The sequence below is a fragment of the Rattus norvegicus genome, chromosome 15, assembly GCF_021556685.1.
Source record: "Rattus norvegicus strain SHRSP/BbbUtx chromosome 15, alternate assembly SHRSP_T2T, whole genome shotgun sequence".
In the NCBI taxonomy this organism is placed as follows: domain Eukaryota; kingdom Metazoa; phylum Chordata; class Mammalia; order Rodentia; family Muridae; genus Rattus; species Rattus norvegicus.
The window spans coordinates 33,914,104-33,986,192 of NC_141548.1; the positions used below are offsets into that span (position 1 = coordinate 33,914,104).

A 72,089-nucleotide genomic window follows, 5' to 3' on the forward strand; every position below is an offset into this window, starting at 1 on the left:
GGGCATTGGAGCCCCTCAATCTGGAGTTGCAGGCAGTTGTGTATTGTATGATATGAGTACTGGGAAATGTATTTTAATACTCTACAACAGAAGTAAGTATTCTTAACTGTGAGCCACATCTCCAGCATGAGTCTCCCTGATTGTTTCCTCTGCTCCAATTTACTGTTAAGTCTCATTAGTGAAGTTTTCATCTTGGTTATTGTTCTTTGCAGTGTTGAAACATTGACCTGTATATGAATAGTTTTTAATTTTTCACATGCCCCTACTGACTCCCTTTAGTTCCTTCCAAAGTTTCTCTCAGCTACAAATACTTTTTAAGAAACTAAAAACCTTTGTGAACTTTGTAATATCTAAGATCCCTTAAAAGTATTTCATGTAAAGTGTATCCTGCATGACTAACAGGGTCATTTTTTTTAATCCTTCTTTGTTTCCTTTGTACCTTGTGTTAAAAACTGGAGCTTTTGGATTTTGCCCATGAGTTCTTTTCTTAAAGGTGGTCTGTTGTTACAAATGGGAAGATGGAACTCACATCTTAACCTTCTAGAACAATGAGCTTTTCTCATCATCTCTCTCACAGTCTCATGCTGTGCACAGTCTAACCACATCTTCTTAGGATGTGGCAAATAGTTTGGTCTGAGGCAGAAGAGATGAAAGCTGCTGAATGACTTACAAGAAACATGGGTTTGTAACTGCAAAGCTTGTGGTTTTTGCTTTATCATGTTGACTCGTGCTTAATAATTCTTGTGTCTTATCATTTATCATCCAATCTTCATGAGATGGCCTGGTCATAAGAAACTCTTATATTTAGTTTCTCTGTTTCTGACCAAATAATTCCCAAGAGAGCTATGAAATACACATGATCATAGTAGAGAACTGAGCCAAGTTTCTCTGAGAAACTACGTATTGCACAAAGCTGTCTCTGGGAACTGTGCATGCACAGCACAGTAGCATTGCTTTACCTTGACACTGGTAATGCTTGACAATTAGTGACAACATTGTTCTGACCACATTTTTGCTGTGAATCACTTATTAGAGCCTCTGATATGTCTAGAAACTATACAGATTTTGAATGTTTTCCCCTTTTAAGTTTATAAGTGTGGAAGGATGAAGATCGGTTGCTAGGCTGTGTCAATCTACCAAAGCACTGAATATTTCCTAAGGGGTTTAAGAAATCCTGCATTTAACTCACTTTGGTGACATATACTAAAGATCTGACTCTATAGCTAAGAGTAGTATAACAGCTACACAAATTGCTTGATAACTCTTGGGACAGAGTGAGGACAGGTCATGATGGTGTCAAATGTTAGTGCATGCCTTTAACTTAGTTCCTTTCTATACAGAAATATCACCTCTGACCCAACCTAGTCTTCACAGAGGAAAGGAGGATGGGTGTTTTCATTTCCACATTGAGGTTATAAGAATTAAGAAGGAGACAGAAAGCCCTCTCTCAACACAATGCTCTGCCTGGTATCTGTCAGGTGTCTCTGAAAAGTGTTTTGCTGTCTGTCAATTCCCAGGCCATTTATATGAAGAGAAAGATGAAGTGGAGCAGCACACTTCATAGATATCTGAAACAATTTGTGTGTGGGTGTGTGCGCACACGTACACAGGCGTGTGTAAAGACCAAAAACTGATGTTGGTATGTCTTCATTGACATTGCTCTCCAGCCTTCTTGTGGAGAGCATTTCTTTTTCTTTTTCTTTTTTTTTTGTGGAGAACATTTCTTCACTGAACATAAAGCTGGCTGTTTTAGCCTGACTGGCTGGTCAATGAGGCCCTGGGATCTAACTGACTCTGCCTCCCAGGGTTAGGCTTATAGATTTCTGAGGCAATTCAGACACCTGTAAAGTTTTAAAGATTTTTTTTCAAATACAGAGTTTCACTGTCTGGTCTAGTGCTTGATCTGTGACCCAGGCTGTCCTTGAACTCATAGATAGCTGCCGCTCTCTGTCTCTAGAGTTCTGGGATTAAAGGAGTACACTACCACTCAGCTTTTAGGTGGGTACTATGGATCCAAATTCATGTCTAACAAGGATATTAGTCACTGAGCCATCTCCCTAGCCCAGAATAATTTGAGGCTGATATTTGGTACCAGAGTTCATTTAAATCACATATTATACAAATACAGTGAGACGGAAGTGTGAGAAGAAAGGAGGCAAGTGGATTGGAATTAGTCTATGCCTTAAAGTGTTTTGAAGCTCGTGTGACAGTGCTGTCATCTCACTGTCTTACTCTGCATGGAGGTGATCATCTATCAAATTCTAAAGTCAGAGAGACTCAGCAACACTAAGTGATGTACCCAAAGGCCGCATGGTTTCAGAAGTATGTCAACATACATGTGTAAAATATGTTCCCACCACAGTGAAATTTTCTTCTTTACAACTTCTCAAAGTAGTAGAAGCCACAGTGGGCAAATTTCAGTAGAGAAAAGCATTCTTGATAATCAGAGCTCTTTGAGAATGCTTGCCCTGGGGAGGCCAAGTGCTTTCTCTCCAGGGAACTATAGAAACTGGAGAACATCTCAGTCTTCATTCTGAGAGGTGGCCATGAATGTGAGCCCAAATCCCTTTGGGGCCCTCTTCAGTTCTGAATATCTCTCACCTGGTTGTTCTGAGGCCTTGGGGTCTTGATTTCCTCTTCAGTTATGAGGCTTGATTGCCAAGTTCAAACTGTATGATCTTTATCTATCAAAAGGCAGTGTTGACTACAGTATAGGATTAAAATTTTATACTGTGTGAACATTTCCTTAATTAAATTATGTATAAAATATAAATATACATGATGTATAAAAATTATACATAAAATATAAATATACATGATTCAAGGTATCATTTGATATATACTTTCTACTTTTCTCCACGACTAAATTAAACCATATCTATACTTTTTACATATGTATTTATATAATGTGTGTATTAAGCTATATATAATTCTATAATGTGGTTGTATATGTATATTGGTGTGTGGGCATGCATATTGCTGATAAAGTGGTCTGTTTGTATCCTTTCGTTTTCTCTTTGCAAGCATAATCTTAGGAGTATTTCTCCGGAATATTTTCAAGCATTCAGACAGATGATACTACTCTCCCTCACTGTGAAGGTGGACTAGTTTATTAAGATCCTCTGCTCTAAAGGTCTTTATGGGCAATAAGTCATGAGGAAGGAATTTCTACCATGTGAAGATAAGTTTTGTATACATTGTGTGTGTGTGTGTGTGTGAGAGAGAGAGAGAGAGAGAGAGAGAGAGAGAGAGAGAGAGAGAGAGAGAAGGTAAGTATGTGTTAAAGAGAGTGGAGGAGAAGAGTGTGTGGGGGAGAAAATGTATGAGGAGGAGTGTGTATGGTGGGAGGACACAAAAACTGTGTGTGTGTGTGTGTGTGTGTGTGTGTGTGTGTGTGTGTGTGTGCTGGGGCCTGTGTTTAGGGTATATTCTCAATAGAATCATTGTCACACAATATAAACATTAAAACACTGGTAATTATTTAAGTCTCTCTCTTTACTCTGCAAGACTTACAAAAGAGAAGAGACACCCAGGAGAGACACCCAGGAGCCCTGCTGTATCAGATCATCTCTAGTATCAGAGACATTACCGCCTGGGATGCTCTTTCATGAATGCAGATTGATGAAGCCAGGGCTCCCACCAGATGCTAATACTCAGGAGTAGGAATAAAAGTCATAATTCCTGTTCCTGTTCATCAGGAGCAAGAGGCAGCAGGGTTTGCCTTTCTCTTTGGCTCTAACATTGAACCTTATTTTGTTCAGAGCACTTCCCCTGGCGCCCTTAGTCTCACTCCATTTGTTTTCCCATTGCTTGTTGCCTGACCACCAAATGGGATTTCTAGACTTTGAGATCCTGTTACTCCTGACTCCTCTCCCACGAGACCACCTCCCCTTTATCTTTACACAACTCCCCTTTTAAGAGTAACAAATTAGAAAATACAGCAGCAGGAATGAGAGGCAGCAAAAAGAACTTTAGGGCAGATGGATCAACAAGTGCCTGAGATTTTGGAACTGCCTGAGCCAAATCATCACAAAACTGAAGATAATGGAGGGAATAGGAATTTATGAAATGTCATAACTTTCTATAAAAATTATAACAGATAAATATGATTTCCTTTTATAATTTTTTTATTTTATGTGCATTGATGTTTTGCTTGCATACATATGAGGGTGTTGGATCCCCTGAAACTGGAGATACAGACAGCTGTGAGCCACCATGTGGGTGCTGGGAATTGAACCTGGGTCCTCTGGGAGAGCAGCCAATGTTCTTAACACTAAACCATCTATTCAGTTCCATAATTTTGAAAACAAACAGGAGCATAGGTCGATGTCTCTGCGGGTTAGATCACTTGCTGTACAAGTATGTGGACTGAGTGTGAGTCCTGGTAACCCATGTAAAGCTAGGTGTTGTTTGCCTGTAATCCCAGTGAGATAAAGGGTCAAGACAGGATCATCCCATAAGCTCCCAGGCTAGGATTATACAGCAGTATAAACAAAGAGATCCTGCTTAAAGATAAGGATGAACACCCAAGATTGTCCTTTGACCTCCACACATAAACCATGCATGTGCGTACTCCCGCACAAACACACACATGGAAAGAGAGTGAGAGAACTTTTAAAATACAAAAATTTATGTGGGCTGGAGAGATGGCTCAGTGGTTAAGAGCACTTGACTGCTCTTCCAGAGGTCCTAAGTTCGATTCCCAGCAACCACATGGTGGCTCACAACCATCTGTAAAGGGATCCGATGCCCTCTTCTGGTCTGAAGACAGCTACAGTGTACTTGTATACATAAAGTAAACAAGTCTTTTAAAAAAATTATGTAATTAAAACAAAGACAACAGAAAGGATAATCATTAACTTGAAGAGCTATCCAAAGACATCACTGGAATACAATCCAGAAAGCTAAAACTACTCAAGCAATTAAAAGCCACCAGGGAACATGAGCATTGTTTTTGCATCTGTAATTTATAAACAATTTCTAATGGCATTAAGAAAAGGATAGACCTAAATGAATAAATGTCCAGAGAAAAATGTGTTAGGTTAAAAGTCCCGAGTTTGTTGATTAAATTTTAACTTTTTTCTTTTCTTTTATTGTATATTTTCTTTATTTACATTTCAAATGATATCCCCTTTCCACGTTTTCCTCTCCAGAAACCTACATCCCCTCCCCGTTAGTCCTGCTTCTATGAGGGTGCTTCCCCCCACCTACCCATTCCCTTTTGCTTCCCTACCCTGGCATCCCCTACATTGGGCATTAAGCTTTCCCAGGACCAAGGGCATCTCTTCCCATTGATGCCCAACCAAGTCATCCTCTGCTACATATGTGCCTAGAGCCATGGGTAGCTCCTAGCGTACTCTTTGGTTGGTGGTTTAGGCCTGGGAGTTCTGGGGGATATGGCTGGTTAATATTGTTGTTCTTTCTATGGGGTTGCATGCCCCTTAAGCCCCTTCAGTTCTTTCTCTAACCTCTCCATTGGGGACCCCATTCTCAGTCCAATGGTTGGCTGTGAGCATATGCCTCTGTATTTGTCAGGCTCTGGTAGAGCCTCTCAGGAACCGACTATATCAGGCTCCTGCTAGCATCCACTTCTTGGCATCCGCAATATTATCTGGGTTTGGTGGCTGTATATGGGATGTATGCCCAGGTGGGTCAGACTCTGGGTGGCCTTTCCTTCAGTCTCTATTCCACACTTTGTCTCTGTACTTCCTCCTGTGAATATTTTTGTTCTTCCTTCTCAGAAGGACTGAAGCATCCACACTTTGGTCTTCCTTTTTCTTGAGCTTCTTATGGTCTGGAATTGTATCTTGGGTAATCTGAGCTTTTGGGTTACTATCAACTTATCCGTGACTGCACACCATGTGTGTTTTTCTGTGATTGGGTTATCTTGTTCAGGAGGGTATTTTCTAGTTCCACCTATTTGTCTTAGAATTTCATGAAGTCATTGTTTTTGATAGCTGAGTAGTAATCCATTGTGTAGATGTACCACATTTTCTGTACTCATTCCTCTATTAAAGGACATCTGGTTTGTTTTCAGTTTCTGGCTATTACAAATAAGGCTGCTATGAAAATAGTGGAGCATGTGTCCTTGTTATCTGTTGGAGCATCTTTTGGGTATATGCCCAGGAGTGGTGTAGGTGGTCCCATACTTTTGTGTAACCACTTAAAGCATGTGACCTCCAAATAAGGGGAGGGGAAGAGAAATGCAAAATGAAAAACAAAATCTACCCAATTAAAGCAAGGAAAAAAAACAAGAAACTAAAGAATAAAAAGAGAAGGAAGGAAAGAAAAGAAGTTATTGTGCCATGAAAGAAATGGGGGGATTGTAAATGTTTAGAATCAGATGAAAACAGTGTCTGAAAAGACTGTGTACTAAGATTCTTAGTAGAAATACTGAAAGCCAAAACTACACAGGGACAGTAAAGGATCATATGGTTGGCAGAGTGGATGCCCAGTATTGGGAGGGTGGGAAGCCATGAAAATGTGAGCCTAGATTTTTGGAAGCAGTGAGGCTGTTCTGTGTGATGCTACACGAATGTGGTGGTATGCCAATATATGGATTCACTGTTAAAAATGAAAACCACACTGCTGGGGAAGAGCAATGAGAGTAGAGGAGGCTATACATGTAACTTGTGTGGCCAGGGGCCAGGGAGCACACCTTTGTACCCTCTTCTCAATTTTGCTATGAACCTAAAAATGTGTAAAATCCAGGGGACTTTAAAACAAATAAAACAACCCTCTCCATAGAAGTGATCAAGTCAGGAAAGAGAAACAAGGGAATTACTACATTCAACACGTGTGCTTATAAATCCCTAGCTGAAAGACAGAGGGAGTCATTTCAGCTACAAAAACAAAAGTCTAGGCTGTGATCAGGTCTACCACCTAAAAATAAAGACAGAAAACAGGAAATAGAAAGTGCTCATAGGTGAGTATCAGTGGCAGGGAAAGCTGACTTTAAGAAAACACTTCTGTAAGGATCATGTGTGTAAGGGTCACTTCACACAGACACAGGTGACTCCTGTTCATCAGGAAGAAATACTTTTTAAATGCCATGCCTAGAATTATACGGCCATAAAACATATCAAACAGAATTTAAGGAGATCTAAGAAATGAACCAAAACAATCATACCTTGGGATTTAACTAACATTTGACACACTGAACCCAACAGCTGGGACTTGGCAGCCACCATGCAAATACTGCCCCACGACACACTTAAAAACACCCAACAAAATAGATTACATACTGAGACATAGAATGAATCTTGAGGCATTCCAAAGATAAAGAGTTTTAAATATTTCCTGGTTGCGACATATGTGTTGTGAAATTAATAAGGGCAACTAGAAAATCTCTATAGTCTTAGAAAAGTGGAAACATAGTTTCAGGTAATAAATATAAATGAAGTTAATATGATATATAATGCATTGCATGAAATAATAATGGAATTTATTTTTAAACTGTGCAACTAAGATGTGTGTATAAAGAAAGCATTTTAGTCTTAAAACTCATGTAGCAGTAGAAAAAGAGAAAGATGGCGGGCAGAGTAGTGGAGGATTAGCCTGCAGGGAGCACAATGTCTCCAGAACATGTTTTTACATCCTGATCTCTTTCCCTCTCCCACTTCCCACCTTTCAGAGTCTCTCCCCCCTCCCCCTTTTCTCTGAGATGGTGGGGTGCCCCTTGGGTATCTCTCAACCCTGGCGCATCAAGTCTCTGCAGGATTAGGCACATTCTCTCCCACTGAGGCCAGACAAGACAGCCCAGTTAAGGGAATGGATCCCACAGACAGGCAACAGCTTTAGGAGTAGCCCTCACTCCAGATGTTGGGGGACCCACACAGAGACTGAGCTTCACGTCTGCTACATATGTAGGAGGGGGCTTGGCTCAGCCCTGTATGCTATTTGGTTTGTGGCTCAATCTCTGAGAGCTCAAGACCAACTTTTAAAAAGGCGGTTCTTAAGGAAAGATGCTTTTAAAAAGTGGTTTTATGAAATTGGGAGGGGGGGAGATGGTGCAGTGTGCTCGATGGAGAGAAGCAGAAGTAGAGTCACAAGGTGACAGGCATGGGAGAGCAGTTGCCATTTGTAGTCCAATGCTGCCATTCGACCCACAGTGGAGACACCCTGAAACAAGGAATTCACAGCTGAGGAATGCCGAATGGCTGGGAAACACCTAAAGAAATATTCAACATCCATAGTCATCAGGGAAATGCAAATGAAAACAACCCTGAGACTCTACCTCACACTAGTCAGAATGGCTAAGAACAAAATCTCAGGTGATAGCAGATGCTGTCGAGGATGTGAAGAAACAGGAACACTACTCCATTGTTGGTGGGATTGCAAGCTGGTACAACCATTCTGGAAATCAGTTTGGAGGTTCCTCTGAAAAACTGGACATAGCTCTACCACTCCTGGGCATATATCCAAAAGATGCTCCAACATATAACAAAGACACATGTTCCACTATGTTCATAGCAGCCTTATTTATAATAGACAGATTCTGGAAAGAATCCAGATGTCCCTCAACAGAACAAAGGATACAGAAAATGTGATACATCTACACAATGGATTACTACTTAGCTATTAAAAACAATGACTTCCTGAAATTCTTAGGCAAATGTATGGAACTAGAAAATATCACTCTGAGTCAGGTAACCGAATCAGAAAAGAACACATATGATATGTACTCACTGATAAGTGGGTGCTAGCCCAAAAGCTCTTACCCAGATACAATTTACAGACCACATGAAACTCAAGAAGGACAAAAGTGCGGATGCTTCAGTCCTTCTTAGAAGGGGAAACAAAATACAGGAGGAAATATGGAGACAAAGTGTGGAGCAGAGACTGAAGGAAAGGCCATCCAGTGACTGCCACACATGGGCATTCCTCCCACATGCAGTCACCAAATCCTGTCACTATTGCGGATGTTAAGAAGTGCAGGCTGATAGGATCCTGATATAGCTGTCTCCTGAGAGGCTCTGCCAGAACTTGACAAATACAGAGACGGTGCCCACAGTCAACCACTGGACTGAGAATGGGTCCCCAATGGAGCAATTAAAAGACTGAGGTAGCTGAAGGTGTTTGCAACCCCACAGGAAGAACAACAATATCAACCAACAGACCCCCCAGAGCTCCAGGGGAGTAAACCACCAACCAAAGAGAACATGTGGAGTGACCCATGGCTCCAGCCGCATATGTAGTAGAGGATGGTCTTGTAGGGTATCACTTGGAGGAGAGGCCTTTGGTCCTATGAGGGCCTGATGTCCCAGTGTAGGGGAATTCCAGGGTAGGGAGGCAGGAGGGAATGGGTGTGTAAATTGGGGAGCACTCTAATGGAGGCAGGGGGTGGGCAGATGGGATGGAGGGTATCTTGGAGGGGAAACTAGAAAAGGGGATAGCATTTGAAATATAAATAAAGAAAATATTCAATAGAAGAACAGAAAATAGAAAAAATTAATGAACTATGCATGTATATGTATACCTGTGTGTCTATGTGCAGATGCATGCCCTTGAATGAATGCAGGTGCACACAGAAGCCAGAAGAGAGTAATAAAACCCCTGGAGCATGAGTGACAGGTGGTTAGGAGTTTTCTTAGAGATATTCGTAAGTCAAATTGTGTCCTTCATAAACGAAGTAAGAGCTCTTAGTTCTGATCTGGTTCTTCAGCCTAGTCATAGTCTTTTTATTTTGGTGGATGAAAAATTTGCCTTATGGGAATAATGACCAGTTGCAGACAGACAGTGATGAATACTGTGGGAACAATTCCACTCTAGAAGGGGTGTCTATAAAATAACTCAGTGTTTTCATAGATGATCCTTTCTTTAAGTTTAATTTGTTTTGCTTTTTATTTTAATTTAATATTTTTAACTAGGCAGTAATTAAAGTGATTATGATTTCCATAAAACACCTACATTTTGCATTTTATTTTCATTTCTGTTTTTCAGTGTTTTGTAATCCATTTGCTTTAATTAAGTCACAGAATGAAAAATGTTGACTATTAATCATTTATACTTAGCTTGGGATCTTGAATACAGTGAAAAATTGTTGTATCAGTTCATTGAAAAAACTATAAAATACAAAATATGAATCTAAAAATAGGCCTCTTCTAACTTGGAGAGTTATTATATGTGGTGTTAATTATATGTTGGTTCATACTATTTTATTTTTTTTCCATTAAAAAATTGTTGAATGTGACAAATTCTCAGTATAAGGATTAAAAATACATATCTATATTAATATTTAAAAGACAGGAAATACAAACATTTAGAAGGAAACAAAGGGAAAACCTTTCAAGCTATTGAGAAAGGCAAGTATTTTTAAAACAAAACACCAAAAGCAAAAGAATTAACATAAGTATCAACAGTCCAGACTAATTGAATTAAAGATGCTGTGTAGTAAAAGAAACCATCATGGCTGACTCCTGACAGGAAGCCAAGGAGCCAGTTGTTCTGTCCAAGTTGTCTCAGGTGTCCCAGTCTGGTGCTGGAGCTCCTGAGGATTCCTAGAGATCTGCTGCTCTCATCTGTGATGGGGTCCTGAAGAAGTAGGTTTTCAAACCAAGGAACAAAACCTTAGCAACAGGATAGATGGAGCCAGAAAAGAAGGGACAAGCAGGCAAAACCAAACCTTCCTTTCTCCGTGTCCTTTTATGTGAGCTGTCACTAGAAGGGCTGACCCAAATTTAGGGTCCATTGTCCATGTCAAATAACCTAATCAAGACTGGTTTGCCAAGCTGTTTGGGCTTGGTTATTCCAAATACAGTCACGATGACAACCAAGATTAGCCATCACAGACTTATTCAAAACTTACAAAGAATTTCAGAAATTAAACACCAAAGAAATAAAACTGCCAATCCAGATATGGGCAAATGAATGAAATAGAAAATTTCAAGAAGAAAGAAGGAAGGAAAGAAAGAAAATCAATTTGGAGATTGGTCAAAAATCAAAAATTGAAATACCATAGGACCCAGCTATTTTATTCCTAGAAATATACCCAAAGATCTAAGTACACTATCTCAGAGGTATTTGTACCCCCATATTCATTAATGAATTATTCACTACACCAAATAATTGGAATTCACCTAGTTTTCCATCAACATATTAATGGATGATGAAAATTGGATACACGCCATCACAGGTGTGAGTGTGTGTGTGTGTGTGTGTGTGTGTGTGTGTGTGTGTGTGTGTGTGTGTGTGTGTGTGAATATTACTCAACTCTAAAGATAAAATGAAGTTAAAATTTGCAGGTAAATGAATAGATTTAGGATGTATAATATTAAAATTTAATGAGTATTTTCACATCAACGTTTATAAAACATATTGGTCTGAGGTTCACTTTTGGTTAAGTCTTGCTGTGGTTTAGGTATCTGGGTGACTTTGGCTTCATGGCACGAGTTTGACAGTGTTCCTTCTGTTTCTATTTTGGGAAATAGTTTGAAGAGTATTGGAAGTAGCTCTTCTTTGAAAGTCTGCTAGAATTCTGCACTAAGACCATCTGGCCCTGGGTTTATCTTGGTTGGGAGACATTTGATTACTATTTCTATTTCTTTAGGTGTTATAGGGCTGTTTAAATAATTTCCTTGATTGATTTAACTTTGATACATGACATCTGTCTAGTAAATCGTCATTTTGTTAACATTTTCTAATTTTGAGGAGTACGGGCTTTTGAAATAAGACCTAATAATTCTTTCAATTTCCCCAGTTTCTGTTTTCTGTCTCCCTTTTTGTTTCTGATTTTGCTTATATGGATAGTATCTGTCTTTTGGTTCGCTGGGCTAAGGAGTTTTGTATCTTATTGATTTTCTCAAAGAACCAGCTTTTGGTTTCCTTGATTCTTTGTATCTTTGTTTCCAACTGATTGATTTCTGCCCTGATTTTTATTATTTCCTCCTTTCTACTCCTGTTTGGTATGTTTGCTTCATTTATTTACAGAACTTTCAATATAAATCACTTGTAAGAGAACATTCTAATTTCTTTATGAAGGCACTTAGTGCGATGAGGTTCCCTTTTGGAACTGCTTTTATTGTGTCCCATAAATTTGAGGATGTTTGCCTTAATTTTCATTGAATTATAGAAGACTTTAATTACTTTATTTCTTCCTGACCCAGAGATCATTCAGTAGACTTGTTCACTTTTGAAGAGTGTGTAGGCTTTCTGGTGTTTCTCTTGTTGAAGTCCAGCTTCAGTCCATGGTGATTTGAAGAATGAACAAAAAATGTAGTACATCTACACAATGAAATACTATTCAGACATTAAAAACGAGGACATTGTGAATTTTGTAGGCAAATGGATGGAATTTGAGAATATCATATCAAGTGTGGCAAGCCAGTCCCAAAAAGACATGCATGGTATGTACTCACTTATAAGTAAATATTAGCCATAAAATACAGGATACCCATGCCACACTCCAAAGACCCAAGGAAGCAAAACAAGAAGGAAGGCACAGTGAGGAAGCTTGAATCTCACTTAAAAAGGAAAATAAATTTGCCATAAGAGGCAGATGGAGGGAGGGCACTGGGTGAGCGAGTAGATGGGGAGGGAAATTGCAATGGTCAGGATCAGTTGTGGGAAGGGACAGGAGAAATGGCTCTCTGGCCATGAGAATAAATTCAAATCTGCAACCAGCAGGGGTGGTGAGGAGGGAGGGCAACTTCAGGATGTAATAGATACGTGGGATAAGGGAGGCACCCAAGAGTCAGTGGCTTAGCTGTGACATACAGCACTGGGGATATGGAACCTGAACAGGACACCTTAGGTAGACAAGCAGGAACCCCAGTGAAGCTAAAGGAGCAAAAACCCACCCACAAAACTTTCAACTCAAAATAAAATTGTCTACAGGAAATTCAGGGATGGGGGATGGAAGAGAGATGGAGGTAAAGCCAAGCAATAGCTGGCAAAGCTTGAGATCCATCTGTTGAGGTTTGGTCTTGCTGTCTATTGCAATGCTACATGTAGGTCCCCAAGACCTGAAGCTGGATATAGACCTGTGACCCTGCGCCCTGAGTTATTTCTGAGTGGTAAATCAAGATGCCAATACCCAATACCCAAGGCCAGAAGAGACAGAGGTGGTGCTTAGGTTTCCCCAGTTTAGGGTCAGAAGAGAACCAGGAGCAGAAGAAGGTGCAAGAAGAGGAAGGAGCATCTGCCATGGGTTAGGAGTTAGTAAAGCTGGCCCCAAGGCCTGGCCAATTAGAGTTAAGAGCAGCCTGGATGAAATAGAGTAATAACTTGGGGATATCAGTAGAAAAATAGATTATAATAGCATAGAGGGTAGATATCTGCCCGGCTTTTGTGCTCTTTAAGGCTTATGTAAATATGAAGACCATGTGTGTGCTTTACCTGGGTCCTGAATGGTCAAAGTCAGAATAGAAACCATGGGACAAGGTTAAAAATTTTTTACAACCTATTGGTACCTCAATGTCTGGCAAATTTCACTTTTTAAAAAGAAATTAATTTCAGATTCTCAGGTGGAAAACACACACTGTCCCTTTAAGTCTAGGAGGCAGGGAGAATTGTTTTATTAGTTGCATGGTTTTCCTCAACCCCAAGGGGATTCCATACTAGGGCAAACTAAGTCTAATTTGTCATTCCTGATGCTGAGGTTCATAGCATAAACTAAGACCCACCTGCACTCCACAAACCAAACCAAACGACACCAAGTGGCAGGCTCAGACTTCAGCCTGAGGTGTTATCAAATGATGTTCTATGCTAAGGGTGATGTTGAAGGTCTATCCTCCTATCTCAGCCCACAAAAAGTTAGAATGACAGGTAAATATCACCATACCTAACTCAGAAGCCAAAACAATTGAACGTAATCATCTTTAGAGGGATGATTTGTCTGCACACACCTTTGGTTTGGAAACAATGGATAGCAGCTAATGGGGAGACAGTTTTGGCTTAAAAGATAAACTATTTCGAGTAGACCAGCAGCCTCATACTGCAGACAGTTGTCATTCTGCTGTGGCTATTTTCCTCCTGGGCAATCTCATAATGCTTTCAGGCCAGGCAGCCCTGAGCAATATGGCAAATAAACCGATTCCTGTTAGTCTTTCCTGACCACGTTGGGTGAAAGCATATGATTTCTTACCTTTGTATCACTGGTTAAAGAACACTATGAAGGCAACTTCTAGGAGATTGTCTAGCACTCACAGCTCCAAAGGCCTATGAATTAATTGCGGTTAGGGGCATGGCAAAAAGTGGCAGATGTAGAGCAGGGTGCTGAGGGGCTCAAACCATTTACTGTAAACACACACACACACACACACACACACACACACAGCATGCGAGCAAGAAAGAGAGGGGAGGGGAGGCTTGAGAATGGTTTGTAGTTTCAAAACCTCAAACCCCCAGCAATATTCTTCAAAGTCTATTTCCTAAACCTCTCCAAATAGCACCCACAACTGCAAACCAAGTATTCAAATACATGAGCCCATGGGGCTCACTGAAATATTCACCAAATAAAGGTAGGTTGGGACACAAATAGAGACCAGAAGCTGTGTATTATCTAAGTCCGTAGAAAAATGCTGCTTGCAGATTATGAACAGGGGCAGAACAGAGGAAGAATAGCAGTATATTATTTCCAAACACAAACTAAGAAAACCTTGAGGAGTTTTGCTTCTGGACTGTGTCCTTCAGGGGTATCTTACAGTCCTCTCTTGCTGTCATGGCACTGCAATGGCCTGGAAGAGCAGAGAAGTTGGGTCTTGATCAGTTGAAGCATTTTCTTTCCTACGTTCAGCTGGATCAACACAGAGATGTTAAGGGAGGACAGTGTCCTCTTTTGCCAATGGTAAGGATGGAGAGATCTGAAGCAGGCTGTGTTTAAGGCATTTACCTGTGTCTGAGTCAACTCAAGTTTGTGTTCATGGGCATCAAGTCCACCTGGCTTTGCATAGCTTTAAACATGCAACTGTGGGGGGAAACAATGGTCTGAGCATGGGCTCATCCTGTGTGTGGGATGCCAGGAAGTTACTGACTATAGAGTAGATGACACTTGTAGGCAACTGTGTCTCGATAGCCAGGGAATCCTAGGCTCAGTTCAGGTTCTATCCTAGCATGTTTGACGCTGGCTCAACTACAACCCTTTTGTAGAAATATTTTATCTCCTTCTTAAAGATACATGATTGTGATTTTCAAACTTATTTTAAGCCAAAGAACCACTGCCTCAAAGTAATATAGCACCTACATTGAATATATATTTGTACGACTTTCAAACATGCATTGTTGTTTATTCTGTATCCATCTTTGCTTTTGTCATCAACAAAGGAGCTAGGTCAATAATGTGTCTACGGTGCAAAGATTGGTTTCCAGTTTCCTTTCAAACTGTGTGGCACTAACTTCTCTTCCTACGTACAGGCATGCCTTTGGAGGTTATGATATCCAAAGGGACATTCTACTGCATCTCACAAGAGAATATATCATTGTGACTAGTAGGAATGCGAAGAGACATTAAGCTGTAGCTACAAGTCATGTCATCTCTGACGTTTCTGGTGCTACAAGACCCTCAACCCAAGGCTGCTTGGAGTTTTCATTTTGCTTAAGTTAAATCAAGCACCTTTTAGTGGACTAATGGGGTTCTGCTTACTTCTGAATTCCAAGTGCTGGATTACAGGTATGAGCCCCAAGTCTGGAAGCTTTGGCATCTTAGACATGTGAAGCCAACAAAGGGAGACTATTTTTTTTAATACAAAGGCACACATTCTTCCTACAACCTCAAGGCAAGACCTGACTAACATGAAGAGAAGCCCAGGACATCTTGCACACTATGGACACAGCAGTCATTGAGAGTTCCTAAATAGTAGAGTTACTTCTCCATCCCAAGTTTCATTTTTTAACCCCCTCTTTGATTCACACTCATTTCTGCTTATGAATTATGCTTTTGCCCATGTGCATCTCTTATGACAGAAACCTGCACATTTGTCATGTATGTTCTCTTTAGAATAAACACACAAAGGCTGACCCAGCTGTGTGGTTCTCCAGCAACTGCCCCCTCCCCTAGGTAAAAACCCTGCTTTTCTCTCTAGCTTCTCACTAGAAGGTAAGTGACTGAAGTTATTTTCAAACCTCATACCTTTCTGTGATAACTCATGAAGAAGTAGAATTTTTTAGTTCTTTTAACCTTTGGGACATAAAAGATGGATGTGGTTCAGATGATTTTAGCCTAGAGGCAGCAGTGACTGAGATGAAGAAGCTCAGAGGGACCCATGGTGCTGAACCACCCTGTTGCTATGGATACTGAGCACACAGGAGGGTACGGAGCTGATTGGGAGGGGCTTCCTTAGGTCTGGGCATTGGTGGAAGTTGGGGTACAGGTTTTGGGGAGAGACACTGAAGTCCTGGCGTCCATGGACGCTCTGTGATCTCACTTCTGGTCTGGGCTTTTGGGAGAACCCTCTCTAAGAGGGGGCAAGCTGGTCTGTGAACACAGGGCTGAGGCCCTGATGGACTAAATCACATGCAGCATTGAGTGTCCTTAGTAGGGCGAAGAGATAGGACCTGCTCAGAACCCCGTGAACTTTAAAGCACAGAAGTTTCTAGACTTAGCTGACTGGGAATGAAAGAGATGGGGTGGAGCTGGGAGGGTAAAAAAGCCAGGCATTGTTTCCACAGGAGGATAGAAACTATTCCTAGATGAGAAACAGGGTCAATGTGATAGCTGTGCAATAATGGTGAAGCTATGGGAGAGAGACAACCTATCCAGGAAGGCCCATCTATCAGTGACTTCAGCTATCTCTTCTGTGTCTCACAGACAACCAAGCTTTCCCTCTCATGTTTTCCATTTGACACAGAGGAGCTAGGAGGCGACCCTGAGCCCCAAGACAGGAGACACCCAACTTTTTTCTTGATGGTGCTCACTTTAGACCTGTCAGAAGGGCAGGTACTGGAGAGACTAGGAAAATAAAAAATGAGATGAACATTGGAGTTGCTGAGCTTTCAATAAATGTATGTATGGAGATGGGGCAAGTAGAACGTAAAAATGTGCTGTTGGCCACCCTAACAGAGTTGGTGCATGTGAATGAACATGGAACCAGTCTTTCCAGTCAGAAAAAATGTGCTTTATTCAGTTGTTGCTACCTGTCCTACAGCAATCCTGGACTCAGCTATAGGGAAGATGGTTACTCAGGAAATGATCCATGTTGCATCTTGTAATTAGCTGTTTTTCATAGTTTTCTTTATCCAGGATAAAAAGCTTAAAACTCTCGTGAAGACCTGTGGAGCTGATCCATCAGTTTTCCCATAGGAGACAATGCCTGCAGCTGCTTTTTTATACACAAGAGGCCCTCCAGAATCTTCCTATAAATTGAGGGGGCACACAGTAAGCACTTTTTCACCCTCTCTCATGTTATGGCTCCTCCCAGAGAAGCATAGCTTTTAATTTCTGCTTGTGGGAGGTCAAAGGGGAGGCCCAGGCCCCTGGCCTTCTCAGCTGTGACTGGATATGGTTAGGGCTGCAACTCTTTCCTGAGGCCAGCACCTGCCTTTTTCCAAGGTCTCTGATCCCACTCTCTATGAAGGTGTTTGGGGCTCGTCTCCAGGCTGTTAAGGACATAGACTCACAGTGTGTAGGGGAAGCCCATAGACAAAGTATGGGTCTGCTCAGAGGAGACATCTGGCCATGGTTATGACACACTCAGGAGTCCAGCTTTCTGAAGCCTGAGCCTTCAATCAAGTTTTGTTTTGTAAACACATCCTTTTATACAATCTACCTTCAACAAACCCTGCAAGCTAGCTCTGGGACCCTAGTTCATTACTGGTTCCTGCTGTTACCAGAGAGAAAGATAATAGCCAGTGAGTCTCTTTATGTTTGATTCTATAGGCCCCCAGATTCCTTTCCCCTCCAACAGAGCCCAGAGTTGAAGGCAATCCAACTTACCTCAAAGGAAGCTCCCTTGGACTTTGAGTCTCCCACACATATCTCACTCGCTTTGATGTAAGTACTTTGGAACTGGGACGCACAGACCCGATCCTTCTGTACTGTCAGCTCAACCTCCCGCAGTGTGTTTGGCAATTCCCCCTGTGGGGTTATCTTTCCCCAACCAGCCATGTAGCACACATCCCCTGTCTTCACATGGGCATTGCTCCTGGGCTGGTTGAGAGGCCTCACATTGCTAGTCCTCTTGGCACTTCTCACCAGCTGATAGAAAAGAGACAAAAGAAAGCAGCTCAACCAAGAGGCTGGTGCTCTGGGTCACATTGAAACTCAGGATGGAAGGAGGGAAGAAGTAAGATGAGAGAAGGAGGGCAGGGAGAAGTCCTGCACCAAGCAGAGCACAGTCACCAGGGCTGGGATGAGGAGTGAGGACTGAAGGATGTGTGGAGGTATGGGGTGGGAGAATGGCAGGTCTCACCTTTAATAGCATGATGTCATTGGAACATTTATCGGGATTATTGGCAGGGTGGGGAGTGGTGTTTGCCACAGGGATAATCTGCTGTGTCTTCTCTTTAGCCTTGATGTCGTGCGCCCCCAGTGTGACTGTCATTGATCTGTGAATAGTGAAGAATGTGGAGAGGAGATGGAGAGTCAGAGCTGATGCAGTCCAGGAGCTGCAAAAGGCAAGATAGGCAGGGTAAGATTCTAGTTGCAGGGACCTGAGGACACAGGAGGGCCTCAGGGTTTGACCTACTGCTCTCTGATTCTCAAGAACAAAAGATCCCTGGGGGCTCCCTCCTGTACCTAGGCAATATTCTGAGATTTCCATCAATTTCTAATGTGAACTTTCAAACTCAACCACTGCTTTCCTTTTGCCAGTGTAATTGATCAACTCAAGCATTGTCGTCTCCAGAAAGGAGTGACACCACGATGTTCTTCTCAATGCAGTTTATTCAGGAACCTTTCTTTCTGCATGCAAGCAGAAATCCCTTACCCCCAAGCACACTCCCTAATAAATAACCCATAACCATGCCCCACCAGTCCAGTCTACGTAGTCTCAGTTCATATGTCCACGCCAAATGACCTGATCTTGTGTCATGGTGCACCTGCACAGCTCTCACGATGGGTGTGGCTTACTTTTGGGTGTATGAGGAAGTCAGGTGATAGTCATAAGACTTGGCGGCAGTCCCAGGCACCATCTTGGGATTGCCGCCACACCCGCTCCCCACATCTCCCCTTCTTTATGTTTTTGGCACAGAGAATGCCTGTCGTAGGTTGCCCCCTGCAGCAATGCCCCTTACACTTCATCGGGAGACAAACAGCTTAGGTTTGATCCCTGTCTTAGGTTGTTGACACACCCAGGGAGTCTTACCCATCATTGACTACTTCTCTAGCATGCCAAGCCACACATGAGGAGACTGTCCTGTCTCCACTGCTGCAAAAGCCTGAATCATTAGGGCTTGAGTTCTATATTGATGAAACCGCATACGGCAAATGCACCAAAAGTCCAGTACGCTCATAAGAATCAGGCACAGGGCGAGTCCAGTGAGTCCTGCCCATTCTTATAGCCGAGAGGCAGCTGTGGTGATCCAATTGGCCAGTCCTCCAGCTTAAGACACATCCACACAGGTGGAGTTGATATGGACGATGGATCATCTAAGCTCCCGAACAAGTCCATCAAAATGTTGAGACCAATTTCTTGTAATATACTGAGATGAGTTGTGCAATAAATCCAAAGCTTCTGCAACACCTGCGGATAAACTATTCACAGCGGCAGCAGTCTGTACTACTGAGGTAAGGGATATGACCACAGCTGTGGCTGAGGCGGCCGAGATTGCTATAGCAGAAACAATGGCTTCAGTGATGCCAAAATCCCTTTTTTGCCTAAACAAAGTCATACCAGAAGAAGCATGAACAGGCCAGGGTACAAATGACACAACAGCTAAAGAAAATGCAGATGCATTCCAACAAATACTATAGAAACAACTACCACTACTACAATTAACAACTTTATCATAATAACTCCCATTATAGACAATAAACACAAAAAGAGGCCACATACAGACAGGCGTAGCCCATAAGCAAGTTGAGAAACAGAGGTTTCAAACCCTATAGATCCATTCCAATGAAAGCTTACATTACCCCAACCCCCTCCCACTAACATGCGCAGAGGAGAGATATCTGTGCATCTACCATTCACTCCACACAACAACCACACATTGAAAGGATTACTAGCTACTGCCTGAGCAGGATTCTGATAGGTCCAATTATATCCCGAAAATGAGCCATTATGGGCTGTGCTAATATAAGGAGAAAAGGTAAAATACTTCTTTACAGCCCATGCTGCCCTTCTAGCCTGACACCCAGTCCATGGTGGAAGTGACTCACGGGTTCCCTTGCAAAAGGGAGCCCATCTAGGTTAGGAAGGTATGGTATCATTGCCTTTTGAAAAACTGGCAGGCCACACCCCTCGAATCCATGTGGCATTAGCTTTGGTAGAACTATCGATAGGCATGTCCAACCATGCAGGTGATTGATTATACATTTGAATGCAATCACTATTCTGAGAAATATTTTTGAATCATCTGAAAGCATAGCAATCCCTTCACCTGAAGCTGCAATAAATCATTGACAGGAGCTATTTCTCCATCCCATGGCAAAAAGGGTAACTGTAACGAAGCATTAGAAGAGAAAAACTGGGGAAACACTTGTGCTGAATGCATCAATGGCAGGGGTTTGGGAAATACAGATAAAAGTCCCCAGCATAGGTCTTCATCCATCACTGCTGGAAGCATCAGCAACCCTAGGAACATCCATAGTATCCTCCTTCCATTCATCTTGGACCACTCTAGTCAGCCTCTCCGGGACCCACAACGGCTGCCAATGATTCTGGGGAAACACACAAACAGACACCCGTGCCCAAATCAACACTGGATCAGGGCCCTGCCAAGTACCAGTTAGGACGTCCTTCCACATGACCAGGCCTTTTGAAGAAGCATCAGGGTTGACGTGACGCTCAGCTGCAACCTGACCCTGCTTATCTTCATTTAAAAAATTCAAGGTAAAGAGAGCAATGGCTAATCTTTCCCTAGGGGTGGAGCCTGCAGAGGTAATTCTCCCCCTTTTGTTTAATTAAATATTCTTTTAGGGTGCGATGGGCTCGTTCAATAATACCCTGACCCTGAGGGTTATAGGGTAATCCATGGGTCAATCGAACACCTATCATTTTACAAAAAGACACAAAAGAGGCAGAAGTACAAGCCGGTCCATTATCAGTCTTTAATTCTTTAGGCTGGCCCCAGGCACCCCAAGCTTCAAAGCAATGTGCGATCACGTGATGTGCCTTCTCTCCTGTATGTAGAGAGGCAAAAATGATTCCCGAAGCGGTATCTATGGATACATGAAGATATTTTAATTTTCCAAATTAAGGAAAATGGGTAACATCCATTTGCCATAGGTGTAGAGGGCGCAACCCATGTGGATTGACCCCCACTCCAGTCTGAGGCAATACTAGGGCACAAGTTTGGCACATTTTTACAATATCTCTTGCCTTTGCTCGAGAAATATTAGAGCGGGATGGCAAAGTCTTTGAATTAACATGAAAATGTGAATGAAAATCTCAAGCCAATGCAACGGGTGAAGCAATGAAAAAGGCCATGCATGCCTTGGAGGCTTTATCTACAATATCATTCCCCTCAGCTAGGGGATCAGGCAACCTGGTATGAGCATGAATATGTTGTACAAAAAAAGGTGAAGACCTATACAAAATTAAGTCTTGTAATGCTAGAACCAATTTTCCAATGGTAGGTTTTAAATTAACTTTGCTCACCACCTCCAAACATTGTAACATATTAACAACATATTGGCTATCAGAGATCAAATTAAAGGGGCCTGGAAATAATTCAAACACCTTAATCACAATTTGTAACTCAATAATTTGGGTTGATGCAGGGGGAAATTGTATAGTAAGTAGTGCTGCTTCTGCAACTACATATGCTCCACAACCCGTCTTGGAACCATCTGTAAAGATGAGCAGAGCATCCATTAAGGGATGTTTAGAAGTAATATGAGGAAAATCACAGGATGAGCTGTAATCAATTGCAATATTGGATCCTTGGGAAAATGATTATCAATGTTACCTTGAAAACTGCACCTCGCAATAGCCCAATCATCTATTGAGGCTGACAACACTTCCAGCTGCTTTATATTATAGGGAATTATCAAATCCTTTGGTGGGATGCCAAAGTACTGTATACATTGCTTTATGCCAAGCAAGGCTAACTGAGCCACTGAGGTGGGATAATGAACAAGTGTTTTGGCTGGGGATATCTTTGGATGTATCCAGAGCAAGGGATCCCCTTGCCATAAGACCCTCGTTGGCTGTAATTCTGTTGGCAGGATACACAATGCAATAGGCTGTGAGTCATCTCGGTGATTTAAAGCAGCAACTTGAATGCCCTGCTCCACCAAACTCAAAGCCACTCTGGCAGCATCATTAAGGCATCTTGGAGAATTCAAATCGGTATCACCTGGTAAGAGGTCATATAGTGCCTGTAGTTCTTTATTGGTTAAAGACAAAAAAGGGCAGATCCACTGAATGTCTCCCAATAATTTTTGAAAATCATTTAATGTACATAATTTATCAGTGCAAATGTGGATCTTTTGAGGGGACACCGAGTTTGTAGTTATTTTTGTCCCTAAGTAATTTACTACCAGGTCCTTTTGAACCTTTTCTGGGGCCCCAACTAAGTTCTTTTCCCTTAACTGTGCAACCACACAGCTATATGCCTCATCAAGCAACTCCTCTCTGGGAGCTGCAGTAAGGATGTCATCCATGTAATAATAACATTTCACCTTAGGAGGCCTCTGTCTAACCTCTTTTAAGGTTGTATCAACATATAGTTGACACATAATAGGACTATTTGCCATACCCTGTGGCAGAACCATCCACTCAAAACTTTTATCATGCTCTTCATGATTTTGAGAAGGAACAGTGAAGGCAAACCTAAACATATCATTCTGATGCAAAATAATTGAGAAAAAACAATCTTTAATATCTAAAACTATTATAGGTCAATTTTTGGGCAAAGCAGATGGCAATGGCAGCCCTCTCTGTACCGAGCCCATCAAAACCATTTGTCTATTTATTTCTCTCAAGTCATGTAAAAGTCTCCATTTCCCTGATTTTTTCTTTATAACAAATATAGGAGTATTCCAGGGGGAAGTAGAAGGGCGTATATGGCCCAATTCTAGCTGTTCTTGTACCAATTCCTGGGCAGCATTCAACTTTTCTGAGGGAAGTGGCCACTGAGGAACCCACACCGGATCCTCAGTTTTCCATGTAATGGGTAAAGCTCCCTCAGTGGCCCCTATGAAAAACCCAGGCCGCCACGATCAGTCTTTTTGCAGACCATCACAGGGGAGGCGTTGCCCTGTAAAGAGCAACCTAGCCCATTTCCAGATACATAGCCCATTCCCATCATCATACCCTGGGCCTGCGTGCTTTAGCACCCTTCATTAGTTAAAATAAAGCCCATTTCTTTCATCAGGTTACTACCACAAAAAGACACTGGAATGGCCAATAAATATGGTTGAAACTCACCAGAATGTCCCTCGTCATCCTTCCAATGTAGGATACAAGAGCTCATTTCCGGCATTTAAGCATATCCTAGTCCTCTCAGTGTTTGCTCTGACTGTTATCTTGGCCACCCAGTGGGCCAATCCTTGATGCTGATGATACTATGATTAGCACCAGTATCTAGGAGGCCAGATATGGATTTCCCTTCAATAGACAGTTTTAACAGTGGCCGGTGTCAAGGTCCAAGGAACAAAAGATGTTAGAGACCCCGGTTGAGCCAAAGCCCTTACTCCCTTATGCCAAATCTTTAGCAGGAAATTTAGAGTGATAGCTAGGTAAAAGGAGCAATTGAGCTATCCTATCACCAGGAGATATAGCAATGATGCCTCTAGGGAAAGACACCATTATTTTAACCTGCCCGGTAAAATCCAGATCAATCACCCCGGGATGAAATATTAACCCTTGCATGGTAACAGAGCTTCTTCCTAAAATCAATCCCACTGTATCAGTAGGGAAAGGGCCCTTAAAATCTGTATCCACTAATTGAGTTCCCATTCAGGGAGTTAATATGAGTCTGGTGGTGGAACTGAGGTCAAGTCCTGCACTTCCTTTTGTTGCTCTCTGGGGCGGCCCCATTGCATCGGAGGATTCAGGTTGGGCCATCCTTCCAATACTGCCCCATATATTTGCAGGCCCTGAGGTTGGGGGCCCCTCCTTAAGGTTTTTGGCTGGGCACCGGTATTAAGTGGCTGCCCGTGAATGTCCTTAACCGAGCGGCACTCATTGGCCCAGTGATTACCTTTTCTGCATTTGGGGCATAGTCCAGGCATCTTAGGCCATTGACCCCCTGTTCCTTTTAGCTGTGGGCATTGGTGCCTCATATGGCCAGGCTGCCCACATTTAAAGCAGTTATTATTCTTTTGGCCATTCTGTCCTTGGGACATCTGCATGATGGCAGCAGCCGACCCTGAATTAGAAAAAGCCCCCCCCAAGTCCCTGCAGAGCTTCATCCACACCTCTAAGCCTTTTCCCTTATATGGAGTAATAGCTTGTCTGCTCTCTTTGGTACAATGCTCAAAGATAAGCTGTTTCAACAGTGGCATGGGAGTATCAGGATTCCCAAGGACCTGGCCTCCCGCCTCCACCATATGAGCTCCGTAATCTGCAAAGGGCTCGTTGGGTCCCTGGATGATCTTAGTCAAGTTTCCGCTCACCTCTCCTCTACTAGGAAGGGATTTCCATGCCCTAATCCCTATGGTGTTAATTTGTTCATATACTTGAAGAGGATAATTGATCTGAGCTGCCGCAAATCTCCCTTGTCCTAGCAATATGTCCTGATCCCAAACTTGTTGCTGTTACGAGCGTTGACCAGAGCCTGCTTGGTGGCAAACTCAATAAAGTATGCCTTCCACTCCAAATACTGGCCTGATGTCAGACAGGCACGAGTCAGATTCTGCCAATCGCTAGGAGTCATACAAAAGCGATGTAAGGATTCTAACTGTGCCACTACATAAGCAGCGGTAACACCGTATGCGTGAACTCCTTCGGCCACTCTTTAGACAATCTTCCAATCTAGCGGCTCATGTGTGTGATTGCCCTGCGCATTCTGAAATACAGGGAAGCATTGGGCTCGCAGTTCCCTCCAGGTTTCTGGGTGTAGATTACGTCCCTTTACCCCGCCCGGATTGTACAGTGGTGGATGAGGCGGCCCCGGAGCTGATGGCTCTACCTTCAGCTTTACTTTCTCTAAGCTGTCTGCAATGCTCTCCAGATCGTCTTCCGACATATCTCCCTCACTAGAAGTTCCCTCAGTCTCCGATTTTTGGGAGTGTTCCTCTCTAACCTGACTTATCGCCGCATTGCCCTTTTTTAGCTCTGCACCACATCTTTCCTCATCTCCCATGCAATTTTTCACTAATTTCCATACTGGCATTACTCTTTTTAGTAAAACACCATGCTCCTTGGCAAACCTCAAGTCTTTCCCTAATTTTTCCTAACTGGGCATTGTCAGGTATCCTGTTACAGAAAACCATGAAGCAACTTGGTCCACTGCTTTTATAAAATTCTCCACTATGTCTTTCTTTAGCCCAATTCCTTTAACTTTCGACAAATCCTTGAGGGCCTGGTGAACTGTCTGAGCGGAGGTCGAGTTCCCCATTGCGCTTGGTGCAACTTGTCACAAAACTGGGAACCTTATAGTCTCAACCCGAGAGCTTAGCTCATCCCACTTACCTGGGAACTTACTGGCTAGCCACCCTGACTGCAATGAGTTCTGAATGAATGTCCCCTTACGGGCCACCACTAGACGTCTCCATCTCCATCCCGCAGAAAGGAGTGACACCACGACGTTCTTCTCAAAGCAGTTTATTCAGGAACCTTTCTTTCTGCATGCAAGGAGCAATCTCTTATGCTCAAGCACACTCCCTAATAATAACCCATAAACACACCCCATCAGTCCAGTCTACATAGTCTCAGTTCATAGGTCCACGACAAATGGCCTGATCTTGTGTCATGGTGTGCCTGTGCAGCTCTCACAATGGGCGTGGCTTACTTTTGGGCGTATGAGGAAGTCAGGTGATAGTCATAAGACTTGGCAGCAGTCCCGGGTGCCATCTTGGGATTGCCATCACACCCACTCCCCACAAAGCTTACTGCTTGCTGTAACCTCTCACTCTTTTACCTCAAATGTGCCTCTTGTCAGACATCAGTTTTCACAATCCTGCGTTCTAGTGTGAACTCACAGGGAGCTTCTACAATAGAGCACAGAAGCTCCTGTGAGTGTCTGAGAAAATTTGGGCTGGCTGCTTCTCCTCACCTTCCTCTGCAGTGAGCAGCTGTCAGCATGAAGTTGTCTCTCACCAGGAAGCCTCAGCAGAATGTCTTCTTCTCATTATCATTGAGAAACTCAAAATATGCCATGTAGGGGCGGGAATGCGGACTGTCCTCATTGCCTCCTATGATCTCCTCTGAAAGAAAAGCCTAGAATATTTGGTGTCTGGGAGTAATATTTGGGGTCAGGAGGGTATATCTGGGGGCTGGGGGGTGGGTGATTGAAAATGGAGTCTGCAGTTCCCCTAGGCTTTTGAAGACTGGATTCATTGCACATCAAATAATTATGGCTGAATATTAAATCTCGTTAAAGCTCCCCTTTCCCTAGTCTGAAGTCAAGTTAATGATGTACATTTTTGTATCTTTGCATTCTCTGCCACATCTCTTTCTAAGGATGATCCAGTCTCCAGGTGATGGGAAAAAGCAGGAGAACTAGTGCCTACTAAGTTTTCTGAAAGCATCTCCATTCTTCAGACCTTGTTGGAAATCAAGCCAGTGTCAGATTTCCAAGTCTGGTTTGGTATGGAACCTAACGTTCAGAAATCTCTTGGGTTCAGTGTCAGGACAATCCCTGACCACTGCTGGACAGAAAGGCAGCAGAGGTTGTTGTGGAGTGGCACGTCCGGGATAGGGGTGTTCACTCACCTGCTCCGGCTCCAAGAGACAGAAATAGGGTCAGGAGTATCAGGACTGGTGGCATCTTCCCAGCAAGGCTGTTCAAATTGGAGGAGGGCAGAGCAGACACAGCCTTTGGATGGAGATGAACGATGTGTGGGCTCAGGGATCTCACAGGCATTTTAAACCTATGCACATCCGCTTCTGATCAGCATCATATTACTTAAGGAAGTTTTGTGGTTTGGTTAAAAATGATGCTGTCACCACATTGACCTCCTATGTGCTAATCTGGGATAAAGACCAAAAATGTACAAGGTTGGAGGGTGTGGATAAGTATGTCTGAGACCTCAGGATGTCCATCGTGACTGGATGGAGACACAAGTGGGTCCTTTTCTAACTCTTACACCCTTTTACATTCTGGTAAGATTTCGCTTGTTCTCTGTTTTTTTCTTTTTTCCTTGTTCTCTTTCTGTATTTCTGTCTTTCTTTCTTTCTCAAAAGAATACTGACACACAATTTATCTTCACAGCAGTTATAATACTGCTCTTACTCACTGTTAAACACACAGTAAAAGCGCTTAATGAGAGTTCATGCTGCAATGCAAAACATCTTATTAATATTTGGGACTATTGATCATACTGTAGAACAATCTCTTTGAACATTCTCATGAATTAATGTTAACTCTGACTCTCCTAGGAAGAGTTACAACTAGACAACTGCTAGGAAGTCACAAGAGAAAAATTTAAAGGCAAATGTTTGCCTCATATACCATGATCATGTGTTACTGTCATACATAGTTAATTGTGTGTGTGTGTGTGTGTGTGTGTGTGTGTGTGTGTGTGTACATCCAGAAAATGTCAAAGCTACCAGATCCTGCTTTCTTATCACATTGCTTCATAGATTTCAGATACTTTTGAACTTTCTCCTCTTATATTTTGGGACCAAGAAAGGCTGTTTTGTCTTAGTTATGGGTTAAAGTCTTTAGTGTTTATTCAATTAAAAGTATCAATTGCCTAAAAATTAGTCATCTGGTCCATGGATATGTAACACAACACTTTGGCTTCTCTGCTCCACACTGAATGGCTACTGTTTGGGGATGCACACTGCTACACAAGCTCTAATGAATATTGATTATTTACCCTGAAAGGGACTGTGTACAACTGATACAATATGTGCACACACAGATAAGCAACAAAAGCCTACAGAATAAAATAATCTTAATTATATGAGAGGCCATTTGGAAAGAATCTTTTAAAACCATCGAGCAGGGTCCATGTATGTGTTATCTGAAAACCTGTAAGTAACAACATTTATTTTGGTTTGCTTTTATCATACTAACAAAGGAGGACAAAAAGATCAGGGTGGATATTCTATGTTGCTTTAAAAAACAAATGTTTCACTCTATGGCTTGATGGACATAGCTCTGATCTTAGTAAATTTTTAAGCCAGAGGAGCTGAAGTTACAAGCGGTGATGAGCTATCAACATGGCCGTCCAAAAATGCGGCATATACTGTTAAGACTTCTGAGCCCTGTGTGCAGTCCCTTGTGCTCAGTTCTTGAGACTAGTTGCTCACAACTGTATGTGCTGTGAAAAGTGGTAGTATGCATACAGTGTGATGCTAGTGTATGAGCATCTGTGCCTGAAAAAGACCCATAAAAGCCCCATAAAAGTCATGAAGGGACATGATAAAAATACTTTTAATTTGAATGAAGGATTATAGTTCTATGCATCCCATTTGACGGACCAAAAACGGACTTATGAAAATACATGACAATATTTCTGGACATCTTGAAATATGATTTTAAATTCTCATGTTAAGTGTCAAAGCAAGGCTACACCACTGTTCACAAAACTCCATTCTGCTGGGTTGATATGTGTATATTTAATTGGGTTTAATTTGAGCTCACCATAATTCCTTCTTCACATGGAACATTCATGGCAAGTTGAATTTAACCTTAAAGATGAAATGAGTAGTTAAATACACTGGAAAATTAAAGTGGCAACTAAGTTTTCATTGTGAAGTCTATTCCAGATTTTGTTTGTTTTGTGGTAAGTAACTTGATATTGCTGCCAGAGTTTCCTCAGCTTGGCCATCCTACTGAGTGAGAATGATGTCACCAGAGTCAGCCCAGTCACTCCTTAAGAGTTTTTGACATGGGAGATGATCTTCTCCTGTGAACCTTATGAAATTCTTTGACAACTTTATACATGTTTTCAATGTATTTTGATTATTTGATTACACAATCACCCCCTCTCATGCCCCTCTTATGCCCGTCTAATTCCCACTCAGACCTTCTTCTCTGTTCATATGCTTTTTTGATATTCTGTGCAAAGACCCTTCTGCCTACATCTCCAAATTCCAATGCCCCTTACACTTCACCAGTCTCAGAGGCCTCCAACTCATCATTTAATATCTTTTAACTAAATGGATTCTCCATCCTACCTCTTCACCTACAGTACTTCCATGGTCAGTCAAAAGCCTAAGTGAACCTTCCACTTATTCAAGGCCTCTGCTTCATCAATACTCCCTGTGTCCCTATCCACCTTACATTATATTTTCCATGACCACTGGAAACCCTACTCACTTCTTAATCCTAGACCTTAAAGGTGTTTTCGCCCTTCAATATCCCTAGATGTTCATACTTGATATCATTTTTTTGCCTTTACTTGGACAGATTCACATAATTACCAAGCCCAACAACCTAGATTGTCTTTTCCCCAAGATTCAGACACAGTCCCTCCTTTTCTGGCCAGGCAATCACTAAGGTACTGGTCTATTTCCCTCTTTTCCCTCCTGCCTGCTACAGTATGTGGATGACCTCCTGCCTGCTTTAGTATGTGGATATTCTCCTGCCTGCTACAATATGTCAATAGCTTCTCCTTTGTAGTCTTTCCCTCTCAGACAGCCAATACTGCCTCACTCATTACTTTCCTCAGTTCCAGGGGTTCCAAAGCTAAACTCTCCTCTCCTACAGTCACCTATCTTGGAATTTCTCTCACTCCAACCCATAAACACTTAACTGAAAATCCCCTTGCCTATTTCTGCCCTCAACAAAATGTGAACAGCTTTTCATGGGAGGGGCGGATCAATTTCCTCTGTTCATGGGTCTCTGGATACTCACTTCTACATCCACTATACTAAGTTGCTTCTGCATGAACCTTTCTTAACAAGCAATTCCTTAAACAAACATACAAAATCTCTTTTCAACCCTGGCCCTCAGCCTCCAAATCTATGCACAGCTTTCCATGTTTACACTTCCAAAGAGCAAAGCCCGTAAGTCTTGGAACACTTTCTAGTACTTGCGTTTACCCCTGTAACTTACCTCTTCAGAATCTAAGAAACGTCATTCTAGGGTGGCATCCCTGCCTGAGGGCTCTTGCCACAAATCTCTGCTCATCTCTAAATCAAACAAACTAACTGGGATTCCCCCTCACAGTGTATTCTCCTCTCTCTCTCTCTCTCTCTCTCTCTCTCTCTCTCTCTCTCTCTCTAACTTACAAAGGACTCCAAACGTTCCTCCCTTAGATTCTATCCATCCAAACTTCTCTTATCAAAAACTCATTACCCTCATTGCTTTCCTGTCCTAATGCAATTCCTCCGTGTTTTCCCTTTACCACAATATTTCCCAGACCCTGTTCACTCCTATCCAGAGACTCCCAACGATCTCCTCCCTCATCCCTCTCACATAAAGAGGCTCCTCTAGCAACTTCTTCTTATACTCTTTATACATATGCCCCTCTCTTCTCCCAAGAGGCCACAATGTTGCAGGATACACAGTGGTTCCAGATTATGCTATCATCAAGGTGGCCTCCTTCACCCCCACACACTATCAATTATTAATAGCCTTCACCAGAGTCTTCCAAATTGCCAAACGTACATTATTGATGGAGTACACAGACTCCATATATATTTGACTTAACACACTTGACCATCTGGAAGAAACAAGGACTTCAAACACAAAAGACCACTCAATTACTAACTCTTTATATACTCATCAAGGTCTTACTTTTGTTTTCTCAAATTGTCTGGGTTCATTGCAAGGCACATGAGGCAGACCCCTCCATCATCAGTAAAGGCAATAATCACACCAACACGACAGCCTGTCAAGCTGCCTTTTTATCCCTTACAATTCATCACACTTCTCTCTGGACCACCCTACTACATAACCCAGAAAACAACATATATAACCGTCTTTCAACACAGGACACAACCCTCTACTTACATCAAATATTTCACTCTAATACTAAACCAGTTTTCTCCTTTCCTCAAAACCATCTGACTCTCACCCCATTAGATAAGAACCTAACTCAAACCTGCAATGTATGTCAGCAAAATAATACCACCTCCACTATATGATGCCCTCGTATTCCTACTCACTAACTTATAAAGGCTTGAAGTTATAAAACCTAAAACAATGTTCTAAGGTATGAAATGTAAGTGTAAAGATCTGAGAATATAAAAGCTAACCCGCGAGAGTCTGTAAGATGGTGTAAGGTAGTGTTTTAAGGTCTAAGGATGTGGAAGCTTAAGTAAGTTGTGAGGGTTTATTTATGAATCTGAAATAAATAAAAAGGTGTTTAAGATTCCTTTCTCTCTGTCTATGCTATTGTTTGACTTTACTTTAACACAAAGATATAAATCCACTGCTCTTTCTACAATATATATTTCAGTAAGATTACAAAAAATGGTACAATTTTATCTCTTTTTATAAATCTAAGAATTCTCATAAGTGGACTTAATCTACCTCCTACAGATCAAATGAACTCCAAATTGACTTCTGTCAATCAACAGCCTAAAATTTCCCCACCTATTTTTGAGCACGGGATCTCTCTCCCTTTTCGTGGTCTTCTCCCCCTAACTACCAGGACCATGGGTGTGGAAATTTCATATGTACACCAAAGATTTTTTAAAAGGTTTCTGCTTGCTGCCCTTAGAGTCATTGTAGATGTGGCTGCTCTTTCACATGTACATCAGTAGGTGGCAGAGAGGAGAGAGACTATGTCCACACTCAGTGTTCTGACCTATGAATATCTAAATGATTAATGTAACATTCCCTACAGAAAGGAAGCCTAAGACCACCCCCAGTACAGCACCAAGGGTCCAGACAGAGAATTAGCCTGACATGAACAACAGTCTGGCAACATACAGGCCTAGAAGAGGGCAGATGACCCATGTGTGGCACCATAATGCATGAGCAGGGCACAGCACTCCTGAGACTACTCCTGGATGACCCCAGGCACTCAGAGACCATGGGCACTACTAAGAAAATCAAATAAGTAGTGGAGAAATGAAAGAAAAGAGAAACAGAAAGATGTGAGCACAATGAAGAAAAGCAGAACTGAAGACCCAAGGTAGTGAGAAACAGCCTGTTGTAGATAGGTGGTGATGCCACCTGATGAGCACAGAGCCTGTGTTGCCACTGAGGGGCACATCTGGGTCCATGGCCCTGCAGTAGGAGGGTTCTGTTACCATCAAAGGCCAGGTGGATGTCCTTGGTCTGGGCTGCTACCCAGGGATATTTCGTTGTCTGAAGACTGTGCAGAGCTGGTCCCACCCCTCACCTGGGCATGATGGGAGAACTGGCCCTAGAGGCATGAGAGCAGGAGAGCAGACCTCACCCTCCTGCTGCAGTACTCAGGAGAGCTGAGCTGCACACAATTAGAGGAGTTGTGAGGGATCTGGCCCTGAGAATGCAAGCATGGAAGATCTGGCTCTATCACTCATTTTTCTGTGGTGACATGAATGAATGAAGGATACCTTTGTTCTGACTCACCCCTCACTATTTGTGGCATTTGCAAGAATCAGCTCTGGGGTCATTAGAGTAGGAGTGGTAGCCCTCCTTAACCCCTAAACTGCTACAGAACTCTGGAAAGCAGGCCCTGTACTTCACCTGGGCAGCACAGGAGAGCTAGGCCTGGATATAAGGTTGCAGGAGAGCCAACCCCAGGGCTTGAGTACAGACAAGCTGGCTCTGCCTTTTGGCTGCTGGACAGTGGTGCTGGTGAGGGAGAGACACGTTTTCCTCTCCCTTAACCCTCCCATTTATGGCAGACCAAAGAGCTGGCCATATCCCTCATTGGCAGCACCCTGAGCAGACCCTGTACCTCACCTGGGCAGAAGGGTAAAGCTGCCCCTGATTGCAGGGTTTGCAAGTGAGCTGGACTGAAGGACATGAAAGCTGAGAGCCAGCAGGCTGACCATCTCAGATGCCTCTCAGGCCCAGATTCAGGGCTTTAAATTGACCTGTCCCAACATCAATGAACTGCCTGAGTACATGAAGAGGCTGTCCTACAAATCTAAAACTATAGGATCTCCATGATGCAGGGCAGGAACAGACTATCTGAGAGAAGTCCCAGTGAGATTCCAGTATTAATAGAGTAGCAGAAACCAGAGGCTTCATACCAGACCAATGAGTCATTGCAATGAACGCTTGCAAGCAAAGAGCTGTACAAAAGGGTACACTGTAGGACACACTGCAGCACACTACTGAGTCCACAATGAGATATTTTTCTCTGTTGAGCAGCAGAGGTTGCAAAGGTGGAAGGTGGGAATTAAGGGGAGGGGAAGGTGCATTGCCTGAGGCCAGCCCAAGGCTGGGTCCTCTCTGAAGCTGGGGGCAACAGTTGAATTGCTTTCTATAATAACATATAACTATCTTGACTTTAAGTTACTCTGCAGCCAGAAGCTGCAGACTTCTGGATTTACTGACACTTGTTGCTAACAGTGGGTGGTTAGATAAAGGATTTATCAGTATTGTTACCATCTAGGGCCAGGCAGCCAGAAGCCCTTCACTGGAATGGCTGGTAAACTCTGTGAACCAGAGAAAAAGGAAAGGAAAAGAATTAAGATGTGTTTTATAGTCAATATGAAGAGGACAGACACATATGCATTCATATATACATTTTCATTTACATTCTCACTTACACATTAACACATTCACATTTTTGTTGGGCCCAACCACCTGTCTCATTTGCTCCACAAATATTCATGCGTGCTTATATATGCATGAGTACCTACACATGTATATATAGACAGACATATACATTTGGAGGGATGGATGGATGGATGGATGGATGGATGGATGGATGGATGGATGGATGGATGGATAAGGCAGAGCTACCCAAGCAAAACTACTTAACCAACAACTTTATTTCTTTTCCTTGGACTTTTTATACACTCTTAGATAAAAAGTTATTTAGAGGATTTCCCCAAAGGTAAAATGTTACATATATTGGGATTTACAGCTAGATGTTGATATTAAGTTCAAAGCAGTGTTTCATTCTAATATACTCCTTATAAGTTCAAAGCAACATTTTGTACATGGCGTTGACTTACAGTGCACAACTGTAGCTATATCCTTGGACCTAAATGTTTTCCTTGAACACAAATTTTCCCAAACTTATTTGTCTTTTTAGTGTAATTATGAAAGCTCATTGTATTTCTTATTATGCAGCCTTTACTTACTATTATGAGGAGAGGGCACATTTTAGTCTTGATTCTACTTTTTTTGTACATCTTTCTAGCAAAACAACTAAGACCATCTCTTAAAGCTTTCTTCTTAAGCCCCTAACCTAGCAGAGACTTGAAGTGCCAGACAATTCTTTGGGACCCCCATCTGCTCAGAGGAGAGGATGAGGAAGGATTGGGGAGGATTCTAGGAGAGGGTGACGAGGAGGGGGCAGTGAGTAGGGTATAAAGTGAATGAGTAAAAAATAAAATTAAACTTTAAATTTTTCTTCCTAAAATTGTTTGAATCAAATCAGAAGTTCTATAAAACCATTAACTCATCTAAACAACATTAATTCATTAAAGTTCATCTTTATGTTGATCTTTAAGAAATCTGCTAAAATGGTAGGCCACCTTCAGGAAGGCTACCTGCTAGCCTTAGCTTCTCCTAAATGGCTCCTGACAGTGCAATGCATGACATGAAATTAACAAAGAACCAAGGTTTTTATTATTTCCCCTAAATTCCTTAACTGTGCTTTCTTTTCCTAATCTATAGATCCCAACAGGTTTCAAATCAATTGTAAAATACCCCAGCAACTCAGAGTTCCCAAGGCTCCCTCAGAATCTGCATTCCAGACAACTCCAAAGCAACTAGACCAATATGGTCCCACAGAGCCTGGCATCAAATCACACAGCATAGACTCCCTGGTCTTGACCACCATTCCAGCTTCCTTGGGTTGGATCGTTGTCTTTATGTAGGTGAGGGCTGGCAAAGAATGGGGCAGGGCCTAGGATTGGAAAGTGAGAAGGTAGGGCGGGAACAGAGTTTTGGTAAGGGGAGAGAGAGGAGAAAAGAAGAACCAAAATGAAGGCAGAAAAGGACGACCCAAATCCATGTGTCTTTAGGTGGCTACAGAGAGTTATGAATGTTTTTAACTTAAGAAATGGATTTTTATAGGACAATCTGTCTTATTTAGGTGGGTACTTCATGTCACTATCAATTAGCTCTGAGTTTATTGTGCAGATGTTTTGTGGGGTTTGAATTTACTGATTAAATCTGATCGCTAAATTACAAGCATCTGAAGTTTTGACTTGAATGAGTTAGCTAGGAGTTGATACTTTAGTCTTTAGGGGGTGGATGCTGGGAATATAAACAGAGCAGTGGCAGAGAGCTGCAAGAGGGTACCCACCCCGGCGACCCAAAGGTGTTTGCTGGAAGTGTGGGCATAGTCTGCAGCAGGGATCCAAGACAGGACAGCATCCACTGGGACCAGAGCAGATCATAGAGCCACAGGGTGGGTGGGGGTGGGGGACCAACTACTGATGGGACCTCTAGAGTCCTGATTTTACAGGGTTGCTGGGACAAGAGAGTTCCAAGCTGGCAGAGAGACAGCCAGGAGAGGGCAGCTAGCAATGGGGGCAGAGAGACCGTCGAGGCCACAGAGTACCTGGGGGTAGTGGGGCGTGGTGCCACACTCGAACCAGCCGCCACTGAGATGAATGTGCCCTGCAAATGCCATAAGACTTGATAATGATGGTTAATGAGAGTTTGTGGGTATTTTTAATATTTACTGCAACACTTAGGTCCCTAACAATGACACCCCAATGTCAATAGAGAGCAAACAGAAAACAATAGCCAGTTACCTGATGCCCAACATCCCAATAATAAAACGAAAGGGCAGAAGTGAGTGGCTCTCTAACAGGCCAACCATACCAAACATGGTGCTGGAATGTATTGCCCACCCCCATCACTTCTCCCTTGCTAAACTGTTAGATTGCATTCCTAAAGCTAGCCCTCAATGTCTATTCCTTTATTTGGCCAGTGACTCATTCCTGAGACTAAACACCAAGGTCTACCAATCAAAATTTGGTTGTTTAATTACACTAGCTAAGCAATCCCATCAGAAGCTACCAACTAACCCTAGTACGGACTTCCCTTTTTTTTATTTTTTATTTTTTGGTTCTTTTTTTCAGAACTGGGGACCAAACCCAGGGCCTTGCGCTTCCTAGGTAATCGTTCTACCACTGAGCTAAATCCCCAGCCCCCGGACTTCCCTTAAAAACCACTTTTGTAGAAACACCTAGTGCTACCTTTGTCCAGTACAAAAGCATCTACCTCCCTGGCCCTAAACCTGCTTGTCCCTCCTGGATAAGTCTCCTTTGTATTGAGAACTTAGTGTCTGGGTATGTTCTCCCGGTCCCCTACAACTGTACTCCCATGCTTTTGGTAACATTATTCCCAAACAGCTAGAAGTTGACTCATGTCCATCAGTGAATGGGAGTGTAGAGACAATGGGGTTCATATGTAAGATATGCATTATCCAGAAATTAAACTTGAAAATTGTATTTATGTATGTGTGGAAATATTTGTACATGCTGTGTGTGTGTGTGTGTGTGTGTGTGTGTGTGTGTGTGTGTGTGTGTGTGTGTGTGTGTTGCCTTGGACATTGGAGTTAAGATGGTTGTGAGACATCCTGTGGATTCTGAGAATTGAACCAGACTCCTCTATTAGAGCAACACATGCTCTAAACTGTTCAGCCATCTCTTTAGCTCATTATCCAGACATTAAGATGATAAAATTCTATCCTTTACAATGAAACACTTCACACAGAGATACAATCCTAAGTCAAATAAGCCAGCATACTAGAAAAAATAATGCATGATCTCACTTGTGTTTAAAAATGTAAATCCCAAATCCTGTGGGGGAAAGAGCTGGACTCTCAGAAATGTGTACAATCTTGAGATCTCAGGGAAGAAGAGAACTTCTGCTCAGATTCATGGCACAAGAAGAACACTCCTGGAGAACTCTAGACACAGGAACTGAGGAGCAGTCTGGGACAGGACTCTTCCGGTTTCTGCCTGCACCCACAGGTGAAAGCCAGTCAGGAATGCTTACACACCTGAGAGCAGAAGAAAGACTACCACATCTGCTCTGAGGGACCTGCCTGGAGCCCTCAGGACACAGGAATCAAGGAGCAGTCTGAAACAGGACCCTTCCAATTTCTGCCTGTGCCTGGAGCTGACCTGATCCCACAGCTCTCTGTACCCTCCTGTGGGAGAGAGAGCTGGGCTGTCAGAAGTACAGACAATACTGAGATCTCAGGGGAGATCACCACTTCTGCTCACATTCCTGGCCCAACAGGAACCTGCCTGGAGACCTCTGGACACAGGAACTGAGGAGCAGTCTGGGAAAAGATTCATAGGCAAATGAATGGAACTGGAAAATATCATCCTGAGTGAGGTAACCCAATCACAGAAAAACACACATAGTATGCACTTATTGATAAGTGGATATTAGCCCAAATGCTTGAATTACCCTAGATGCACAGAACGCATGAAACACAAGAAGGATGACCAAAATGCGAATGCTTCACTCCTTCTTTAAAAGGGAAATAAGAATACCCTTGGGAGGGAATAGGGAGGCAAAGATTAAAACAGAGGCAGAAGGAACACCCATTCAGAGCCTTCCCCACATGTGGCCCATACATATACAGCCACCAAACTACATAAGATGGATGAAGCAAAGAAGTGCAGGCTGACAGGAACCGGATGTAGATCTCTCCTGGGATACATACCCAGAATATAGCAAATACATAGGCAAATGCCAGCAGCAAACTACTGAACTGAGATCGGGACCCCCATTGAAGGAATCAGAGAAAGGATGGAAAGAACTTGAAGGAGCTCGAGACCCCATATGAACAACAATGCCAACCAAACAGAGCTTTCAGGGACTAAGCCACTACCCAAAGACTATAGATGGACTGACCCTGGGCTCCAACCTCATAGGTAGCAATGAATAGCCTAGTAAGGGCACCAGTGGAAGGGGAAGCCCTTGGCCCTGCCAAGACTGAACCCCCATTGAAGGTCATTGTTGGGGGGAGGATGGTAATGGGGGGAGGGTGGGGAGGGGAACAACCATATAGAAGGGGGGAGAGACTAGGGGTTTGATTATCAATCAAAATGTAAATAAGAAATACCCAAGTTAATAAAGATGGAGAAAAAAAGAAAAAAAATAATGCCTTGTACGTTTCATAACTTTTATCATAAAAATTTATGTACTCCATTCAAAAATAAAAAGTATTTAAATTAGTGGACATGTTAATTAGTTTTCTTTAATCATTTTACATCATTTACATAAAAGATCAGGTTGTACCTTGAAAATGAGCAATTAATATAAAATTTTAAAGGTTTCATTTGATAAGGAAATTAGCTTTATAAAACATAAAAGTCTTCTATTGGGGAAAAATAGCACAGAGAATCAAAAGGAATTCTATCACTTCTTGCTCTGTTCCAAAGAACACACCAGTGACTTGGATCAAACTGTGTGAAAATACTGTAGGTAGTTGTTAATGATGACTTGCATTAAATAACGTTCTAAGGTCTTTGAGGGGAAGTAGTACATGTTTGGGTCAATCAAACATTCTTCTTCTCTTGTAGAGAGGGTGAACTACCAGATGTCAGCTGGGTTGTCACAGCCTTGTGGCGGAAGAAGTATTCCATTCATCTGCCAAGGACAGGGTTGATCCCTGTGAATGGACATAAAACCAGTCTTTCCAGTCAGAAAAAAGTGCTTTATTCAGTTGCTGCCATCTATCCTAGAGCAATCCTGGACTCAGCTATAGGGAAGGTGGTTAGTCAGGAAATGATCCGCATTGCATCTTGTAGTTAGCTCTTTTTCATAGTTTCCTCTATCCAGGATAGGAAAGTCGAGACTTTGGTGAATGCCCGTGGAGTTGAACCATCTTTACGTCCATAGGAGACGATGCCTGCGGCCACTTTTTTACACACAAGAGGCCCTCCAGAGGCCCCCTGTGAATTGAGGGGGCACAGGGTACTGAGATATTGTTCACTGTAGTCCCAACCTCCCTCTGATGCCAAGGCTCCTCACAGAGAAGCATGATTTGTTTTCTCTGTTTGTGGGAGGTCAGAGGGCAGGCCCGGGGCCCCTGGCCTTCCCAGTTCTGACTGTGGATATGGTTAGAGCTGCACCTCCCTCCTGAGGCCAGCCTCTGCCCTTTCCCTGGGTCTGTGATCCTCTCTATGAGGGTGTGTGGGACTCTTGTCCTCAGGCTGTTGTTTAAGGACATGGAGACAGTGAGTGGGCCTGATGGAGCATGGAGGGGAAGCCCAAATACAACGTGTGTGTTTGCTCAGAGGAGACACCTGGCCTTGTTTAGGACACACTCAGGGAGCTCAGTTCTCTAAAGCCTGGCCCTGAAGAGAGGCGTTCTGTTGCAAACACCTCCTTTTTTTTTTTTTTTGGTTCTTTTTTTCGGAGCTGGGGACCGAACCCAGGGCCTTGCGCTTCCTAGGTAAGCGCTCTACCACTGAGCTAAATCCCCAGCCCCGCAAACACCTCCTTTTATACAAGCTACCTTCAGCAGAGCCTCTTAGTCAGCTCTGGGGCCTACTTAGTTATTGGTTCCTGCTGTTCCCAGAGAAACAGAGCATAGCCAAGGGGTAAAGGAGTCCCTTGATGTTTGGGACTCTAGGTCTCTATTCCTTTTCCCCTCCCACTGAGCCCAGAGGGGACTGAAACCAAACTTACCTGAAAGGAAGCACGTTTGATCTTTGGGTCTCCCGCACATATCTGATTGGCTTTGTCGTAAGCATTTTTTAAGTAAGTCTCACACTCCTGATCCTCCTGTACTGTTAGCTCAACCTCTTGCAGTGTGTCTGGGAATTTGCCCATTGGGCCCAGCTTTCCCCAACCAGCCACATAGCACACATCTCCTGGCTTCACTTTGAAGTTGCTTCTGGGCAGATTGAGAGGCTTCACAGTGCTCGTCCTCTTGGCCTTACTCTTCAGCTGTTGGAGAAGAAGCAAGAGTGCAGCTCATGACCTGCTGAGCTGAGACACCCTGAAGGCCAGGATGGATTGAGAGAGTTGGGAGCAGGAGAGACAGTCTGTGGAGGGATGGGGTAATGTCTCACCTTTAATAGCATGATGTCATTGGAGATTGTCTTAGCATTATACGCTGGGTGTGGAATGATTTTCACCACAGGGATGACTTGCTGCGTCTTCTCCCGTTCTTTGATGTTGTGGGCCCCCAATGTGACATTTATTTTGCTGCAAAGAGAGCAGAGTGGAGATAAGAGATGTGGAGTCAGAGAGGAGGCAGCCCAGGAGGTGTGAAGGACAGGCAGCTCTGCAGGGTGGGGCTCCAGCTGCGGGGAGTTAAGGGGTAATCTGAAGCACGAGTTGCTGCATTAGAGGTGCTCAGGGGCCAGTCATCCCTAAGAACCCAAATTGCATAGTTCGGCTCATATTTCAATGTGAACCTTGGTTGAAATGTGTTTGATTCCTTATCGGTGACTGGTGCGAGACTGTTTCTCCCTCATGAGACTTGCTGGGCCTCCTCTCATCTCAAGCTGCTTAGGATGAAGGCAGAGCCTCCATGGAATCTTCCCAGTAGGGCATGGGCTTTGCTGTTCCTTACCTCCCTGAACAGTGAGCAGCAGTCAGCACAAAGTCCTCTCGTATAAGGAAACCACCACATATTGTATCCCGAGAATCCTCATTCTTGTACTGAAGATAGGCCATGTAGGGTCGAGAGTGGGGATCGGCTTCATGTCCCCCGATGTTTTTGATGCCACAGTGCTGAGACCATCGGGACAGATGTGCCTTTGGGCTCATCTTTTATCCCAGGACCAAGCATGACCATCTAGAGAGGGTAATCACGAGCATCCATTACAGTTTTTGGAGAGCCATGGAAGAGTGTTGGACAAGGCAGGAACAGACAGGACTACCAAGCACCTGTCAACCTATTTAGCACCATAGCTTCAAATGTTCCATGTGGCAAAGCCCTTTCTTATGAAAACCCTGCATCTGACCATTACTGACAAAGAAATAGATATGGCTGCAGGCTCTGAGAGGGGAATCACTGGCTGAATATTGAATCACTCAGTCATTCCTACTTCTTTGGGAAAGATGACATTGTCTGATGCAAACCTGTGAACTAAGGATGGCGAGAATCTGGTTCCCCAAAGGACAATCAGATCATTAAATTGCTGACATAGTGCAACATATAAAAAGCCAGGCTGTTAAAACTCAACAATAGCTATTCAAGTTGTGTGTGTGTGTGTGTGTGTGTGTGTGTGTGTGTGTGTGTGTGTGTGTGTGTGAGCGCGCACAGAGGTGAACCTTGGGATCGTTCTCACATTCTGTCTGCCTTGTTTTTCTTTTTAGGCATGGTCTCTCACTTAGCTTGATGATTATGCTAAACTGGCTGGCCAGAGAACCTCAGGTATCTGCCTCTTTCTCTCAGAGCTTGGATTGTAAGTGTTGTCAGCACAACCAACTTTATCATATGGGCTCCGGGAATGGACTTTAGGTCCTCTTGTTTACATGGAAACCACATTACAGACCCAGCTGCTTCCCCAACGTCCTCTTAGTGTCTAGAGAATTCTTCCCCAACTTCTTCTTAGTGTCTTGAGAATTCTATGTGGCTATTCTTACTTAATGTGCAGAGAAAGAAATATATTTATTTAGTATAAATGAATCCCTTTATATCCATATCAGTAGATATTCATTATTTATTACAAGTCGGCCTGTAATAACAAAGAAACCAAATTAAAGTATCACCTCATGATACAAAAGTGAATCAATTTATTCCAATGTTAAAGAAAGGAATGATTGGCTCATAAGATACCACAAAACATGTCTAGGAAGTCCATCCTTTCAGCTCACCTGTATCACAATCGACAATGGTTTTGAGTCATACAATGAACAGTGTCAATAATCTCATCTTTACCTGTGCATCAGGTCACAAAGTCTGCAGAGCCACACCACCATTAAATTTAAAATGTATTCCCTTGGCTTTATTGGCAATTATTGCTAATGAACGAAACAAGTCTTGCAAAGACAAGGGTGCTTTAAGTTGATATTTCTTAAAAGAAAAAATAATGTATCAGAATTTAGTGAAGAAAATCTTCTCTCATGCAATGAGTTTCCTAGCAGAAAAAAAAAAGAATTTCTGAACATATCCCACGCTTTTGACTCAGGACTAGGAGGACTCAAGATGGAACCATCTTTGAGTGTCTCTTTGAGGACTAACTCTCAAAATATCTAATGGTACTATGCCACAGGAAAAGGCAACTTGATATAAAACCACAACAATGACCAGCACAGCAACAAATACCCAAGAGTATAATAGTGGCCCCTATGCACTGGAAGTAACCAAGAGCTTTCTGATTAGACTTATGGCCCACCAAGTAGGAGAGAATTCATGTGTGAGACTACAAACCTTGTCAACTACCTGTGGCTACGAGGTCATGGACCCAAGTACAAGAGAACCGACAATTAACACTTTCCTCAAACAGTGTGATCTCCAACTATGTTCTACCCCACTTCTGATCAAAGAAGGCTTGTTTGCAGCAGACAGAGACCATTACAGTCATCCATACACCTGTCAAAATGCAGAGAACAACAGACCGTGGAGAGCTCACCCCAGTGGATACATCCACAGCACAATCCCTATACACAAGGTTCCAGAAACTTCACAGAAAAGGGAGCAGAAAGATTGTAAGGAGCAGAGGACTGGGATGTCTGCTTAGGACACAGCAGGGCTACTGCCTTCATGAAGTCTAAGCAGCATGGTTGCTTAACACAAGACTTGCACAATGACAAGAACAACTGACATTCCAGTGTGGGTGGGGGCACAAGACCCCACCCCTAGATAAAGAATTACAGTGAATTAATGGCTAATAAGTGAGGGAGAATCAATCATCTATGGGAATAAACGTCCTGATAGCTTATCTACAAGCAACACTAAGTAGACTCTCAGGATCTATTTACATAGGTGTGTGTGTGTGTGTGTGTGTGTGTGTGTGTGTGTGTGTGTGTTATAACTAAAGAAGAAGTCTTAAATTTGAGAGGGAGTGAGGTGGATATGGGAGGAGTTGTAGGAGGGAGAGTGTGGGTCAGAAACTATGTAAACACAGTACTTGAATATTTAATCATATTCTGCAATGTTGACTTATTGATCATGAGTTGCTTCAGTTTGTATTTATCTTATATTTATTACTCCATTGACCTTAAGAAGTAACTTTGCTGGTCATAATAATCTTTGTTGACACTTATTTACTCTTATGACTTGAAAAATACACATTCCATTCTTCCTTACCTTTTATTGATTCTGCTGAGAAGTCTGAATTATCATGATGGGTTTGTCTTTGTAAATGAGTTCCTGGATTTCTCCTTCGGCTTTAGTGTCTTTTGTTTGTAGTTTTCACATTTAACTAAAATGTGTTGTGGAGAGAGTATTCTCTGTTCATTTTTCCCTGGGTTTCTAAATGTATCCTGTGTTTAGATGTTCACTTCTTTACATGGATTTGGTAATTTTTCTTTTGTAATTTTATGGAATACGTCTTCTATGACTTTAAGGTTTTCTTTTAATCTCAGCTAGTTCTACCCTATGGATTCTTAGGTTTTGTTTCTTGATCACATCATAGAATATTTAACAAATTATGATCATGCCTCATTTTTTGTTGTGTCTGAAGATCACACGCATCAGGTTCATCTCCCAACTTATATATTTTGTCTTCCTGAGCTAGTCTATTGGTGATGCATTAACATCCTTAAAAAGAAGATTTATTTTATTTTTAATTACTTTCAAATGCAAGCATTGTGTGTATCTGTGTGTGTACGTGATGCAGTGCCCGTGGAAGACAGGGCATTGGAGCCCCTTTATCTGGAGTTGCAGGCAGTTGTGAATTATATAATATGAGTACTGGGAAATGGATTTTAATACTCTATAAGAGAAGTAAGTATTCTTAACTGCTGAGCCACATCTCCTGCATGAGTCTCCCTGATTCTTCCCTCTGCCCCAATTTGCTGTTACATCTCATTAGCGAAACTTTCATCTTGGTTATTGTCCTTTTCAGTGTTGAAACATTGACGTGTTTATGAATAGTTTCTACTTTTTCACATGCCCCTACTTATTCCCTTTAGTTCCTTCCCAAAGTTTCCCTCAACTACAAATACTTTTTAAGATACTAAAAACCTCTGTGAACTTTATAACATCTAAGATCCCTTAAAAGTATTTCATGTAAAGTGCCTCCTGGGTGACTAAGAAGGTCATTTTTTTTAATCCTTCTTTATTTCCTTTGTAACTTTGTGTTAAAAACTGAAGGTTCTGGATTTTGCCTATGTGTTTTTTTCTTAAAGGTGGTCTGTTGTTAGAAATGGGAAGATGGAACTCACATCTTAACCTTCTATAACAATGAGCTTTTCCCATCATCACTCTCACAGTCTCATGCTGTGGACGGTCTGACCACATCTTCTTAGGATGTGGCAAATAGTTTGGTCTGAGGCAGAAGAAATGAATGCTGCTGAGTCACTTACAAGAAACATGGGTTTGTAACTGCAAAGCTTGTGGTTTTTGCTTTATCATGTTGACTCCTGCTTAATAATTCTTGTATCTTATCATTTATCATCCAATCTTCATGAGATGGCCCGGTTATAAGGAACTCTTAAATTTAGTTTCTCTGTTTCTGACCAAATAATTCACAAGAGAGCTATGAAATACACATGATCATAGTAGAGAAACTGAGCCAAGTATTCTCTATGAGAAACTATGTATTGCGTAAACCTGTCTCAGGAAACTGTGCATGCACAGCACAGTAGCATTGCTTTACCTTGACACTGGTAATGCTTGACAATTAGTGACAACATTGTTCTGGCCACATTTTTGCTGTGAATCACTTATTAGAGCCTCTGATATGTCTAGAAACTCTACAGATTTTGAATGTTTTCCCCTTTTAAGTTTATAAGTGTGGAAGGATGAGAATCGGTTGCTAGGCTGTGTCAATCTACCAAAGCACTGAATATTTCCTAAGGGGTTTAAGAAATCCTGCATTTAATTCACTTTGGTGTCATATACTAAAGATCTGACTCTATAGCTAAGAGTAGTATAACAGCTACACAAATTGCTCGATAAGTCTTGGGACAGTGAGGACAGGTCATGATGGTGTTAAATGTTAGTGCATTCCTTTAGCTTAGTTCCTTTCTATACAGAAATGTCACCTCGGAGTCTTCACAGAGGAGAGGAGGATGCGTGTTTTCATTTCCCACTGAGGTTACAAGAATTAAGAAGGAGACAGAAAGCCCTCTCTCAACACGATGCTCAGGCTGGTGTCTGCCAGGTGTCTCTGAAAAGTGTTTTGCTGTCTCTCAATTCCCAGGCCATTTATATGAAGAGAAAGATGAAATGGAGCAGCACACTTCATAGATATCTGAAACAATTTGTGTGTGGGTGTGTGCACACACGTACACAGGCGTGTGTAAAGGTCAAAAACTCATGTTGGTATGTCTTCTTTGACATTGCTCTCCAGCCTTCTTGTGGAGAGCATTTCCTCAATGAACATAAAGCTTGCTGTTTTAGCCTGACTGGCTGGTCAATGAGGCCCTGGGATCTAACTGACTCTGTCTCCAAGGGATAGGCTTACAGATTTCTGAGGCAATTCAGACACCTGTAAAGTTTTAAAGATTGTTTTCAAAGTCAGAGTTTCACTGTCTGGTCTAGTGCTTGATCTGTGACTCAGGCTGCCCTTGAACTCATAGATATCTGCCTCTCTCTGTGTCTAGAGTTCTGGGATTAAAGGAGTACACCACCACTCAGCTTTTAGGTGAGTACTATGGATCCAAACTCATGTCCAACAAGCATATTAGTCACTGAGCCATCTCCCTAGCCCAGAATAATTTGAGGCTGATATTTGGTACCAGATTTCGTTTAAATCACATCTTATACAAATACAGTGAGACGGAAGTGTGAGAAGAAAGGAGGCAAGTGGATTGGGATTAATCTATGCCTTAAAGTGTTTTGAAGCTTGTGTGGCAGTGCTGTCATCTCACTGTCTTACTCTGCATGGAGGTGATCATCTATCAAATACTAAAATCAGAGAGACTCAACAACACTAAGTGATGTACCCAAAGGCCGCATGATTTCAGAAATATGTGAACATACAGGTGTAAAATATGTGCCAACCACAGTGAAATTTTCTTCTTTATAACTTCTCAAAGTAGTTGAAGCCTCAGTGGGCAGATTTCAGTAGAGAAAAGCATTCTTAATAATCAGAACTCATTTGAGAATGCTTGCCCTGGGGAGGCCAAGTGCTTTCTCTCCAGGGAACTATAGAAACTGGAGAACATCTCAGTCTTCATTCTGAGAGGTGGCCATGAATGTGAGCCCAAATCCCTTTGGGGCCTTCTTCAGTTCTGAATATCTCTCACCTGGTTGTTCTGAGGCCTTGGAGTCTTGATTTCCTCTTCAGTTATGACGCTTGATTGCCAAGTTCAAACTGTATGATCTTTATCTATCAAAAGGCAGTGTTGACTACAGTATAGGATTAAAAATTTACACCGTGTGAGCATTTCCTCTAATAAATTATGTATAAAATATAAATATACATGATGTGTAAAAATTATATATAAAATATAAATATACATGATTCAAGGTATCATTTGATATCATATACATTCTACTTTTCTCCACGACTAAATTAAACCATATCTATACTTTTTACATATGTATTTATATAATGTGTGTATTAAGCTATATATAATTCTATAATGTGGTTACATATGTATATTGGTGTGTGGGCATGCATATTGCTGATAAAGTGTTCTGTTTGTATCCTTTCGTTTTCTCTTTGCAAGCATAATCTTAGGAGTATTTCTTCGGAATATTTTCAAGTATTCAAACAGATGATACTACTCTCCCTCACTGTGAAGGTGGACTAGTTTATTAAGATCCTCTGGTGGAAAGGTCTTTATGGGTAATAAGTCATGAGGAAGGAATTTACCATGTGAAGATAAGTTTTGTATACACTGTGTGTCTGTGTGTGTGTGTGTGTGTGTGTGTGTGTGTGTGTGTGTGTGTGTTTGAGAGAGAGAGAGACAGAGAGAGAGAGAGAGGAGGTGAGTATGTGTTAAAGAGAATTGGGGAGAAGAGTGTGTGGGGGAGAGAATGTATGACGGGGAGTGTGTATGATGGGAGGAAACAAAAAGTGTGTGTGTGTGTGTGTGTGTGTGTGTGTGTGTTGGGCCCTGTGCTTAGGGGATATTCTCAATAGAATCATTGTCACACAATATAAACATTAAAACACTGGTAATTTTTAAGTCTCTCTCTTTACTCCACGAGACTTACAAAAGAGAAGAGACAAACAGGAGAGACACCCAGGAGCCCTGCTGTATCAGATCATCTCTAGTATCAGAGTCATTACTGCCAGGGATGCTCTTTCATGAATGCAGGTTGACGAAGCCAGGGCTCCCACCAGATGCTAATTCTCAGGAGTAGGAATAAAAGTCATAATTCCTGTTCCTGTTCATTAGGAGCACGAGGCAGCAGGGTTTGCCTTTCTCTTTGGCTCTAACATTGAACCTTATCTTTGCTCAGAGCACTTCCCCTGGCGCCCTTAGTCTCACTCCATTTGTTTTCCCATTGCTTGTTCCCTGACCATCAAATGGGATTTCTAGACTTTGAGATCCTGTTACTCCTGACCCCTCTCCCTCAAGACCACCCCCCATTTCCCTTACACAACTCTCCCTTTTAAAATAACAACTTAGAAAATACAGGAATGAGAGGCAAAAAGAATGTTAGGGCAGATAGATCAGCAAGTGCCTGAGATTTTGGAACTGCCTGAGCCAAATCAGCACAAAACTGAAGATAATGGAGGGAATAGGAATTTATGAAACATCATAACTTTCTTTAAAAATTATAACTGATAAATGTGATTTCCTTTTATGATTTTTTTATTTTATGTGCATTGGTGTTTTGCTTGCATGTCTGTGTGAGGGTGTTGGATCCCCTGAAACTGGAGTTACAGACAGCTGTGAGTCACCATGTAGGTGCTGGGAATTGAACCTGGGTCCTCTGGGAGAGCAGCCAATGTTCTTAACTCTAAACCATCTCTTCAGTTCCATAATTTTCAAGAAATAACAAACAGGAGCATAGGTCGATGTCTCTGTGGGTGAGATCACTTGCTGTACAAGTGTGAGGACTGAGTGTGCGTCCCGGGCACCCATGTACAGCTAGGTGTTGTTCGCCTGTAATCTCAGTGAGATAAGGGGTCAAGACAGGATAATCCCATAAGATCCAAGGCTAGGATTATACAGTAGTGAACAACAAAGAGATCCTGCTTAAAGGTAAGGATGAACACCCAAGATTGTCCTTTGACCTCCACACATGCACCATGCATGTGCGAGCCCCCCACAAACACACACATAGAAAGAGAGTGAGAGAACTTTTAAAATAATAAAAATTATGTAATTAAAACAAAGACAACAGAAAGGATAATCATTAACTTGAAGAGCTATCCAAAGACATCACTGGAATACAATGCAGAAAGCTAAAACTACTCAAGCAATTAAAAGCCACCAGGGAACATGAGCATTGTTTATGCATCTGTAATTTATAAACAATTTCTAATGGCATTAAGAAAAGGATAGACCTAAAAATGAGTAAATGTCCAGAGAAAAATGTGTTAGGTTAAAAGTCCCGAGTTCCTTGATTAAATTTTAACTTTTTTCTTTTCTTTTATTGTATATTTTCTTTATTTACATTTCAAATGTTATCCCCTTTCCACGTTTTCCTCTCCAGAAACCCACATCCCCTCCCCCTTAGACCTACTTCAATGAGGGAGCTCCCCTCCACCTACCCATTCACTCTCACCTCCCCACCCTGGCATCCCCTACATTGGGCATCGAGCCTTCCCAGGACCAAGGTCCTCTCCTCCCATTGATGCCCGACCAGGACATCCACTGCTACATATGTGGCTGGAGCCATGGGTAGGTCCTAGTGTACTCTTTGGTTGGTGGTTTAGGCCTAGGAGTTCTGGGCGATATGGCTGGATAATATTGTTGTTCTTTTTCTGGGGTTGCATGCCCCTTAAACCCCTTCAGTTCTTTCTCTAACCTCTCCATTGGGGACCCCATTCTCAGTCCAATGGTTGGCTATGAGCATATGCCTCTGTATTGGTCAGGCTCTGGTAGAGCCTCTCAGGAAACAACTATATCAGGCTCCTGCTAACATCCACTTCTTGGCATCTGCAATATTATCTGGGTTTGGTGGCTGTATATGGGATGTATGCCCAGGTGGGTCAGACTCTGGGTGGCCTTTCCTTCAGTCTCTATTCCACACTTTGTCTCTGTACTTCCTCCTGTGAATATTTTTGTTCTTCCTTCTCAGAAGGACTGAGGCATCCACACTTTGGTCTTCCTTTTTCTTGAACTTCATATGGTCTGAGATTGTATCTTGGGTAATCTTAGCTTCTGGTTTAATATCAACTTATCAGTGAGTGCACACCGTGTGTTTTTCTGTGATTGGGTTATCTCGTTCAGGATGGTATTTTCTACTTCCATCCATTTTCCTCAGAATTTCATGCAGTCATTGTTTTCAATAGCTGAGTAGTACTCCATTATGTAGATGTACCACATTTTCTGTATCCATTCCTCTATTAAAGGACATCTGGTTTGTTTTCAGTTTCTGGCTATTATAAATAAGGCTGCTATGAAAGTAGTGGAGCATGTGTTCTTCTTATCTGTTGGAGCATATTTTGGGTATATGCCCAGGAGTGGTGTAGCTGGTGCTGTAATTTTATGTAACCACTTAAAGCATGTGACCTCCAAATAAGGGGAGGGGAAGAGAAAGGCAAAGTAAAAAACAAAATCCACCCAATGAAGGCAAGGAAGAGAGACAAGCAACTAAAGAAGAAAAAGAGGAAAGAAGGAAGGAAAGAAAAGTTGTTATTGTGCCATGAAAGAGATGGGGGGATTGTAAATGTTTAGAATCAGATAAAAAGAGTGTCTGAAAAGACTGTGAACTAAGATTCTGAGTAGAAATACTGAAAACCAAAACTACACAGGGACAGTAAAGGATCATATGGTTGGCAAAGTGGATGCTCAGTGGGTGGGAGGGTGGGAAGCCATGAAAATGTGAGCCTAGATTTTTGGGAGCAGTGAGGCTGTTCTGTGTGATGCTACATGAGTGTGGTGGTATGCCAATATATGGATTCACTGTTAAAAAATAAAAAACCACATGCTGGGGAAGAACGCTGAGAGTAGAGGAAACTGTACATGGAACTTGTGTGGCCAGGGGCCATGGAGCACATCATTGTACCCGCTTCTTAATTTTGCTATGAACCTAAAAATGTGTAAAACCCAGGGGACTTTAAAACAAGAACAACAACCCTCTCCATAGAAGTGATCAGGACAGGGAAGAGAAACAAGAGAATTACTACATTCAATACATGTGCTCTTAAGCACTAGCTGAAAGTCAGAAGGAGTCATTTAAGCTACAAAAGCACAAGTCTGTCCTGTGATCAGGTCTAACGCCTAAAAATAAAGACAGAAAACAGGAAAGAGAAAGTGCTCATAGGTGAGTATCAGTAGCAGGGAAAGCTGACTTTAAGAAAACACTTCTGTAAGGATCATGTCTGTAAGGGGTCACTTCACACAGACACAGGTTACTCCTGTTCATCAGGAAGAAATAGTTGTTTGAATGCCATGCATAGAATTATACGACCATAAAACATATCAAACAGAAGTTGAAGGAGCTCGAAGGAATGAACCAAAACAATCATACCTTGGCATTTAACTAACATTTGACACACTGAACCCAACAGCTGGGACTTGGCACCCACCATGCAAATACTGCCCCACAATTTACTTAAAAACACCCAAAAAAATAAATTACATACTGAGTCATAGAATGAATCTTGAGGCATTCCAAAGGTAAAGAGTTTTAAATATCTCATGGTCGCAATATATGCGTTGTGAAATTAATAAGGGTAACTAGAAAATCTCTATAATCTTAGAAAGTGGAAACACAGTTTCAAGTAACAAATATAAATGAAGTTAATATAATATATAATGCATTGCATGAAATAATAATGGAACTTATTTTAAAACTCTGCAACTAAGATGTGTGCATAAAGAAAGCATTTTAGTCTTAAAACTCATGTAGCAGTAGAAAAAGAGAAAGATGGCGGGCAGAGTAGTGGAGGATTAGCCTGCAGGGAGCACAATGTCTCCAGAACATGTTTTTACATCCTGATCTCTTTCCCTCTCCCACTTCCCACCTTTCAGAGTCTCTCCCCCCTCCCCCTTTTCTCTGAGATGGTGGGGTGCCCCTTGGGTATCTCTCAACCCTGGCGCATCAAGTCTCTGCAGGATTAGGCACATTCTCTCCCACTGAGGCCAGACAAGACAGCCCAGTTAAGGGAATGGATCCCACAGACAGGCAACAGCTTAAGGAGATTACTCCAGATTTTGGGGGAACCATCAGAGACTGAGCTTCACGTCTGCTACATATGTGGGAGGAGGGCTTGTTTCAGCCCTGTATGCTCTTTGGTTTGTGGCTCAATCTCTGAGAGCTCAAGAACAACTTTTAAAAAGGAAGGTCTTTCTTAAGGAAAGATGCTTTTAAAAAGCAGTTTTATGAAATTGGGGTGTTGGGGGGGAGATGGTGCAGTGTGCTCGGTGGAGGGAAGCAGAACTAGAGTCATGAGGTGACAGGCATGGGAGAGCAGTTGCCATCATTAGTCCAATGCTGCCATTGGACCTACAGTGGAGCCACCCTGAAACAAAAAATTCACAGCTGAGGAATGCCGAATGGCTGGGAAACACCTAAAGAAATATTCAATATTCATAGTCATCAGGGAAATGTAACTCAAAACAATCCTGAGATTCCACCTCCCACTAGTCAGAATGACTAAGACCAAAATCTCATGTGATAGCAGATACTGTTGAGGATGTGAAGAAATAGGAACACTACTCCATTGTTGGTGGGATTGCAAGCTGGTACAACCATTCTGGAAATCAGTTTGGAGGTTCCTCAGAAAAATTGGACATAGTTCTACCACTCCTGGGCATATATCCAAAAGATGCTCCAACATATAACAAAGACACATGCTCCACTATGTTCATAGCAGCCTTATTTATAATAGACAGATTCTGGAAAGAATCCAGATGTCCCTCAACAGAACAAAGGATACAGAAAATGTGATACATCTACACAATGGATTACTACTTAGCTATTAAAAACAATGACTTCCTGAAATTCTTAGGCAAATGTATGGAACTAGAAAATATCACTCTGAGTCAGGTAACCGAATCAGAAAAGAACACACATGATATGTACTCACTGGGTACTAGCCCAAAAGCTCTTACCCAGATACAATTTACAGACCACATGAAACTCAAGAAGAAGGACAAAAGTGTGGATGCTTCAGTCCTTCTTAGAAGGGGAAACAAAATACAGGAGGAAATATGGAGACAAAGTGTGGAGCAGAGACTGAAGGAAAGGCCATCCAGTGACTGCCACACATGGACATTCCTCCCACATACAATCACCAAATCCTGTCACTATTGGGGATGTTAAGAAGTGCATGCTGATAGGATCCTGTTATAGCTGTCTCCTGAGAGGCTCTGCCAGAACTTGACAAATACAGAGACGATGCCCACAGTCAACCACTGGACTGAGAATGGGTCCCCAATGGAGGAATTAAAAAACTGAGGTAGCTGAAGGTGTTTGCAACCCCACAGGAAGGACAACAATATCAACCAACAGACCCCCCAGAGCTCCAGGGGAGTAAACCACCAACCAAAGAGAACACGTGGAGTGACCCATGGCTCCAACCACATATGTAGTAGAGGATGGTCTTGTAGGGCATCACTTGGAGGAGAGGCCTTTGGTCCTATGAGGACCTGATGTCCCAGTGTAGGGGAATTCCAGGGTAGGGAGGCAGGAGGGAGTGGGTGTGTAAATGGGGGAACACTCTCATGGAGGCAGGGGGTGGGGAGATGGGATGGAGGGTATCTTGGAGGGGAAACTAGGAAAGGGGATAGCATTTGAAATATAAATAAAGAAAATATTCAATAGAAGAACAGAAAATAGAAAAAATTAATGAACTATGTATGTATGTGTATACCCGTGTGTCTATGGGCAGATGCATGCCCATGAATGAATGCAGGTACACAGAAGGCAGAAGAGAGTAATAAAACCCCTGAAGCATGAGTGACAGGTGGTTAGGAGTTTTCTTAGAGACGATCGGAAGTCAGATTGTGTCCTTCATAAACGAAGTAAGAGCTATTAGTTCTGATTTGGTTCTTCAGCCTAGTCATAGTCTTTTTATTTTGGTGGATGAAAATTTTCCCTTATGGGAATGATGACCAGTTGCAGACAGACAGTGATGAATACTGTGGGAATAATTTCCACTCTGGAAGGGGTGTCTATAAAATAACTCAGTGTTTTCATAGATGATCCCTTCTTTCAGTTTGATTTGTTTTGCTTTTTATTTTAATTTAATATTTTTAACTAGGCAGTAATTAAAGTGATGATGATTTCCATAAATCACCTACATTTTGCGTTTTATTTTCATTTCTACTTTTCAGTGTTTTGTAATCCATTTGCTTTAATTAAGTCACAGGATGAAAAATGTTGACTATTAACCAATTATATTTAGCTTGAGATCTTGAATACTGTGAATAATTATTGTATCCGTTCATTAAAAAAACAATAAAATACAAATTTCTACTGGTTCTTCTAACTTGGAGAGTTATTATATGTGGTGTTAATTATATGTTGGTTCATACTGTTTTAATTTTTTTCTATTAAAGGAATTGTTTAATGTGACCAATTCTCAATATAAGAATTAAAAATAAATATCTATATTAATATTTAAAAGACAGGAAATACAAACATTTAGAAGGAAACAAAGGGAAAACCTTTCAAGCTATTGAGAAAGGCAAGTATTTTTAAACAAAACACCGAAAGCAAAAGAATTAACATAAGTATCAACAGGCAGGACTAATTGAATTAAAGATGCTGTGTAGCAAAAGAAACCATCATGGCTGACTCCTGACAGGAAGCCAAGGAGCCAGGTGTTCTGTCCAAGATGTCTCAGCTGTCCCAGTCCGATGCCGGAGCTCCTGAGGATTCCTAGAGATCTGCTGCTTTCATCTGTGATGGGGTCCTGAAGAAGTGGATTCTCCAAACAAGGAACGAAACCTTAGCAACAGGATCGATGGAGCCAGAAAAGAAGGGACAAGCAGGCAAAACCAAACCTTCCTTTCTCCGTGTCCTTTTATGTGAGCTGTCACTAGAAGGGCTGACCCAAATTTAGGGTCCATTGTCCATGTCAAATAACCTAATCAAGACTGGTTTGCCAAGCTGTTTGGGCTTGGTTACTTCCAAATACAGTCAAGATGACAACCAAGATTAGACATCACAGACTTATCCAAAACTTACAAAGAATTTCAGATATTAAACACCAAAGAAATAAAACTGTCAATCCAGATATGGGCAAATGAATGAAATAGAAAATTTCAAGAAGAAAGAAGGAAGGAAAAAAAGAAAATCAATTTGGAGATTGGTCAAAAATCAAAAATTGAAATACCATAGGGCCCAGCTGTTTTATTCCTAGAAATATACCCAGAGATCTCAGTACACTATCTTAGAGGTATTTGTACCCCCATATTTATTATTGAATTATTCACTACACCAAATAATTGGAATCCACCTAGTTTTCCATCAACATATTAATGGATAATGAAAATTGGATACACACACTCACAGGAGTGCGTGTGAGTGTGTGTGTGTGTGTGTGTGTGTGTGTGTGTGTGTGTGTGTGTATGAATGAATATTACTCAACTCTAAAGATAAAATGAAGTTAAAATTTGCAGGTAAATGAATAGATTTAGGATGTATAATATTAAAACGTATTGAGTATTTTTGCATCAATGTTTAAAAGAGATATTGGTCTGAAGTACACTTTCTTTGTTCAGTCTTTGTGTGGTTTAGGTATCCCGGTGAATACGGCTTCATGGCATGAGTTTTACAATGTTCCTTCTGTTTCTATTTTGGGGAATAGTTTGAAGAGCATTGGAAGTAGCTCTTCTTTGAAAGTCTGCTAGAATTCTGCACTAAAACCATCTGGCCCTGGGCTTTTCTTGGTTTGGAGGCAGTTGTTTACTATTTCTATACCTTGAGGTGTTATAGGGCTGTTTAAACAATTTCCTTGATTGATTTAACTTTAGTACATGACATCTGTCTAGTAAATCGTCATTTTGTTAACATTTTCTAATTTTGTGGAGTATGGGCTTTTGAAATAAGACCTAATAATTATTTCAATTTCCTCAGTTTCTGTTTTCTGTCTCCCTTTTCATTTCTGATTTTGCTTATTTGGATACCGTCTGTCTTTTGGTTCCTTTGGTTAAGGAGTTTTGTATCTTATTGATTTTCTCAAAGAACCAGCTTTTGGTTTCCTTGATTCTTTGTATTGTTTTCTTTGTTTCCAACTGATTGATCTCTGCCCTGATTTTGGTTATTTCCTCCTTTTTACTCCTGTTTGGTATGTTTGCTTCATTTACTTATAGAGCTTTGAATATAAATCACTTGTATGAGAACAATCTAATTTCTTTATGAAGGCACTTAGTGTGATGAACTTTCCTCTAAGAACTGCTTTTATTGTGTCCCATAAATTTGGGTATGTTTGCCTTAATTTTCACTGAATTCTAGAAAGACTTTAATTACTTTATTTCTTCCTGACCCAGAGATCATTCAGTAGACTTGTTCACGTTTGATGAGTGTGTAGGCTTTCTGGTGTTTCTCTTTTTGTTGAAGTCCAGCTTCAGTTCATGGTGACCTGAAGAATAAACAAAAAAATGTAGAACATCTGCACAATGAAATACTCTTCAAATATTACAAACAAAGACATTGTGAATTCTGTAGGCAAATGGATAAAATTTGAGAATATCATAACAGTGTGGCAAGCCAGTCCCAAAAATATATGCATGGTATGTACTCATTTATAAGTAAATATTAGCCATAAAATAAAGGCTACCCATGCTACACTCCAAAGACCCAAGGAAGCAAAACAAGAAGGAAGGCACAGTGAGGAAGCATGAATCTCACTTAAAAAAGAAAATAAATTTGCCATAAGAGGCAGATGGAGGGAGGACACTGGGTGAGCGAGTAGATTGGGAGGGAAATTGCAATGATCAGGATCAGTTGTGGGAAGCAACAGGAGAAGATGGCTATCTATCCATGAGAATAAATTCAAATCTGCATCCAGCAGGGGTGGTGAGGTAGGGAAGGCATCTTCAGGATGTGATAGAGACCTGGGATAAGGGAGGCACAGAAGAGTCAGTGGCTTAGCTGTGACACACAGCACTGGGGATATGGAACCTGAAGAGGACACCTTAGGTAGACAAGCAGGAACACCAGTGAAGCTATAGGAACACCAACCCACACACAAAACTTTCAACTCAAAATAAAATTGTCTACAGGAAATTCAGGGATAGGGGATGGAGCAGAGATGGAGATAAAGCCAAGCAATAGCTGGCAAAGCTTGAGATCCATCTGTTGAGGTTTGGTCTTGCTGTCTATTGCAATGATATGTATGGGACACCAAGACCTGAAGCTGGATATAGACCTGTGACCCTGCCCCCTGAGTTATTTTTGAGTGGTAAATCAAGATGCCAATGCCCAGTAGCTGGCCAGAAGAGACATAGGTGGTGTTTAGGTTTCCCCAGTTTAGGGTCAGAAGAGAACCAGGAGCAGAAGAAGATGCAAGAGGAGGAAGGAGAATCTGCCATGGGTTAGGAGTTAGTAAAGCTGGCCCCGAGGGCTGCCTAATTAGAGTTAAGAGCAGCCCGGATGAAATACAGTAATAACTTGGGGTTATCAGTAGAAAAATAGATTATAATAGCATAGAGGGTAGGTATCTGCCCGGCTCCTGTGCTGTTTAAGGCTTATTGTAAATATAAAGACTGTGTGTGTGTTTACCTGGGTCCTGAATGGTGAAAGTCAGAATAGAAACCATGGGACAGGATTAAAATTTTTTTACATCCTATTGGTACCTCAATGGCTGGCAAATTTCACTTTTTAAAAAGAAATTAATTTCAGATTCTCAAGGGGAAAACACACACTGTCCCTTTAAGACTAGGAGGCAGGGAGAAATGTTTTATTAGTTGCATCGTTTTCCCCAACCCCAAGGGGATTCCATACTAGGGCAAACTAAGTGCTAATTTGTCATCCTGATGCTGAGGTTCATAGCATAAACTAAGACACAGCTGCACTCCACAAACCGAACCCAATGACACCAAGTGGCAGGCTCAGACTTCAGCCTGAGGTGTTATCAAATGATGTTCTATGCTAAGGGTGATGTTGAAGGTCTATCCTCCTATCTCAGCCCACAAAGAGTTAGAATGACAGGTAAATATCACCATACCTAACTCAGAAGCCAAAACAATTGAACGTAATCATCTTTAGAGGGATGATTTGTCTGCACACACCTTTGATATGGAAACCATGGATTACAGCTAATGGGGAGACAGTTTTGGCTTAAAGGATAATCTATTTTGAGTAGACCAACAGCCTCATCCTGCAGACAGTTATCATTCTGCTGTGGCTATTTTCCTCCTGGCGAATACCATTATGCTTTCAGGCCAGGCAGCCCTGAGCAATATGGCAAATAAACCGATTCCTGTGAGTCTTTCCTGACCATGTTGGGTGAAAGCATGTGATTTCTTACCTTTGTATCACTGGTTAAAGAACACTATGAAGGCAACTTCTAGGAGATTGTCTAGCACTCACAGCTCCAAAGGCATATGAATCAATCTCACTTGGGGGCATGACAAAAAGTGGCAGACATAGAGCAGGGAGCTGAGGGGCTCAAACCATTTACTGTAAACACACACACACACACACAGAGAGAGAGAGAGAGAGAGAGAGAGAGAGAGAGAGAGAGAGAGAGCATGCGAGCAAGAGAGAGAGGGGAGGGGAGGCTTGAGAATGGTTTGGAGTTTCAAAACCTCAAACCTCCAGCAATATTCTGAAAAGCCTATTTCCTAAACCTCTCCAAATAGCACCCACAACTGCAAACCAAGTGTTCAAATACATGAGCCCATGGGGCTCACTGAAATATTCACCAAATAAAGGTAGGTTGGGACAAAAATAGAGACCAGAAGCTGTGTATTATCTAATTCCGTAGAAAAATGCTGCTTGCAGATTATGAACAGGGGCAGAACAGAGGAAGAATAGCAGTATATTCTTTCCAAGCACAAACCAGGAAAACCTTGAGGAGTTTTGCTTCTGGACTGTGTCCTTCAGGGGTATCTTACAGTCCTTTCTTCCTGTGATGTGACTGCAATGGCCTGGTAGAGCAGAGAAGTTGGGTCTTGAACAGTTGCAGCATTTTCTTTCCTACGTTCAGCTGGATCAACACAGAGATGTTAAGGGAGGACAGTGTCCTCTTTTGCCAATGGTAAGGATGGAGAGATCTGAAGCAGGCTGTGTTTAAGGCATTTACCTGTGTCTGAGTCAACTCAAGTGTGTGCTCATGGGCATCAAAGCCAGCTGGCTTTGCATAGCTTTAAACATGCAACTGTGGGAGGAAACAGTGGTCTGAGCATGTGCTCATCCTGTGTGTGGGATGCCAGGAAGTTACTGACTATAGAGTAGATGACACTTGTAGGTAACTGTGTCTCGATAGCCAGGGAATCCTAGGCTCAGTTCAGGTTCTATCCTAGCATGTTTGACGCTGGCTCAACCCTTTTGTAGAAATATTTTATCCCCTTCTTAAAGATACATGATTGTGATTTCCAAAGTTATTTTAAGCCAAAAGACCACTGCCTCAAAATAATATAGCACCTTCATTGAATACATATTTGTATGACTTTCAAACATGCATTGTTCTTTGATTCTGTATCCATCTTTGCTTTTGTCGTCAACAAAGGAGCTAGGTCCATAACGTGTCTACAGGGCAAAGATTGGTTTCCAGTTTCCTTTCAAACTGTGTGGCACTAACTTCTCTCCCTACATACATGCATGCCTTTGGAGGTTATGGGATCCAAAGGGACATTCTACTGCATCTCACAAGAGAATGTATCATTGTGACTAGTAGGAATGCAGAGAGACATTAAGCTGTAGCTACAAGTCATGTCATCTCTGACATTTCTGGTACTACAAGACCCTCAACCCAAGGCTGCTTGGAGTTTTCATTTTTCTTAAGTTAAATCAAGCACCTTTTAGTGGACTAATGGGATTCTGCTTGCTTCTGAATTCCAAGTGCTAGATTACAGGTATGAGCCCCAAGTCTGGAAGCTTCAGCATCTTAGACATGTGAAGCCAACAAAGGGAGACTATTTTTTAATACAAAGGCACACATTCTTCCTACAACCTCAAGCCAAGACCTGACTAACATGAAGAGAAGCCCAGGACATTTTGCACACTATGGACACAGCAGTTAGAGAGTTTCTAAATAGTAGAGCTACTTCTCCATCTCAAGTTTCATTTTTTAATAGCCTCCTTGATTCACACTCATTTCTGCTTATGAATTATGCTTTTGCCCATGTGCATCTCTTACGACTTAAACCTGCACATTTGTCATGTATGTTCTCTTTAGAATAAACACACAAAGGCTGACCCAGCTGTGTGGTTCTCCAGCAACTGCCCCCTCCCCTAGGTAAAAACACTGCTTTTCTCTCTAGCTCCCCACTAGAAGGTAAGGGACTGAAGTTATTTCCAAACCTCACAACTTTCTGTGATGTCTCATGAAGAAGTAGAATTTTTTAGTTCTTTTAACCTTTGGGACATAAAAGATGGATGTGGTTCAGATGATTTTAGCCTAGAGGCAGCAGTGACTGAGATGAAGAAGCTCAGAGGGACCCATGGTGCTGAACCACCCTGTTGCTATGGGTACTGAGCACACAGGATGGTATGGAGCTGATTGGGAGGGGCTTCCTTAGGTCTGGGCATTGGTGGGAGTTGGGGTACAGGTTTTTGGGAGAGACACTGAAGTCCTGGCCACCATGGTCCCTCTGTGATCTCACTTCTGGTCTGGGCTTTTGGGAGAATCCTCTCTAAGAGGGGGCAAGCTGGTCTGTCAACACAGGACTGAGGCCCTAAGGGACTAAATCACATGCAGCATTGAGTGTCCTTAGTAGGGGGAAGAGGTAGGACCTGCTCAGAACCCTGTGGACTTTAAAGCACAGAAGTTTCTAGACTTAGCTGACTAGGAATGAAACAGATGGGGTGGAGCTGGGAGGGTAAAGAAAGCCAGGCTTTGTTTCCACAGGAGGATAGAAAACTATTCCTAGATGAGAAAGAATGTCAATGCAATAGCTGTCCAATAATGGTGAAGCTATGGGAGAGAGGAACCCTATCCAGGAAGGCCCATCTACCAGTGACTTCAGCTATCTCTTCAGTGTCTCACAGACAACTGATCTTTCCCTCTCATGTTTTCCATATGACACAGAGTAGGTAGTAGGTGACCCTGAGCCCCAAGACAGGAGACACCCAACTTTTTCCTTGCTGGTGCTCACTTTAGACCTGTCAGAAGGGCAGGTACTGGAGAGACTAGGAAAATAAAAAATGAGCTTAGCATTGGAATTCCTTGAGCTTTGAATAGATGTATGTATGGAGACAGGGCAAGTAGAACGTAAAAATGTGCTGTTGGCCACCCTAACAGAGTTGGTGCATGTGAATGGACATGGAACCAGTCTTCCAACTCAGAAAAAAAGTGCTTTATTCAGTTGCTGCAATCTGTCCTGCAGCAATCCTGGACTCCGCTATTGGGAAGATGGTTAGTCAGGAAATGAGCCATGTTGCATCTTGTAATTAGCTGTTTTTCATAGTTTTCTTTATCCAGGATAAAAAGCTTAAAACTCTTGTGAAGACCTGTGGAGCTGATCCATCAGTTTTCCCATAGGAGACAATGCCTGCAGCTGCTCTTTTACACACAAGAGGCCCTCCAGAATCTTCCTGTAAATTGAGGGGGCACACAGTGAGCACTTTTTCGCACTCTCTCATGTTATGACTCCTCCAAGAGAAGCATAGCTTTTAATTTCTGCTTGTGGGAGGTCAAAGGGGAGGCCCGGGGCCCCTGGCCTTCTCAGCTGCGACTGGATATGGTTAGGGCTGCAATTCTCTCCTGAGGCCAGCCCCTGCCTTTTTCCCAGGTCTGTGATCCCACTCTCTATGAAGGTGTTTGGGACTCTTGTCTCCAGGCTGTTAAGGACATAGACTCACAGCATATAGGGGAAGCCCATAGACAAAGTATGTGTCTGCTCAGAGGAGACATCTGGCCATGGTTATGACACACTCAGGAGTCCAGCTTTCTGAAGCCTGAACCTTCAGTCAAGTGTTGTTTTATAAACACATCCTTTTATACAATCTACCTTCAAAAAAGCCTGCAAGTCAGCTCTGGGACCATAGTTCATTACTGGTTCCTGCTATTACCAGAAAGATAATAGCCAGTGAGTCTCTTTAGGTTTGTTTCTATAGGTCCCCAGATTCCTTTCCCCTCCAACTGAGCCCAGAGTTGAAGGCAATCCAACTTACCTCAAAGGAAGCTCCCTTGATCTTTGAGTCTCCCACACATATCTCACTCACTTTGATGTAAGAATGTTGGAAGTGGGACTCAGAGACCTGATCCTTCTATACTGTCAGCTCAACCTCCCGCAGTGTGTTTGGGAATTCCCCCTGTGGGGTTATCTTTCCCCAACCAGCCATGTAGCACACATCCCCTGGCTTCATGTGGTCATTGAGCCTGGACAGGTTGAGAGGCCTCACAGCGCTAGTCCTCTTGGCACTTCTCACCAGCTGATAGAGAAGAGACAGAAGAAAGCAGCTCAACCAAGACGCTGGCACTCTGGGTCACTTTGAAACTCAGGATGGAAGGAGGGAAGAAGTAAGATGAGATAAGCAGAGCAGAGTCACTAGGGCTGGGATGAGGAGTGATGGCTGAAGGCTGTGGGGAGGTATGGGGTGGGAGAATGGCAGGTCTCACCTTTAATAGCATGATGTCATTGGAACGTTTATCAGGATTATAGGCAGGGTGGGGAGTGGTGTTTGCCACAGGGATAATCTGCTGTGTCTTCTCTTTAGCCTTGATGTTGTAGGCCCCCAGTGTGACTGTCATTGATCTGTGAATAGAGCAGAATGTGGAGGGGAGATGGAGAGTCAGAGCCGATGCAGTCCAGGAGCTGCAAAGGCAAGATAGGCAGGGTGGGATTCCAGCTACAGGGACCTGAGGACACAGGAGGGCCTCAGGGTTTGACCTACTGCTCTCTGATTCTCAAGAACAAAAGATCCCTGGGGGCTCCCTCTTGTACCTAGTTAATATTCTGAGATTTGAATCAATTTCTAATGTGAACTTTCAAATTCAAACAGTGCTTTCCTTTAGCCAGTGTAATTGATCAACTCAAGCGTTGTCCTGTCTGTCTCCGTCCTGCAGAAAAGAGTGACACCACGATGTTCTTCTCAAAGCAGTTTATTCAGGAAACTTTCTTTCTGCATGCAAGCAGAAATTTCTTACCCCCAAGCACACTCCCTAATAAATAACCAGTAACCACGCCCCATCAGTCCAGTCTACGTAGTCTCAGTTCATAGGTCCACGCCAAATGGCCTGATCTTGTATCATGGTGTGCCTGCGCAGCTCTCACGATTGGTGTGTCTTACTTTTGGGCGTATGAGGAAGTCAGGTGATAGTCATAAGACTTGGCGGCAGTCCCAGGCACCATCTTGGGATTGCCGCCACATCCACTCCCCACATCTCCCCCTTCTTTATGTTTTTGGCACAGAGAATGCCTGTCTTAGGTTGCCCCCTGCAGCAATGCCCCTTAGCCATCATCAGGAGACAAACAGCGTAGGTTTGATCCCTGTCTTAGGTTGGTGACAGGCCCAGGGAGTCTTACCCGTCATTGACTACTTCTCTAGCATGCCAAGCCACACTTGAGGAGACTGTCCCATCTCCACTGCTGCAGAAGCCTGAATCATTAAGGCTTGAGTTCTCTGTTGATGAAACTGCATACGGCAAATGCACCAAAAGTCCAGGACGCTCATAAGAATCAGGCACAGGGCAAGTCCAGTGAGTCCTTGCCATTCTTATAGCCGAGAGGCAGATGTGGTGATCCAATTGGCCAGTCCTCCAGCTAAAGACACTTCCACACGGGTGGAGTTGATATGGATGATTGATCATCTAAGCTCCCAAACTAGTCCATCAAAATACTGAGACCAATTTCCTGTAATATACTGAGATGAGTTGTGCGACAAATCCAAAGCTTCTGCAACACCTGTGGATAAACTATTCACAGCGGCAGCAGTCTGTACTACTGAGGTAAGGGATACGACCATAGCTGTGGCTGCAGCGGCAGGGATTGCTATAGCAGAAGCAATGGCTGCAGTGATGCCAAAATCCCGTTTTTGCCTAAACAAAGTCATAGCAGAAGGAGCATGAACAGGCCAAGGTACAAAACGAGGCATCCTAGTCACAACAGCTAAAGAATATGCAGATGCATTCCAACACATACTATAGAAACAACTACCACTACTACAATTAACAACATTATCATCATAACTCCCATTATAGACAATAAACACAAAAGGAGGCCACATACAGACAGGCGTAGCCTTAAAGGAAACATTAAGTCCATAAGCAAGTTGAGAAACAGAGGTTTCAAACCCCATAGATCCATTCCAATGAAAGCTTACATTACCCCAACCCCCTCCCACTAACATGCTCAGAGGAGAGATATCTGTGCAACTACCATTCACTCTACACAACAACCACACATTGAGAGGATTACTAGCTACTGCCTGAGCAGGATTCTGATAGGTTCAATTATATCCTGAAAATGAGCCATTATGGACTGTGCTAATATACGGAGAAAAGGTAAAATACTTCTTTACAGCCCATGCTGCCCTTCTAGCCTGACACCCAGTCCATGGCATAGGTGACTCATGGGTTCCCTTGCAAAAGGGAGCCCATCTAGGTTGGGAAGATATGGTATCATTGCCTTTGGAAATACTGGCAGGCCACACCCCTCGAATCCATGTGGCATTAGCTTTGGTAGAACTATTGATAGGCATGTCAAACCATGCAGCTGATTGATTATACATTTGAATGCAATCACTATTCTGAGAAATATTTTGAATCATCTGAAAGCATAGCAATCCCTTTAGCTGAAGTTGCAATGAATCATTGACAGGAGCTATTTCTCCACCCCATGGCAAAAAGGGTAACTGCAACAAAGCATTAGAAGAGAAAAACCGGGGAAACAATTGTGCCGAATGCGTCAATGGCAGGGGTTTGGGAAATACAGATAAAAGTCCCCAGCATAGGTCTTCATCCATCACTGCAGGAAGCATCAGCAACACTAGGAACATCCATAGTATCCTCCTTCCGTTCATCTTGGACCACTCTGGTCAGCCTCTCCAGGACCCACAGCAGCTGCTGGGGAAACACACAAACAGACACTTGCACCCAAATCAACACTGGATCAGGGCCCTGCCAAGTACCAGTTGGGACGTCCTTCCACATGACCATGCCTTTTGAAGAAGCATCAGGGTTGACGTGACGCTCAGCTGCAACCTGACCCTGCTTATCTTCATTTAAAAAATTCAAGGTAAAGAGAGCAATGGCTAATCTTTCCCTAGGGGTGGATCCAGCAGAGGCAATTCCCCCCTTTTGTTTAATTAAACATTCTTTTAGGGTGCGATGGGCTCGTTCAATAATACCTTGACCCTGAGGGTTATAGGGTAATCCATGGGTCAATCGAACACCCATCATTTTACAAAAAGACACAAACGAGGCAGAAGTATAAGCCGGTCCATTATCAGTCTTTAATTCTTTAGGCTGGCCCCAGGCACCCCAAGCTTCAAAGCAATGTGCGATCACATGACGTGCCTTCTCTCCTGTATGTAGAGAGGCAAAAATGATTCCTGAAGCTGTACCAAGGATACATGAAGATATTTTAATTTTCCAAATTCAGGAAAATGGGTAACATCCATTTGCCATAGGTGTAGAGGGCACAACCCATGTGGATTGACCCCCACTCCAGTCTGAGGCAATACTAGGGCACATGTTTGGCACTGAAGGGTTAAAATTTCTAAAAGTTAGTCATGAACAAAGTCTGGCTATGCCTGAAAGAATTTGAGATAGGGCTCCAAGGACACTGGCCATCTGGAGCTACCCCTGGAGCTACCTCCCTTCCCTTCCCTTTCCCTTCCTTCACTCCCTAATATGAGTCATCCCTTTGCTGAGCGAGATAAGCCACCTTGCCCATATTGCTAAGATGCTAGAATGCTTTGTTAATACAATTCCGCGCAAAAAAAAAGTAACTGTGCACCCTTTGTACTAGCCAATTATGTGTATCCACACGAAACCCCTGGTTTTCCCTATATAAGCTCCTGCCTAGAGAGGCTCGGGGCTTGACTCAATCTCCTGTGTGGGATACGTGTCAGCCCGAGATCTCGTAAATAAAACTGCCTCTTGCTGATTACATCAAGACTGGCTTCTCGTGTTTCCTGGGGGTACCCCAACCCATGACTGGAGCGAAAGTCTCCCCAAATTTGGGGGTCTTTCATTGGGGGCTCGTCCGGGATAGGAGCGTGACCCCCGGAGACTCGAATGCCTCTTGGAGGTACATTGGTGTGAGTGTTGAAAGCGGCCGCTGTGTATGTGTATGTGTGTGTGTGTCTGTATGTTTTGTATTATGTACTGTAAATTGTGCCATGGTCTAGGTTTAATTTGAGTGCACTCGGGTGGAAGGGCTTCCCACCCCAAATTTGAGTGCACCCCGTTTTTGAGTGCACTCAGGTGGAAGGGTTTCCCTCCCCGGACAGACGCCTGTAAGTACGCTTAGGTAGATGGGTTTCCTGCCCTGTATTTAAGTGTGCTTGGGTGGAAGCGTTTCCCACCCCGGACAGACGCCTGTGAGTAGGTACTGGGTTCCCACTTCCAATAGCTGTTTTCTTTTTGTTCTCTTTTTTTAGATAGCGGAAGTGGGGACGCCCTAGCTCTGGGAGACGTCCCACGAGCCGACTTTTGTCGGGAGGACCCGGCAGGTGACAGTCAAAGAGATCAGACTGTGACTTTTCGAAACCAAGGAGACGGAGAACTTCTCCTACCTGGGCGGTGGATTCGAGACCCAACGCTGTCCGAGGTTGCGTTCGGCTGGATATATCAGTCCAGGCGCGGACGAGCGTGTGTAGACGCACTGCTTTTTCTTTTTGGGATTTCATTTTTTTGTCTAGTCCTTTTTTTCTTCACCATGGGACAGTCTGTGTCCACCCCGTTGAGTCAAACTTTGAATCATTGGTCAGAGGTTAAAACTAGAGCCCAAAATTTGCTCGTGGAAGTTAAGAAAGGGACGTTGGCAGACTTACTGCACTTCTGAGTGGCCAATATTTGGAGTAGGTTGGCCACCAGAGGGCACTCTAGACCAAGCTGTTATTTCATCAGTCAAAAAGATTGTCTTTCAGCCTGGGCCTGGATCTCACCCAGATCAGGTCCCTTACATCGTAGTATGGGAAAACCTCGCCTCTGACCCCCCCCCCCCGTGGCTGAAGTCCTGGTCCCGACCATCCCCATCCCCGTCTTCACACGTATTGGTAGCACAGGAGCTACAGACAGAGAAGAAGACGACCCCCCAGATTTATCCTGACATCGAGGGGCCTCCAGATGAAGATGAGCCCACACCGTCGGCGCCCAACCCTCCTCCACCCCCTTATCAGCATGACAAATCTGAGGGTCCTGCAGCCGGTACCAGAAGCCGGCGCGGGACCAGTCCATAGGGTCCTCCTTCAGCCCCCACCTTCCCACTCAGGGCCTATGGCCCCCCTGTAGATCCTCCTGAACTCCAACCCTTACAGTATTGGCCTTTCCCCTCAGCTGACCTTTATAACTGGAAAATTAACCATGATTCTTTCTCTGAAAATCCTTCCAGTTTAACTAATCTCATAGAGTCCCTGATGTTCTCCCATCAGCCCACTTGGGATGATTGTCAGCAGCTTTTACAGTTTTACCACTGAAGAGAAGGAGCAGATCCTCCTAGAAGCTTGGAAGCACATCCCAGGACCAGACGGAACTCCGACCCAGATGCCCAACCTCATTGACGCTGCCTTCCCCCTTGATTGCCCCCCCCCCGGGGCCTATAACACAATTGAAGGTAGGGAGAGGTTGACCACTTACCGCCAGGTAAGTCGTGGCAGGTCTCAAGGGGGCGGCTCGTCGCCCCACTAATTTGGCCAAGGTAAGAGAGGTACTTCAGGGACCCACAGAGGGCCCCTCTGTGTTCTTACAGAGGCTTCTGGAGGCGTATCGAAGGTACACTCCCTTTGACCCTTTGTCTGAGGGACAGCAGGCAGCAGTAGCCATGTCCTTTATAGGTCAGTCCTACCCAGACATCAAGCGCAAGTTACAAAGACTAGAAGGCCTACAAGATCTTACAGTAAAGGACTTAGTTAAGGAAGCAGAGAAAGTGTACCATAAGAGAGAGACAGAAGAAGAGAAGAAAGAGAGGGAGAAAAAGGAAAGAGAAGAGAGAGAAGATGAGAGAGATAGACGTAAGGACCAGAATTTAACACGAATACTGGCCACAGTAGAACCTGAGGGAAACAGGAATGTAGGGAGAAAGATAGGGAATCTCAGTGGCCCCTATGAAAAACCCAGGCCGCCACGATCAGTCTTTTTGCGGACCGTCACAGGGGAGGCGTTGCCCTGTAAAGAGCAACCTAGCCCATTTCCAGATACATAGCCCATTCCCATCATCATACCCTGGGCCTGCGTGCTTTAGCACCCTTCATTAGTTAAAATAAAGCCCATTTCTTTCATCAGGTTACTACCCAATAAAGACACTGGAATGGCCAATATATATGGTTGAAACTCACCAGAATGTCCCTCATCATCCTTCCAATGTAGGATACGAAAGCTCATTTCCGGCATTTGAGTATATCTTAGTCCTCTCAGTGTTTGCTCTGACTGTTGTCTTGGCCAGCCAGTGGGCCAATCCTTGATGCTGATGATACTACGATCAGCACCAGTATCTAGGAGGCCAGATATGGATTTCCCTTCAATAGACAGTTTTAAGAGTGGCCGGGTGTCAAGGTCCAAGGAACAAAATATGTTAGAGACCCCGGTTAGCCAAAGCCCTCATTTCAAATTTTTAGCAGGAAATTTAGAGTGATAGCTAGGTAAAAGGAGCAATTGAGCTATCTTATCACCAGGAGATATAGCAACAATGCCTCTAGGGGAAGACACCATTATTTTAACCTGCCCGGTAAAATCCAGATCAATCACCCCGGGATGAACCATTAACCCTTGCATGGTAACAGAGCTTCTTCCTAAAATCAATCCCACTGTATCAGCAGGTAAAGGGCCTTTAAAATCTGTATCCACTATTTGAGTTCCCATTTGGGGCGTTAATATGAGTCTGGTGGTGGAACTGAGGTCAAGTCCTGCACTTCCTTTTGTTGCTCTCCGGGGTGGCCCCATTGCATCGGAGGATTCAGGTTGGGCCATCCTTCTGATACTGCCCCATATATTTGCGGGCCCTGGGGTTGGGGGCCCCTCCTTAAGTTTTTTGGCCGGGCACCATTATTAAGTGGCTGCCCGTGAATGTCCTTAACCGACCGGCACTCATTGGCCCAGTGATTACCTTTTCTGCATTTGGGACATAGTCCAGGGATCTTAGGCCGTTGACCCCCTGTTCCTTTTAGCTGTGGGCATTGGTGCCTCATATGGCCAGGCTGCCCACATTTATGCAGTTATTATTCTTTTGGCCTTTCCATCCTTGGGACATCTGCATGATGGCAGCAGCCAACCCTGAATTAGACAAAGCCCCCCCCACCAAGTCCCTGCAGAGTTCATCCACACCTCTAAGCCTTTACCCTTATATGGAGTAATAGCTTGTCTGCACTCTTTAGTACACTGCTCAAAGATAAGCTGTTTCAACAGTGGCATGGGAATATCAGGATTCCCAAAGACCTGGCCTCCTGCCTCCACCATACAAGCCACGTAATCTGTAAAGGGCTCGTTGGGTTCCTGGATGATCTTAGTCAATTTTCCGCTCACCTCTCCTCTATTAGGAAGGGATTTCCATGCCCTAGTCCCTATGGTGTTGTTTTGTTCATATACTTGAAGAGGATAATTGATCTGAGCTGCCGCAAATCTCCCTTGTCCTAGCAATATGTCCTGATCCCAAACTTGCTGCCCGTTACGAGCGTTGACCACAGCCTGCTTGGCGGCAAACTCAATAAAGTATGCCTTCCAGTCCAAATACTGTCCTGATGTCAGACAGGCACGAGCCAGATTCTGCCAATCGCTAGGAGTCATACAAAAGCGATGTAAGGATTCTAACTGCGCCACTACATAAGCAGCAGTAACACCGTATGCTCGAACTCCTTCGGCCAGTCTTTGGACAATCTTCCAATCTAGGGGCTCATGTGTGCAATTGCCCTGTGCATTCTGAAACACAGGGAAGCATTGGGATCACAGTTCCCTCCAGGTGTTTGGGTGTAGATTACATCCTTCTACCCCGCCATAATTGTACAGTGGTGGATGAGGCAGCCTCGGAGCTGATGGCTTTACCTTCAGTTTTACTTTCTCTAAGCTGTCTGCAATGCTCTCCAGATCGTCTTTCGACATATCTCCCTCGCTAGAAGTTCCCTCGGTCTCCGATTTTTGGGAGCGTTCCTCTCTAACCTGACTTATCTCCTCATTGCCCTTTTTTAGCTCTGCACCACATCTTTCCTCGTCTCCTATGCAATTTTTCACTAATTTCTATATTGGCATTTCTCTTTTTAGTAAAACCACCTGCTCCTCGGCAAACCTCAAGTCTTTCCCTAATTTTTCCTAACTGGGCATTGTCTGGTGTCCTGTTATACGAAACCATGGAGCAACTTGGTCCACTGCTTTTAAAACATTCTCCACTATGTCTTTCTTTAGCCCGATTCCTTTCGCTTTCAACAAATCCTTGAGGGCCTGGCGAACTGTCTGAGCAGAGGTCGAGTTCCCCATTGCGCTTGGTGCAACTTGTCCCAAAACTGGGAACCTTATAGTCTCAACCCGAGAGCGTAGCTCATCCCACTTACCTGGGAACTTACTGCCACCCTGACTGCGATGAGTTCTGAACGTATGTCCCCTTACGGGCCACCACTAGTCGTCTCTGTCTCCGTCCCGCAGAAAGGAGCGACACCACGACGTTCTTCTCAAAGCAGTTTATTCAGGAACTTTCTTTCTGCATGCAAGCAGCAATCTCTTATGCCCAAGCACACTCCCTAATAAATAACCCATAAACACGCCCCATCAGTCCAGTCTACATAGTCTCAGTTCATAGGTCCATGCCAAATGGCCTGATCTTGTGTCATGGTGTGCCTGTGCAGCTCTCACAATGGGCGTGGCTTACTTTTGGATGTATGAGGAAGTCAGGTGATAGTCATAAGACTTGGCAACTGTCCCGGGTGCCATCTAGGGATTGCTACCACACCCACTCCCCACAAAGCTTACTGCTTGCTGTAACCTCTCACTCTTCTACCTCAAATGTGCCTCTTGTCAGACATCAATTTTCACAATCCTGCCTTCTAGTGAGAACTCACAGGGAGCTGCTTGCATGAAGAAAGAAAGGTTCCTGAATAAACTGCTTTGAGAAGAATGTCGTGGTGTCTCTCCTTTCTGCAGGACGGAGATAGAGACGACTAGTGGTGGCCCGGAAGGGGACAGGGAGCACAGAAGCTCCTGTGTGTGTCTGAGAAAATGTGGGCTGGCTGCTACTCCTCTCCTTCCTCTGCAGTGAGCAGCCATCAGCACAAAGTTGTCTCTCACCAGGAAGCCTCCGCAGAATGTCTTCTTCTCATTATCATTGAGAAACTCAAAATATGCCATGTAGGGGTCGGAATGCGGACTGACCTCATTGCCTCTGATGATCTCCTCTGAAAGAAAAGGCTAGAATATTTAGTGTCTTGGAGTAATATTTGAGGTCAGGAGGGTAGATCTGGGGGGTGGAGGGTGGGTGATTGAAAATGGAGCCTGCAGTTCCCCAAGGCTTTTGAAGACTGGATTCATTGCACATCAAATAATCATGGCTGAATATTAAATCTCATTAAAGCTCCCCTTTCCCTAGTCTGAAGTCAAGTTAATGATGTACATTTTTGTATCTTTGCATTCTCTGCCACATCTCTTTCTAAGGATGATCCAGTCTCCAGGAGATGGGAAAAAGCAGGAGAACTAGTGCCTACTAAGTTTTCTGAAAGCATCTCCCTTCTTCAGACCTTGTTGGAAATCAGTCCAGTGTCAGATTTCCACGTCTGGTTTGGTATGGAACCTGATGTTCAGAAATCTCTTGGGTTCAGTGTCAGGACAATCCCTGACCACTGCAGGGCAGAAAGGCAGCAGAAGTTGACGTGGAGTGGCACGTCAGGGACAGGGGTGTTCACTCACCTGCTCTGGCTCCATGAGACAGAAATAGGGTCAGGAGTATCAGGACTGGTGGCATCTTCCCAGCAAGGCTGTTCAGATTGGAGGAGGGCAGAGCAGACACAGCCCTTGGATGGAGATGAACGATGTGTGGGCTCAGGGATCTCACAGGCATTTTAAACCTATGCACCTCCACTTCTGATCAGCATCATATTACTTAAGGAAGTTTTCTGGTTTGGTTAAAAATGATGCTGTCACCACATTGACCTCCTATGTGCTAAACTGGGATAAAGACCAAAAATGTACAAGGTTGTAGGGTGGGGTTAGGTAGGCCTGAGACCTCAGGATGTCCATCGTGACTGGATGGAGACACAAGTGTGTCCTTTTCTAACTCTTACACCCTTTTACATTCCGGTACGATTTTGCTTGTTCTCTTTTTTTTTCTTTTTCCTTTTTTCTTTCTGTCTTTCTGTCTTTCTGTCTTTCTTTCTTTCTTAAAACAATACTGACACAAAATTTATCCTAACAGCAGTTATAATACTGCTCTTACTCACT

The 72,089-nt window shown here is 43.0% G+C and overlaps 1 protein-coding gene, 1 non-coding gene and 2 pseudogenes across 2 annotated transcripts; 1 reads left to right on the forward strand and 3 right to left on the reverse strand.

The window, feature by feature from the left end:
- Window positions 1-17,145: 17,145 nt before the first annotated feature.
- Gzmc-ps3 (granzyme C, pseudogene 3) lies at window positions 17,146-26,973 on the reverse strand (annotated as a pseudogene).
- A 4,841-nt stretch (window positions 26,974-31,814) lies between these two features.
- LOC134478785 (small nucleolar RNA SNORA17) lies at window positions 31,815-31,943 on the forward strand. Its single transcript, XR_015639199.1, has one exon. It is a non-coding gene; the product is annotated as a small nucleolar RNA SNORA17 (small nucleolar RNA).
- Window positions 31,944-38,687: 6,744 nt separating this feature from the next.
- Window positions 38,688-40,920, reverse strand: Gzmbl3 (Granzyme B-like 3). The gene is made up of 4 exons (NM_001329880.2): window positions 40,778-40,920; window positions 40,272-40,407; window positions 39,886-40,146; window positions 38,688-39,146 (listed from the first exon to the last, which is right to left on the reverse strand). Exons 1-4 carry the CDS (start codon window positions 40,879-40,881, stop codon window positions 39,003-39,005), a joined length of 645 nt encoding a protein of 214 aa, NP_001316809.2. The 5' UTR covers window positions 40,882-40,920; the 3' UTR covers window positions 38,688-39,002.
- Window positions 40,921-60,958: 20,038 nt separating this feature from the next.
- Gzmc-ps2 (granzyme C, pseudogene 2) lies at window positions 60,959-71,684 on the reverse strand (annotated as a pseudogene).
- Between the last annotated feature and the right edge of the window lie 405 nt (window positions 71,685-72,089).

Bases quoted from the DNA above. Each gene is read 5' to 3' on its own strand.
- Gzmbl3 (NM_001329880.2), bottom strand. From the start codon at position 40,881: ATGGCCTATCTTCAGTACAAGAATGAGGATTCTCGGGATACAATATGT. The intron at 40,408-40,777 runs GTAAGGAACAGC...CTCTCTTTGCAG, and splicing joins GCTGCTCACTGTTCAGGGAG to CAAAATAAATGTCACATTGG. The intron at 39,147-39,885 runs GTAAGTTTGGTT...CTCAATTCACAG, and splicing joins TCAAACGTGCTTCCTTTCAG to GGGGCCTCTGGAGGGCCTCT.